The 56,590-nt window shown below is 35.7% G+C and overlaps 3 protein-coding genes and 1 pseudogene across 3 annotated transcripts; 1 reads left to right on the plus strand and 3 right to left on the minus strand.

Moving 5' to 3' along the window:
* Positions 1 to 1,217: 1,217 nt before the first annotated feature.
* Positions 1,218 to 3,305, minus strand: LOC139882097 (gibberellin 3-beta-dioxygenase 3-like). The gene is made up of 2 exons (XM_071866473.1): positions 2,776 to 3,305; positions 1,218 to 1,845 (listed from the first exon to the last, which is right to left on the minus strand). Exons 1-2 carry the CDS (start codon positions 3,303 to 3,305, stop codon positions 1,218 to 1,220), a joined length of 1,158 nt encoding a protein of 385 aa, XP_071722574.1.
* A 29,572-nt stretch (positions 3,306 to 32,877) lies between these two features.
* Positions 32,878 to 34,665, minus strand: LOC139882098 (gibberellin 3-beta-dioxygenase 1-like). The gene is made up of 2 exons (XM_071866474.1): positions 34,316 to 34,665; positions 32,878 to 33,007 (listed from the first exon to the last, which is right to left on the minus strand). Exons 1-2 carry the CDS (start codon positions 34,663 to 34,665, stop codon positions 32,878 to 32,880), a joined length of 480 nt encoding a protein of 159 aa, XP_071722575.1.
* A 10,760-nt stretch (positions 34,666 to 45,425) lies between these two features.
* LOC139882102 (protein PGR-like) lies at positions 45,426 to 47,433 on the plus strand (annotated as a pseudogene).
* A 7,826-nt stretch (positions 47,434 to 55,259) lies between these two features.
* LOC139882100 (serine/threonine protein phosphatase 2A 57 kDa regulatory subunit B' kappa isoform-like) lies at positions 55,260 to 56,583 on the minus strand (the record flags this gene model as incomplete). Its single annotated transcript, XM_071866475.1, has 2 exons — positions 55,260 to 55,568; positions 55,957 to 56,583. Coding segments are annotated over 2 exons (936 nt in total), but the record flags the coding sequence as incomplete, so codon positions are not given.
* Positions 56,584 to 56,590: the final 7 nt, after the last annotated feature.

A 56,590-nucleotide genomic window follows, 5' to 3' on the forward strand; every position in this document is an offset into this window, starting at 1 on the left:
TAATTAAACTTTTGAATATGTGATATACATATGAAAAATATGTTGAGGATGTTTTCAATCTCTTATTTTATCACGTTCCGCTAAAAAATATGTCTTGAAACTTTTTTTTTTTTCTTTCAATCAAATACTTTTACAAATTTTTATTTATCATCGATCAAAAACGTCCAAGTGATGTTTCAGACATACCCATCATGAACCCGTCTTCGAGATGTTTTGGGGACGGAAACGGCTATAAAGCCGGTATCTCCACGTAATAAAGGATTGGTGAATTCTGGATGAATATTTTTAAAAAAATACTATAAATCAAACATGTATCTTCTAACCATAAAACTTAAAAGAAAAAATAAAATTACCACTCATTATTTATTATTTGACTGTTGGTCGTAGAAATCCTTCTACCGAAAACTTTTACCGTATAGATTAATTTTACTCGTCAGTTCAGTACAATAAAGAGCTCATTAAAATCCCAACCTTTTTTTTTAATAGCAAAACAAAAGATGGACTCTAATACATCCAATCTCAAAGTTTTTTTTAAAGCCAGCTCGTAATCGTAAAATAGTGTAATTTCTTGTAATTACACGGTAATTATACGATTTGGCGCGTTTGGACAACCGTGTAATTATCCGAAATTATGTAATTGCGTGTAATTCGAGGATTGTAATTACACAGTTTCAATTCCAACCTCCTTCATACGAATTGGTGTAATTACACAATTTAAATTTTTTTTCTTATTATATTGTTTGTATTTTATGATCTAATATTATAAATATCAACCAACTAAACATAATATTTATAATTACAACGTACGTAATTACATAACATTTACGTACAGTATAAAAAAATTATTCCGTACGTAATTATACGGGCACGTAATTACACTATAATAATTATACAGTCTTTAAACTCTTTAAAAGGATTCGATATTATTCCGTACGTAATTATACAGACCATTAATTTCAATAGGATTCGATATTTCAAACTCTTTAAAAGGAGATATGAGCTACGGCCCAGTAGCTCTCGGACCGGAGAAAAAAATTTATTTCAGGACCACATATTTAGAATTAGATTTTAGCACATTTTGATTTATTAGCTATTTTCCAAAAGGATTTAAAATTTTATTTCAGGACCACATATATAATACTCTTACTATATGTCATAAAACTTTAAATTTAAATTGGTGAAGATTCACAACCAAACTAACAATGCTCAGGACAAATTTAAATTGATCTTATAGTGTCAAGTGCCTTGCTCAGATACTTACGCTTGGCCTTGAGCAGCTCCTCCCAAGTCACAGGCTTGAACATAGCAGGATGAGTCTCATCAACCAACTTGGCCGGTGAAGATATCAAAACCTCGTTTGGTGGGCCATAGAAATACACACGAGAAGTCCTACTCCTCTCCTTGTCCACAACGGCACGGTGTTTCACGCTCTTGAAACGGCCATTTGTGAGGATGTGCATTAAGTCACCGAGAATGACAACGATTCCACCTCTCATCGGTTCACACGAGACCCAACACGTGTCGTCCTCTGATACAGCCTGAAGCCCTCCGTAACTATTGACGGCGCTAGGGTATAACAGAGTGATGAGGGAGGAGTCCGTGTGTGGGACTAACCCTACTGCTCGGGTCGGGTCAGGACAAGGTGGATAGTAGTTCAGATTTAGTAGTACACGGGGTACTAGGGTGGGGTCCGAGGATCCATGTTCCGGCGCCGGCGCCGGCGCCTTGAACCATTTGAACTGATCTTGTTGATCCAGATCACTCAATCCCAATGAGCTCAACATGATCCCGAAAAGCTTTTCAGCTAATAACTTCATTTCCTTTTGGTACTCCACAAACACATCGCTGCATCACCCATATCAAATCCGATAATTAATTAGCTATATATATGATAAAGGTTGATTTTATTAATTAATTATGCAACTGAAAATGAGGATAACAGGGAATAAAAAATTATAATAAGTATCACGTCAGTTTAATTGTTTTAATTTAAATACTGCATGCAGAGTCACTGTGTGATTAACTATGATCTAAGTTTGAACTACTTAAACAAAATTGATGGTTTTATAAAGCGATGTTATACATCGATCCTTAGTACACTTCATACATGCATATATAGAGAGAGATATTATGTGCAAAAATTCTTCTCTAAAAATGAGTGACCTGTCAAGCATATCACGATAAAAGTCCATAAATTGTGGGTGGGTTTTTTCTTTTTTCCTTCAAGTGCACATTTGTTTCTTCAACAACTTGTGCAGATCATAATGTAAATTTAGTTCTTCCTCCGGTAAAATATCGCGTACACAAATTTACTTTGACCATTTTAATTTTATAAAATTTACACATATATATTTGAACTACGTGTTCTTATATTATCCAAAAATTAATTTCAATAATTATTATATTTATTAATTAAAATTAAAATTTTAAAATAATAAATAATGATAGACATTTATTATATTATATTCTTATCATTAATAATTTTTTTAAAATTCTCAACTTCACTCCATATTCAAATTCAAAGTTGATCGGAAGAGTGGTATACAACAAATTAAAACCAAATTAATGATAAAGTATTCTGCAATCTATAATTAATTTCTTTAGAAAAAGTTTTTTTTTTCCTTTATGAAACGAATTTAAGAATTTATCTATCGTGAAAAGAAAAATAAAGGTTATACATTTTCAGATATAAGAAAATTAATTTATAATCTGAAAACAAAAATGATATAAAAAAAGTTTTCTGTTTAGTTTAATGAACAAATTAAGTAGTCATACCAGAAAGTAAAACGTTCCTGTTCTTGATCAGGCCAAAGCTTAATTGCATGCTCCATTAAGGGAGAGCCAGAGATGGTAAAGCCCTCGGACCACAAAAGCTTATTGAAAACAGAAGACACCGGAAGTACTCCGTAGCCGGTGGAACATTGAGGTGTTCGGGCAGCCCGAGCTTTCCGGTCAGCGGGCAGCGAAAACAGTTTCATGGTTTGGTTCTCAACTTGGTCAAGTAAATCCAAAGGAACCCCATGATTAATGACACGAAAAACACCCCAATTCTCGCATGCACTCCTTATAATCGGCTGAATATCAGCGGGGGATGAATCTGAGCCCCGTGCGAGGTCGACGACTGGTACGAGTGGTTCATCGGAGAGCAGGAGGTCGTCGTCTTGCTTGGTGGATTGATCACCGCTCCATGCATGAGAGTCGGGGACATTTTGGACATTTCTGAAGTCGAGAGGGATGATATCTCTAAGTAGTTGAGGACTTGAGGATACTGTGAAGGAATCCTTGGGCATTATTTTGGACTCCATTGTTGAAGTAATGAAACTCAAAATTATATATATATATATATATATATATATTCTCGATTGAGATCACATGTTTGACGACGTTCTTATATTCGTATTTTAGTGGGAAAGTAACCGACATTTAAATATAGATAGAGAAACTGAGCTCATGTGTTGAGCCCCATTCTTTGGATTGAACGAAAAAGTTATCTTATAAGATTATTAATTTTTTGAATATTATAAAATCAATAATTAATTTGCTTATGCGAATAATTATTAATGTTTGTGAGGGAATTAATTGTTAATTTTTTTTTGTTCATTTGAATTACCTTAGGTTAAATTGGTCAAGGTTATATTAAAATGAAAAACTAATAATATATGATGTAAATGTAAATGATTGTTGAGAATTAAATTGTAATTATAATTCATGGGAATAGATATTTAGGAAATGGCGAAATTATAAGGGGTAGTGAAATTGAACAACTAGTTAATCCAATACAGTTTTTAATTAAAGTTCAATATTTAGGAAGTCTATTTCATTTATCTTATGACTAGCTAAGCGACCAATCTCATAAACTAAGTAATATTTTATTTAATTTATTTTACCATAAAAATACCTTCATATATAATTAATAAGCCTATTCAGTCCAAAACAAAAAAATAATCAGCTCAGATAACCTATATTAAATATTAACAGCAAATTATAATTATACCTTTGAACCATAAAAGGTAGACAATAATGAATTTTTTTATTTTTCATATGCTTGTCTCGGAAATTATATTTCCGAAACTGTTAATATAATCATCCGATTAAGATTAAATTAATACAGTCAAAATTTAATTAATGTTATTTTGGGTTCGTCATTTACGGGATGAAAGCGTATTCCGTATACGTCATTTACGGGATAAACGCGCAAGAAACGCGTGTCTTACATGCAGTCCAAACCGACACGTGTCAAATCCCTGTTACATGCATTATGATCCCGTGTGTCGGACATCCGGAATAAATGTCATCCCGTAAATGGGATTTCCGCATCAATGTCATCCTATGAATTGGATTTCCGGAATTAAAAGATTTTTGACTAACGGATCTCTTTCACACAAAATTCAAATCTTCTTCTTCCTCACGAGATATCTTTCTCTCTGTCCTATTCTCACAGATTTAAACCGGACGTGTATTCTTCCGATTAAGGTATTTTTCCCTTTTTTCTTTAAATTTGATTCTTATTTGCCGGATTCAACAAAATCCGTCGTGCATGTTGCCGGATTCGAACTTACCGAAGTGATGTATACCTGTAGGTCCCATTTGTAGGTTTGGGGAGTTTTCTGGTTACTTTTTTGGTTCGGTTGGGTAACTTGGTTCGGTTCATTCGGCTCGGTGTGTTTGGTTTGGTTCTGGTTTTTGATACGGTTTGTCGGTTCATTCGGTTCGGGTTGTTCGGGTCGATTCAGCAGTTCGGTTCGGGGTTTGCCTTTTGGTTCTTCGGTTCGATTCGATTTTTTCGGTTCGGGTGACCGGAATGTAAATGGGGTTTGAGATGAAACGTGTAGCAAGTTTGAGGTCTTAATTGTATCTATTTTATAGTGTGTGGATTTAATTTATTAATTTGTAAAATATGAGGACTAGATAGTAAAAACATTATAAATTGTATGGGCAACATGTTTTTTTAAAGAAGTATGTGAGACTTGTTTGGAAATAAGTGAAAACTTTACGGATGATATGGGGACTTATTTTAAAGAACTCATTTTTATTTTTTTTGTACACGCGGAGAGATCTTGCTGGATTCCGCAGGGTCCTAGTGAGGTCGATCTATTGTGGTTTCAGCCACTGCACAGATCCCGTTACATTTATTCGTCCCACGAGAAATATGATAGGCCACTGCTTGTGAGGAGAGCGGACACTTTCTTCTGGGACTGTATGTGGGATGATGTCTATCGCATACCTCAGGTCATGGCGTATATACGAATGATGGGGTTTGAATTAGTTTCGATATAGAGTATATGGAGTATGATCATCATCTGCTAACGGCACTGGCCGAACGATGGAGGCCCGAGACTCACAAATTCCATCAATCCATAGGCGAGGCCACCATCACGTTGCAAGACATTGAGGTGTTGCTCAGACTGCGTGTTGACGGTTTACTAGTTATGGCTAGGGAGTCGTATCCCGCTAACCTTGACGAGTATCTCCAGAGGCTGTTGGGCTATTGCTCGAGGATGGATGGGAAAACCGCTATTCGGCTCGCTAGCCTTAAGGACCACTTGGAGGAGCATCGCAATCGTGTAGATATTTCAGAGGAGACGGCGCTATAGAGGGTGTGATGTCACCTCGCCTTCTTGCTTGCTAGTTGCTTCTTCCGGGATAAGAGCCAGAACAAGATCGATCTCTTCGTACTACGACTCCTAGAAGACCCAGAGGCTTACGGTTGTTTGAGCTGGGGCAACGCCGTGCTTGCCTATACCTACCGCGCATTGTGCAATTTTGCCCGTTCCGGAGAGTATTATACAAACATGTGCGGGCTACTCATGCAGTCATGGGCATGGACGAGGATTCTTAAGGTCAAGTCCAGATTTCGTTGAGGACATGTGGCGCCGGTCGGTTTGCCATTTGCTGCACAATAAGTTCATATACATTTAAAGTTAAAACTAAATTCATGATTTTTTTTTTGCGACCATACGTTTATTGCATACGAATTACTTAACTTTTATTTGACGCAGGTGGACGAGACCTTTGTCCAGAACTAATATTACAAGTCACGTCCTCGTGGCTTACAGAGATCAGTTGTCCATGATGACTTCGTCATAGGTATTTTATCATCTAAGTTCTCGTTAAGTTTTAAATTTTTTAGAATATTTTTTTTCAGAATATAAATTTATTTTTAACAATTACTTTCGTTATTTCGTTTCAGTTCCTATGGACACCCTACGCCGAGCATATGCTCAGTCTACCAGATAGATACCGTCAGGGCGAGCACATTTGGATGTCGAGGACATACCTCCACTATTTCTATATTGTGGAGGGAAACTACCCCGATAGAGTCATGCGGCAATTTAGACGCCTGCAAGTTGTACCAGAGGCTCCTTTAAATGAGATCGAGAGTAACAGGTTGCACGGGATAAAGAGGTTGTCGCACGTTAAGAACTGGGAGCAAGTCCATACTATTTACGGTCATGATTGACAGATTCGGGCTAACCGTGTCGTGGAGGGTACCCAGACAGCTCACTCGGAGACTCTGCCGCCTTATCGGTCTTGGTACCATAGTAAGACCGTCTGGTTTGTCTAGGAGCCTGTTTATTAGTCATTCGTTGAGCAATCTATAGTATACAATATTAAATCTCTATTTATGGTCGTTCGTATTGAATTGCAGAACGACGAGTAGAGCCACCTGATGCATTGGCCAAGCAACCTTCAAGAGGATTATAGGGGTAATCAGTATCATCACCAGCATGTACAGAATTATGGGGAGTTCTCGAACAGAATCAGGGACTTGTTAGAGTCGAGCGGTTTACCGATCCAGGAGGAGACCGTAGTCCCGACGCAGGGGGTCGTGTATGTCGATCATAGTCAGGATTACGTACCTCTCCAACAGAGATCACTGTTACGGAGGCTCGGGAGTCAGGTGTTGAGGAGCGGTAGACGAGCCAGACAGCCATCGCCCGAGGTACCGTAGTAAGACTGTCCGGTTTGTCTAGGAGCCCGTTCATGGGCCAGAGACAAGAGGTTACCATGGCCACACGAATTTGGTGCATGCCCTGGTGCGTACGATTCATTTATTATTAGTCATTCGTTAAGCGAGCTGTAGTGTACAATATTAATTCACTATTTATGTTCGTTGATATTGTATTGCAGAGAGACGAGTTGAGCCACCTGATGCATTGGGCGATCAACCTTCAGGAGGATTACATGGGTAACCAGCATGTACAGAATTATGGGGAGTTTTCGAACATGATCAGGGACTTGTTGGAGTCGACCGGTTTACTGATCCAGGAGGAGACCGTAGTCCTGACGCAGGGCGTCGTGCATGTCGATCCTAGTCAGGATTACGTACCTTCGCAGTGGAGATCACTATTACGGAGGCTCAGGAATCAGGTGTTGAGGAGCGGTAGAGGAGCCAGACAGCCATCTCCCGAGGTGACCTCATCCTACAGCACATGCAAGATCCTCTCAGCCTGCTGAACCCTCTTGTCCTGCTGGACCTTCTCGTCCGGCTAGATCTTGTCGTCATTGAGTATCGGATTTTTCGGCTGGAACCTCTCGTCCGACTGGATCCTCTCGTCTTGCTGGTTCCTCCCGTCATTCTACCTCATCCCGACATTCTGTATCCTCCCACCATTCAGGTGGTAATACGACAGTGCCAAAGTCATAGTCCAGTAGGAGCAATGACTTGTTGTCGTCACAATTGAATTTCGTGGAATTTCTGAACAACCAGGCATTTACTACCGATGATTTTGCTGATGCCACCTCACCATGTCAGCAGTTCCCAGGGTCCTCCATGCTTGTAGATGTGGTCGCTCCTTCACATCCTATCGAGTATGATGAGGCATATCCAGTCGTCTACGAGGCCTACTACTACTCTCTCCCCCGGCATTGAATCTTGATGTCCGACCCGAATTATAAATCGGATTGTAGCTGATGAACAAGTCACGACTCCAGGAATGATGTTGATACATCAATGATAATGTAGCATCATCATTAATCACGATACATTATTTTTCATTGTTATCAACTGCGTATACATTAGGGATGGGCACCGGTCGGTCGGTTTTTGACCAATTTTTAGACCGAACCGATCAAATTCGGTTTTGAAAAATGAAAACCGGACCGGAAACCGGAAGTGAAAATCTCAAATCGAAACCCGACCGAAAAAACCGGTCGGTTTCCAGTTCGGTCGGCCGGTTTTCATCAGAAATTAAAAAAAAAAAACTTTTATATCACTTTAACAAAGTTTGAGGACTCAATTGTAAAATATTAAGAACCTCAAAACCCTTTAGTTAAAGATTTATGATTTGTATTGTTAAAAGAAATGATATGGCTATATATAACTCAAAAGAAGTAGTAAATTGTTTAACCTGGGCGATGTGGGTTTGAAGATCAATTCTATAATCTGCAAAATTTCAAGGTTTTGGATTGTTTATTTTCTTTACTTTGCACTGCCATCTGCCAGATTTAAAAGAAGTTTCCTATATCTTGCAGACGAGTTTAAGTTAGCTTAATGTCATTAAATCATACCTTAATGATAAAAATATTTAGGAAATGTCTGTCTTTACTTGAAAAATACAAAGTATTGTTGAAAATAATAACACTTGAAATTCTTCTTCTACGTAGTAGCTTACACTATACAAGCTTCACTTTCAAGTTTATTAGTCTACAAGATCAGTTACGAGCACAAAAGTATATTGGAACTTGTTTTAGCATGATGACTACCTTCTTCGTAGATGGTTTCCGTCACCAGCCTTTATGCTAACTGGGTGTAGTAGCTTACACTATACTGCGGTAGTATGCTAAAAGAATAAATTAAAACATACATGCTGAGTTGAGGAATCGAACTCAGGGACAACAGACAGCATGTTCAAAAGACCTAACCACTGGGCCAAAGCCCATTGTTTAATCATATGGGACAAATATTATATATGTATCGGTTCGGTTGGTTTTTTCCGGTTAACCGACCGGAAAATGACCAGTCGAAAACCGGCCGAAAAACGCAAAATATTTCTGATCGAACCGGAAACCGGAAACCGACCGAAGTGAAAAAAACCGACCGTAACATTCGGTCTTACCGGTTTCGGTTCGGTCGGCCGGCTTATGCCCACCCCTAGTATACATAGATAAAATTCAATTGTACCCGTTCTCTTTGAATCCCGACATAATCGCACATTACTTGAGAAAAATCATCATAACTCAACATACCATTGATGAAATACATTGCATAGGGAACGCTACCCACCACGACCTTGCCATCCACAAATTGTCCAGAAGTCCTCTAGGATAAATTCAAATTGGAAGACATATTGAATATAAGTAAAAAAAATTGGAATTCAAAAAGTATTGCGAAGAAATTCGAAGTAAAGATTAAAAATTCTAAAATTAATCTGAAGAAAGACGAAGAAAGAAGAAAGAATGTGAAAATGAAAACGGCTGTAGAGGGGTAATATAGGCAAAATCTCCCCGTAAATGGAATTTTCGGGAGTCCTATATTCCCGTAAGTGGGATTACTGGAATGTCTATTCCCGTATTTACCATTATCAGGACAAGCATTATACCCGGAATTGTCATTAACGGGACAAGCTTTATACCGGAATTTTCATTACCGGGGTAATCTTTAAACTGGAAATTTCATTAACAGGACAAGCTTTATACCGGAATTGTCATTATCGAGACTAGCTTTATTTCAGGTTTCTGAATTCCGGGACAACAGTTATACCCGGAAATCTCATTTCCGGGTGTAATTTAATTCATTTCCGATAAATGCAATAATTGGTGTAATTATTATGCAATAATAATTATTTTTTTTTAAATATCTCCCGGAAACTCGAGTTTCGGGATTAATTTTATTGAAAAACCCCCTTAATTAATCAAGATTACTTGTCCCGAAAACCTCATTTTCGGGACGGGTTTTCTGTGTTTACCTTCTAGGACTTACGTGTATAAAAGTCGCGTGCCCTAAATATTAAAGCCCTCTTTATATTACAATTCGCGCGAATTCTCGTCTTTGTGTAGAGGTATTTTTCGATCATTGCTGATGATGGTGGGAAATTGATTGATAATATTGTTCTTATGGTTGGTAATGGAGGTAATATTCTATTCTGGTATGACTTATGGACGGGTAATGCTTGTTTGTCTACTCGTTTCCCTGTTATGTAGTGCTATCCATTAAATCACAAGCTAATATTGATGAATTGGGAACCTAGCTTGATAATGTGTGGGTTTGGAATTTTTTATGGACTAGACAATTAAATGGTCATGAATTGCATGTGTTTGATGAGTTGATGAGCTTGCTTGATGAAGTGATTTTGAATGGTAAGGCTGAGGATAGATATGTGTAGAATAGAAATGATGAGGTATTTATGACAGATGGTCATTTGTTAATAGAAAATTATGACCAGTCAAATTTTGTGCCAGTCTTGCGATTGGTGTGGAAAGCGAAGGTTCCTCCAAAGGTGTATATTTTTTTATGGTAAGCAATCCAGAGTAGATTAGGTTATCTATCAGGGATAGATTCATTCGCTTACATATAATATCTTCCAAACAATCTTCCTACCTTTTTTGTGGTGTTCGTAATGAAACCTCAAACCATGTGCTTGTACATTGTTGATATTCTTGGACTGTCTAATATCGTATTTTATATTGGTGGGGAGTTCGCTTGTGCATCACGGATACTTTGCACGATTTAATGATTCAATGGAATCAACTTATTCAAGGCCAAACACAAAAAAAAAATTTATGCGTATCTTGTTTGTTGTCATTTCTTGGACATTGTAGAAAGAGTGAAATCTTGTAATTTTCGAGGATGCTACTTCTAGATGGGATGGTTTGATGTTTTTCATTATGTATCGGAGTGTAAACTGGTACAAAGCCACAAAGTGGAGCTTTTGCTACACTACGACAGAATTACTCTGGTTCAACAAGTGCAAAAGAAGACATTATGTATTTTTTATTGAAAACTTGGAAAAAATATGTTGGAGAATTATGTTTCATGAATTCTTATTATTTAATTTTCAATTAATTTTTAAAAAATAATTAACTTATCATCAATTATATGACAAGTTGGCCCCTTAAATGATAAATTTCTAATATTTATTAGAATATGGAAGTCGCTATTAGAATGTAATTTTATATTAAGGACATAAATTGCTGCAATTTCACAAAAAATTCATTGGAAAAATGATTTCCAGCGATTTCCATCGATTTACCAGCGAAAATAGATGGCTGCTTAAAGGCTTGCTGTTAAAATATTACCGAAGTAATTTTTGGCAATATTAGCTAGCAGCGACTTTTGCAGCGAAAATTTCGCCATCATATTCTGACGATGGTCTTCCACCGTTACCTACAAATTGCCAGCGACACAAATGTTGGTGTTAATACCAGCGGGTATACCATCAAAATAATCGCCGAAATATCCATCTATAATTTACCTTCAAATTTCCAGAGACACGAGGTGGTATTATTACCGGCGGATATTCCATCAAAATAATCGCCAGATATCCAACTACAATTTTGACGCAATTTCAACAGTACTAATAATGTAGCCACAATACAATAATGCAGATTATTGCCAAAGACACATAATACTCATAGATAAATTGGTTACAATATAATTTAAATATTCATCCATGTCAAAAGAGCCATCAAAAGAGTGTTGAATAGATAGAAGTCTTACAAAAGTGAGGGCATTTAATCTTCATAACAATTAGTTATATAAAAAAAAAAAAAAACTTAAACACTACCATTAGAAAGACAAACTAATGACGTGGTGGAAAACGACCTTCAATGAACTCCCAAAACTTGTCAAGTTTGTTGTATAACCATAAGGTATGAAAGGAGGATTACTTCCTGATTGTGGAGGTGATGTAGATAAACAACGAGGGATAGAAGGTTGTTTCGAGGGAGGATTGTTTCCTGGTTGCGGAGATGATGTAGAGAAACCACGAGGCATAAAATGTTTATAGGTTCGTAGACCATTCTTCTCCATGACTCCTTGAACTTTATTTTTCAAGACTTTCTTGAGCTTTCTTTTTCGTGATAATTCCATTAGTATTCTTTTTCTTTCTTATTAACAATACCTGCAGCCATACAAGATTATCAATTAAACTCTAATAAAACTTTATTTATAAAACTCTGGAGGAAGTTCAATTCTGAACTCTATAATGGAAGCACCTTTGAAAAATAGTCATTAACAGGTCTCTAATGATAATAAATAGATATGTTAAAATGATTATGAAAACAGGTCGCCAATGAATGAACATGCCAAAACCAACTAAGCATAGAGTATTAGAATGAAAATATCGAAGAGAATGACAAGATGGAATGACAGAAACTAAGAAAGTGTCGCCCTTTAAAATTAGCAGTGTATCTAACTAAAATCAACATTGAATCACATGCTAAAACATCTAAAGCATGGAGCAAATAGATCTTTAATCTTTTCATTTATGGTGCGAGAAAGATTTCTGCACATAGGAAACAAGTATGCATGCTTCAACACCAATATTTAAAACATATTGAACTTCACTCAGCGAATAGTAAATTTACTATCTGTCTACCAAGCATATCTCTGAAATTTTCATGACATAAAAAATAGTTATATTAAAACACTCCATTGATGACTTAGTTATGGTCACTTTCATCTCAATTAGACAAAATAGTTACCTTATTCTCGCCTTCCATTGCACAAAAAGAGCGAGAGACAGAAACTACGAATTTCTACCCCAATGCTCTATCAGGCGACACAAATAATAAATAATAATACCTTGTCATCTGCATCATCAGTAAGGTGAACTAACTTTTCAAGTAGAACTTCAATGGATCTTCCATCAATTCGTTCTATATATATATAAGACATAGACCCATTATGCATAGAAGAGTTTCATTCATATGAACAAATGAACAACAGAAGACAAACCCGCTTCTTTAGCATTTCAACTACTAGCAAAAGGGTGACTTCCTTGATAGAAGAGTTTGAATCATCTAATGTTTCAAGAACAACTCTAAGAATCTGGTTGAAGTACTGCAAACTCACAACATAGATACAACACATTAAAACAAGGATTTACTTTAACTGAGTTTATAAAGTTTCCTCAAAATATTATATATGAATGTCCTACCTTGCTCCAAATGGAATGGTCGTTTGCAGTGGATGCATTTATCAATCGATTTGATAGAGAAGATGCCAAACCTGTCTTCATCTTCTTCATTATTGAGTGAGCGTCATCGTCGGCTCGAGTGAGAGCTGTCGCGGTTAGATCAATTTGAGATGGAGCAACGTGAGGTCAGGTGAGAGGGAATAGCACCGGGTAGGCGAGAGAGAAGCGTTCGGTCAGGTTAGCCGGAGCAGCGTCCGTTCAGGCAAGACTGAGACGTGAGCAAGTAGGAGAGTAGTCTAGGGTTAGAGTGAGATTGGCACACATCGTGAGTATTTTATGGGAAATTAAAGACACTTAGTAATAAAATACAATTTGAAGTAGCGGCAGAAAAGTAAAACACGTCTAAATTTTAATTTTACCTAAATATTTTGGGGGAAAATTTTTACTACCGACTGAATTGACCAAATTGAAGTTAAGTGTCTAAACTCTAAATTTCAATTTTGGCTGGTAAATCGCTGGTATAGTTGTTGCTATTCAATTTACTGATGAGTCGTTGCTATTGTCGCCGGTCTGTTCTAATAGTGTCGGAAATAGTAGCCACAAAAATGTGGCCGAAAGCACTCATATATTTGGCAGCGAAATGTTTTGATGCTAATGTGGTTAGAAATTATTTGTGGTGAAATATTTCTCTGGTGTTCTTTATTCGCTAAAAATAATTTAGCAGCAACCTTAGCGCTGGTAATTACAGCAAATTAGCAGCAATTTATGTTCTGCCGCAAATATTTCACTGGTGAAATGATACATTCTAACAGTGAGTGTCTATTATTTATGCAAGCATTTCTCTTGTTTTCTCAGTAAGCAAAAAGTTTACTCATTGTGCAAAAACAAATCAATCTCAATGATTTTGAAGAATTCTATGAAAGCTCATTTTTTTTTTGCTCCCACAAGCACTTTCATGGAATCTCGATCTTTTTAATACTCGTCATAGTAAATCAAAGATTTTTGAATTTCATTTTGAAACTAAAAGATTAATCCATCATTTGTAGTGAATATCGGAACCGGAGCACAACAGAAATATGAAATAGAGGAGAGTATGTTATACTAATCACATCAATTTTGCAGCTGATGATTCGCTGACACATTAAACATACATTTATAGTATATCATCATGCATTCGAAAAGTTAAGTGCAATGTCCACTGGGCCTGCTGATATCCTAGATGAAGAAAAATATGAGGTCTTATTATTTTTTTTTTTTTGTAAGTAGTAATTTATTAACCAAGACAAACCGTCAGAAACAAAGTATTTACAAGTAATCACTATGACAAAACTAAAGTGCTATCTATACATTGCCCAAATGGTCTATCAATCTATCAAAAACTCTATCTGAGACACAAGATGAATAGCAAAAAACCACTAGTAGAAAATCTAGATAAGCCCACGACCAGATAAGCATGCCCTAATGTCAAAAAACCGTGAAGGAAAGAATAGGTCATGATTTTTGACTTTACGCCACGGTTTTGTACCGTGAAATTCGTTGTCGTGGGGGAAAGTATACGCCACGGTTTTTGTCCCTTTCCCGTCACGGTTATAAGAAATCGTGGTGTATACAAATCGATCCAGGTTTTCCCTATTGGTCCTTTACGTCACGGTTTTTTAGTCGCGACCATAGGTTTCCAAGGTTTCAGCTGTAGTTTTCTAACCGTGGCTATATATAGTCACGGTTTTTGTAACCGTGAATACACTGCTGCGATTTGTTTAATCGTGACTATGTTGCCACGGTTATAAAATAGTGGAATTAAAGATTTTTTTTCCCACCCACGCTCCAAAACCGTGGTGTATTCATATACTACAACAAGATTCTAATTCTTAATTCCGAAGCCACCTGCATGTATTTTGACATTTACTACTACTAATGAATGAACTATTTAATTGAAAACATAATTGAATACAATTTAATATTTACTTATAATACGTCGTGTAATGCCTGCAAGTTTGTTCTGCAACTGCTTTTGTGAACTAATTAATATTTTTTTAAACAAGTAGGCTACAAAAAGTTGTGGTCCATCATGTACGACAATCAAAATATCCACGTTCTTCCCTACAGACTAATGATCATCGGCTTCATCACTACGGGTCTACTACTCTTTACGAGCTACCTGAAAGTCAGATACATCTCAAGACATATCAAAATTCAACACGCAATAGTTAACATTGAAGGCCACAACTGTTAACCATTTTAAAAATTTCACAGATAACAGTTAAGGCCAAAAAAGTTAACCATGATCAAATGTCCTCAAAGTCTTCAAGTGTAACATTGGTTTTTATTGAAAAATATAGTGTAAATACAACAATAAATCATTATTGGAGTATTATGGCCTTGTTCAAGGCCAAAACAGTTAACCATTAACTTTTAACAACAAATTAACCTCAATGTAAAAAATTAAACTTTACTTCCACATCATGCATTGTCAACGGAGTCGAACGCACTAACCTCATGGCCGTTATCATTGGTCCCTATGGAAGAGCGCACTAACTTCATGACCATTATCATTGGTCCCTATGAAAGAACAATGCTTCAAGCCTAGGGATCTCACCTATATCAATCCCTCCCTGTGACGCCCGCATTTCGACCCATCACGAATCTAATGTGGGGCCCGTTGGTACCTTCTATCGTTTGCGGAAGTCGGGCCCTAGCTATGCCTCGTAACCTGAACCTGCTTAACCTGGAGAAAATAATAGGTTTTGTAGAAATCCGTAAGCTAATTGCTTAGTGAGAATCATTATAAAATCATTACGTTTTCCTTAATAATAGAGATGAAACATTTTATAATACTTATAGAATAAAACGTATTATGATTTTTCTCAATCTTATAGATAATCAACATGTAACTTATATTATGGTATTTCTGATAAACAACAGAAAATATTTATGAACCCTATCAGTGAAAAACAGATAGGAGACTTCTAACAGTAGCTGCAGGCTACCGTAGTAATCTACATATCACGGTACGTAAACAAGTACCAAACATAACGTACTATCTGCGCAGACTAAACACGGGCCATTCCTTCGAGGCCTAGTACTTAACCGCTGATCATTCCTTCGAGATCAGGAAAAACAGTGTATTTTGGGTTCTTATAATGGTCATTCCTTCGAGACCAGTTTATATGTATTTAGGTTTCTTATACTTATATAATTTCATTTGAGATTATATCTCAATATATATATTTGTATCTTATACATAAATAACTTCACTCTTTAATATATTTCAACATATGCAAACTTGATGTATGATATTTGAACTTATATAGTTTTTCTATAACTATAATTATAATCATGAGTAAATCAATTTATTTCTTTGAAGGTCTCCAGGCCATCTACGGCTATTTAGTTTTTAAAATAACTATGCCATACAAGAAATCGTATAAATAATAAATCATGCATAGGTAATAAGTATGGCATAGTGGTTTCAAAGAAATCATCAATCATATACGTATAACATACTATAATGACATTATAATAAAACTCACAGTCGTTGGAGTCGTGAATTCGTATTCGTCATCCGTAGAGTAGCCCTTGCGATTCTGTTTGAAATCGATACTAACATTAATAACTATCGAATTCTACATGATAAAGAAATTCGTAAACTTAAAAGGTTCGATGTTAGTTCGCTGCTAGATAATACGTCTCGTCTCGATCTACGTGAATTACCGATTTAATGACATCGATATAAAAGACTAATAATGATTTTAGTACTTATCGCTTGTTAAATTACTCGCACGCGATTTATTTAATTAAGTAGTCACTATCGAGAAATATAAATTTTGACGAATAAATATTTTAAAATTATCAACTTATATTTCATTGGTAAATAAAATTTTCCAGAATTTAATTATAAAGATTTAATTTATTTTCACTCAAAAACATTTATTATTTCATTACTATTTATTTTCATTCAATTAAATTCTTATACAATAGAAAAATATTTTAAAATTTTACAGAATATTCCAAATAGTCTAAAATGACATTTTGACATAATTTTATAAACTAAGTTGTCACTTAAAATAATTTTAGAACATTTTATTACATTTGAATTATTTTCTATATCCTTAATTAACCCAGAAATCCATTTAAAATAAATCTGTTTTCTAAAAATTTCGAATTTTAAATATTATGTTCCAAATAATATTTATAACTTACTGTAAAAATTTCATAATTTTTGGATGAGTAAAAATGATTTTATTATCTTCGGAAAAATAAATATATTACTTTAATATATAAAATCAGGTTCGGATTAGTCAAATGACCAGAAAGGGCCTTTGACTTTATTTTGACGCGTTAGTATAATTGTAAATAGTTTAAAAACGGAGGGATATAGCTGACATTTAACTAGGTTCGTATGTGGAAAAGACCTTCCCGCCCCTGGACTTTTTAGTTGACCGAATAATCTGTTTGGTAATTTCGTAGATAATTTAAACAATGGAGGTTAATATAGTAATCTAAATAGGAAAAAAAATTTATACATAAAGCTTCTCCTTCTTCCTCTCGTCACTCGCCGATCTCTCTCTCTCTCTCATCGTCGTCGACTGCTCGACGTGAGCCTCGCCATTTCCGGCGACGGCAGGCTTCATGCCATATACCAATCTCTTCGTCTCGAGGCAAGGATCACATATATACGGTTAGTTTTCGCCAATTTCATTCCGTTAGTCTTTAATTTCAATTATACGTTTCGGAAGAAATTTCTCAAAACTTCGAATTAGCCTTTCATCTCATACTATGTTAGACTAGGGTTACTGGAGATCGTTTTTATGCTGAAATTAAGTCGAATTACATGTAGGAAGGCTTCGAATTTGTACCTCGTTATTCCGGCCACCACATTACACGGCGGTGTTGGTTCGGTTGAGTTCGCACGAGGTCAGGGATGCTTCTGGTCTCTCAACTCGATCAAAACTCGGTCAAGAATTTTCCGGCCCGATCCCAACTCGGTCTCGACTCAGTGGTTTCCGGCCATCAAACCGATAATCCCCTTTGACAAAAATTACTCCTCTCCGTCTCTAGTTCAACATGTTTTGATTTGAGATCATTCTGGAAAATTGAGTTTTTGGCAGAGGATTGATTATACGATTTTCGTGTAATATACAGTTTGATTTTTCCGTAGCTTATTACGGAGAATGTTTTGAAAAATGTTTCTGTGTATGTGGACTGTATTTTGAACTGAAAACTTGCTGTATTGAATTGGTTTGATTGAATGAAAATTTGTTTTGCTGAGAAATACTTTAGAAACGAGAGTATGGAGTATACTGAATAGTGGGATAATTGCAGAGAGTGAGGAAGTTGTGTACGTGAGAGAGAAATGGGCAGGAGAGATTTGTGAACTGATGAAATATATGAAGATGAAGGGATTTTATGCAGAAGAAAAATAATTGTTGCGTGAGTGAGGGTGTAGAGTAGCATAGGGGAAGAAAATAGGTGTGTCGGCAGCCGAAAGTTAATTAATTAACTTTCCGTTCTGTCACGAATATAAGTATTTTTATTTGTTATTTCGAGTCCAATACTCGATATTCGATGTAGGAATAAATAGTCAAATTTGTCGACTGGAAAATGAAATTAATTGTTTAGGCAGCTTAGGTCTCGAAAATGTTATACGACATTTTAGAATGTCAAATATGAATTTATTAAAATTTGCGGCTAAAGTAGAATACGAAATAAGATACTTATCAAATACGTATTGAATCAAATAAGCACGACTGAATTAGCAACGTCAACTACCTGATAAATCGTATGCACGCAATCCAATGCTCGAAAAATTTCGGATTCGCTACTACATGTCTATGTTAATGGCGCGATTTTCAAAGTCGTAAAATTAGGTCGTTACACTCCCCTCTCTAGAACTTTCCTCAAAAAACTCTTGACAATAGCTTGTTCCTTTTCCCTTTGCTTCTCCCTCTCTACCATGTCCCTCAACTCTCGTGCTCTCAATTCTTCCCTCTCTTCAAGTTTCCTCTACTTCTCCTCGAACTCTTCCTGTTGAGAACGAATTGTCGCCAATTGTGTTGCATGCTTGGCCTCCTGCTCTTGCCTATAGAGGGCTTCCCTCAACATTATAGGGGTCAAAATCCTCCCTCCATAGTGGACCGGACTTTTCTTTCCCAAAAACACATTGAAAGGTTTATATATCATTCTTTCCTTCTTCTTCCTGAATTTTTGCGAGTTTTTCCTATAAAATAGAATTAATGACATTTCAATGCATCATGCACGAGAAAAATTTCAACTGTCATTTTGCATTCGACTTACAGCTAAATCCAAAGTTTTAGCATCTATATCCTTCCCATTCTTTACCCTCGACATAAGGAACATTTCGGCTTGGGTTGGATCTCTTCCATGCTCCTGGCGCTATACCGACAGGATAATTACATTAGTACTAACTAACAGACGTCTAGTCAAAAAATAAGGGCTTATCATAAATTCTTCAGCCAATACAAAAAACCTCTCATTTCTCGTCTGATGAACAGGTTTCATTTTGGTCTTATTCTCAGCGTTCTTTCGGCATATGCTCTAAAAGTGCACGCACAAAAAAATAAACATACAACTTTTAGTTAATGACAAAAGGGTAATTGTTATCAACAACGAACATTTAGAAATGCAGACTCACTTGAACTTCCTCGTCACTCCAGTAAACCATGAGCTTTTCGAAATGGTGGTCAGGGATCATATTATGAAGGTTGTCCAGCCGCTCTGTATCTGTCGTATATAGATCATAGACCGTTTTCTGGACATTACTCTTGTGTTTCCGCCAAGCATCACCAACTGTGTGCATGGTCGCTTTGTATGCAGATGGAGGTACGACATACTTGCACTACAACAATAACAAACCACGAAATAAATGTAAGCTACACATTCAATTTAATAAAGATGCATGAAAGGGAATTAAAACTCATACATACGTACATTGATATATTCCCATAACTCATTCTTTCTGGATACAACAGGCTAACTCGTATATATCAATGGGCACTTTGCGGAATTTTTTGCAAGCGTTCCAAGGAAATCTGAGAACTCACCAACTACTTTCCGATTTGGACCACATGCTTCTCCATGTTTGTCAAAAATGACTTCCACTCTATCTTCATAATTTCTTGAATGAACTTTCTCGCATGTAGAGAGACCACGAGTTTTCCTCGATGAAGCTGCAATTAATCCAAACTCATATTCATATTCATTAACAGAATAAAGTGATAGGTTGTTAAATATTCAGAACATACATGGCCCATTACTACCACTTGTCGTTCGTTGGTCATTAAGTGGAAAAGTATTCATATCATCCGCAACACGTGTCTCATCATGATCGACAGCTAGGTTCTCCGCTCCTTCATCCTCATCAACCACATTCTCTGCTCCTTCATCCTCACCATCTAGATTCTCTACTTCTCCATCCTGAGCAACTTGATTGTCTGCTCCTTCATCTTGAGTAGCCTGATTCTCTGCTCCTCCAAATTCTTATAGATAAGCCATCGGACCACTTTTCTCAATTTATTCATCAAGGCACATAGATTTTCTCTTTGGTGTTAGTTTCATTTTCTTCTTTCTGGATAGACAACCTTCTTCTTCAATGTTCACTTTAGGTTGATGATCATTTTGTAATTTTAGTTATGGTAAAAAGTCAACATGTTAATTACTGTTAATGAAAGAGACAAGTCACAATCTAATAGTGTACATAATTACCATTACTATTTGCTTTTTTTCTTTTGCTTCGTTGGAACAGTCTTGGTTGCTTCTTGACTCTTCCCATTTTTTAAATGAATAAGAAAGCCTCTCAAACTTTCGCTCGTTGTTCCAGGCTATTTTGATTGTTCTCCAATTGTAGAGTCCTAAAAAACAGGATCCTCTATTCTTTCGATTGACCTACTTGTCTGCTTCTCTCCCTCCTGTGCCACCAGACTAAATTCTCTTATTCTTATCCTCTCTTCTTCCAACTGACCCACTTCTCTGCTTCTCTCTCTCTCCTGTGCCACCAGACATACTTCTCTTCTTCTCATTATATCTTCTTCCTGGTGATACACTTCTCTGCTGCTTTCTCTCTCCTATGCTACCAGATGGACTTCCCTTCTTCACATTCTCTTTTCTTCCAACTGAATTAGTTATCTGCTTCTCCATTTCTCTTGTGCCACCAGTCTTATTTTCTTGCATGTTTTCGTCTCTTATTGGGGTATGTACCACCTTCTGACCACGGGAAGCACCATAGCTGGAACAAACTTGTTTAATCTTTTAGGATAGTGTTGGCTCCTTCAGAACTTTGGGGTTCTTATTAGCCAATTATTTTTTGTTTTGGGAGTTGTTTTGGCTACCTGCTTGACCCACCGGCCCGAGCACTTTTGTTTCCTTACACTGCAATAGTCTAGTTTGATGCTCTCCTCATGATTAAATCTTTGCAACCAGAAAATGTATCTTCCTCCTCATCAATTTTCTTCTTCTTACTCACTTGACCATCTTCGAGTTGATTTTGCTATTTTGTTTGCCTCTTCTTGAATTCATAATGTTCCCTCTTATTATTTTTAAACCGTTCCTGCTTTACCTTAACTGCTGCTTGGACTTTTGGCACTATCATTGGTTGTAAATTATTCAACTTCATTCATTCTTGTGAATTTTTTTCTTGAATAATTTTCCCCTATGACTCAACCTCAATTGATTTGTAGTCACCTGATGCAACTTAATTATTGAAGAAAAGATAATTAGATGCATGTTTAGCCATAAGCACAATCTCGTTCAGACATTTTGCCAAACACATTCAACCTATAGTACCCACAAACTCTAGATTTTATTTAATATTAATAAACAACCTATTTCTTGTTATGAAACCAATATAATCTACACAAATCGAAAATTAGTGTTAAGCCATATATTTAATGACATTATTCTGCATACCTGTTCTTACAACCTAGTACATATGTATAGAGTCGGTTAGTGTCGTTACTTTAGTAGATTGAACTTCGAATTGAAGAGCCAAAATATAGAGAGAGAATTTGAGCTGAAAACGAATTGAAGTGCAAATGAATTGTAAAAACTCGTGTACCATTTTTACTTAGCGAAATTTTTTAAAAATCCCGCCACCAATTGCAAAATAATAATAACATGCCATGATTTTTAAACCGTGGTTCAATATTATATTCAAGCCCCAAACCATTTTTCTAACTTTTAAGCCGCCTGTATATTAATCTTTTGAATAGACAATTCAAATTCAATTAAGATATTAAACACAATATACAATTATCGAATAGAGAATAACATTCATATTAAAATAGCCTGATAAAGACTTCATATGATGAATATATTCATCGTCACAAATCCGAGTTGAAACAGAAAGGTTATAATTATAAATACAACCATTTCAGAGTTACAAACATCGTCAAAGAAGAAAGTGATGATATAGGATGCAGACTTCTCAATTAGGCCAATTACGCGAAAGAAGATATTTTGATGAGTGGTAATGGAGACTAAGGTCGAGTGGGGTTTATGTGTATATTTGAGGACACCACATAGATTACAAATCTCAAAACATGGTGTGCAGAGCTCCATCCAACTTCTTGCAAGCAACAAAATGCAAGACCGTCCCAGGATACAAGATCTACTCGATGGACATCTTCTAGTATGTCTAGCAAGAAAAGCTTCGAGTGCTTCAAGCTTGCATTTGGTAGACTAATGTTTGGCTAAACTCTTTCAAATTTGAATGGATTAAAGAAATCTATTGATATCTACATGATTAATTCATCCAGGCATCGATGGAGTTTTTTAATCCATTCGGGTCTGAAAGAGCTTTTCTTGTTGGAAATATTAAAGATGGCGGACCAGACATATCTTGAATAAAGTGAAAGCCTACAAATGTTGCTCTCAAGAAGTTAGACAGAGCTGATGTACTAAATATTCCGAGCACTGGCAAATATACATCAAAACGCCTGATAATCTTTCAAATCAACTCAACCTTAGTCTCAATTACCTCCCATCGCCATACCTTCTCTTAGCATAATTGGCCTATTCGGTTTGTTTCCCATATCATCGTCCCTTTCTTCTCTTGGCCTCCTCTTATATCTCCCATCTCCAGACCATTCTCCCTAATGAATTCAGTCCACTGATCTCCCGCTAACACCAGACGACCATCATCATCCTCTTATATTATCTGCTCTGATGAATTTAACGAGGAAAACCATGTATGGCTCTGGTGTCATTCCAATCAATAAGAGTCTAAATCTCTCCCTAACTGCTACTTCCTGATCTCTACAAAATGGGAGCCACTCGTAGCATAAAATGGTGGAATCTCGGTCCTCCATGCTGACCTTCAGCTGCAAATTGTATACCCTCGACCTGGCAACAAGTCTAGCTGGACAGATCTGATCAGCAGAAGTCCAGACTTACGGAGCTCTGTAGTGCGGAGCTTTTGAAAAGACGAATTAAATCAAAACGATCAATAAAAAATATATGCTTATGTATGAACAGATTTAAGTTCAAAGAATGATTATTATTACCATTGGTGCTCCTCCTAAAACATGGTGGTTTGTCACTGACTCCAACAAGTAGTTGTTATTCCTAGCCTCTACTACCACATGAGACGGATTACCGCAGACATCTACCGTAATGGAATTAAGGTCGAAAACACTTGGCGAAATACGGAGGTCCCATTCGCCAAGAAAATGTTCCATGGATTTACAATGCCTACTTATAATATGCTTACACGAGCACTCAAGTCGTCTCTATTGACAGCTAAAGAATCGAATTGAATTCTTGTACCCGCCGCCAATCCACGTGCATGGCAGAAATTGGAGAAATCGGTGACAGATAATCTGGTACTCAAGCCTTCAGTACTTTGAATACGGCCTAAACAGATATGAAAGTGTACTTGTCTTGGAACTGTGAGGTGAATTCCCATTTCATGTTCGCTTTCTAGGATTTCATTCAACCAAGCCCTTGGCAATAACTGAAAATACAAGAAGATAACTAAAACATAAATATAAAATGTTCGACAACATACATATATAAACCGAAAATTGCCATGAAATAGTAATCTTACAACTGCTTCTTTGGTATGAAGACCATCGTTGGCTTGGCTCCATTTGATAGTCATCTCAAAATATTGCACCATTTTGTGGCCTGAAAACAGAAAAAACGAAGGACAAGTAAATCAGAGAGTGTCAATTAATTAAACGGCCAACATGAAGACAGATTTTTACATTCCTTACATTGATAGCAACTACAACTACCAACAATCACAGTCGATTAAAATCGATGAACAACGGACCATAAACGAAAATTAAGACCAAATCAATGCATAACATAGTGATTGAGAGTAAATGACAAAACTCTTAGAAAAATTCCGAAAATGTAAATTACTACACTAACCGAAAGAGATATTTTTCCATTCCTTAAATAGCAACTACAATATTATCAATTGCATGTACATGCAACCATAAATTTATTCCTCAAAAGTATGCAAAATACTAAATTAATATCAAATCATTCATCCACGACACTCAAAACATACCATAACCTCAAATTAAAAGAGAAGTTTGCTTGTTTTCGGAAAACAGGATTTGGCTCAGGATTGTCCTTTTTTAAATTATACCTTTGAAACGATTTTGATCGCCGCTCGAAGGAAAAAATTGAGAGAGAAAGAGAATGAGAGAATTTGAGAGAATTAGGATTTGAGAAGTAAGAGTTGTGTTGTGGTCGAGATCGAGAGAGAAGATAAAAGGATAGATTATCACGTTTTTCAAAACGATAAGGAGAATCTGGAAAGTTAATTAATCATGTTTATCGAATAAGCCACGATTTTCAAAGCGTGGAATAAATATAATGTCTCTACGTTTTTAAAACCGTGGTGTATAGTCTTTTTACACCACGCTTTTTTTACAATGCCAAAAAATACTTACGCCATGGTTTTGAACTCGTGGACGAAAAATATTACCACGCTTGCTAAACTGTGGCCATAGATAGGCTTACGCCACGCTTTTTTGGATGTGGATAACTTTAGCCTGGCGCAATCCCAATTTTCTACTAATGAACAGATTCTCTTATGCCTCCACCAATCTTCAAAAATCAACTTGCTGATTGTTAAAAACGCAAAAATTTCTCTCAATCCATATGTAATAGATGGTAGCACAAAAAACATGATGCCTCAATACCGCTAGCTACGATTTGCCTTTCATCCTCCGCAACACCAACCAAGTTTCCATCGCCAGGCTTTTGGCTGCCTAGTCACACAACCAATATTCATAACACCAACCCATACCAGTTTTGAGAATACACAATCAAAGAACAAATGGTCACTTGTTTCCACTTCAACATTACAACAAGGATAGATATTATCCGTACACATTTCACATCTATATAATCTTACTTTAACTGCTATACAATTTAGAATAACAAGCCAAGTAACCAAAACTATGACGGGGGATGGGGACTTTACTCCATATTGAAATTTAATAGCCCTAACTCTTTTTGACTAAGTTACTCAAGAAGCAACTTAACCAGTTACAACTCAAACCTAATCTGACAATCACTTATATATATCTCGATTTTATCAAAGTGATTCAATCAGATATACAAATGATCTACTTAAGAATAAACTTAACACAAATATAAATTCTATTATTAAGCTAGATACTAACGGCAGCCGATAAACAAAGAGTACTATTAAAATAGTTAAACTACTAGAGAAGTAATTCAAATATTATAACTGTAAGAACTAGAGTACCTCAATGCCTAACACAATTTATAAGTCTCTCTAAGACTAGTATCAAGGTTTGGAGACTTACAAACAAATCAAAGAAATAAATACTAAGTTGACGTGCAGGTTGATTTGACGAATAGATATAACACCTCAACGAGTAGCGACTCGACCAGTTGTTACGAATTGGTGGATGTATTAACAATCCTGAAACAAATAGAGACTTGCCCAGACTTGTAAAACACGATTAGATGGATAGAATATTTTTCTCTTAGAATAGAACAAACTGTTGGAGCATATAAACGTTGTTGGATTTTGGCACAATATAGATTAAACAAAAACAAGAATAGTAGAGATTGAACGTAAGAGATTCAGTATGAAACAAATAACAATTTTGATTAAATTTATTCAATTAAAGATATATCGCGGTTCGGCGTTAAATAACCAACACCTACGTCTGTGGACCATAGGGCCGGGTAGAAGTTGCTTACAATAAGGAGAGTAATATAACCCGAATTACTCATATGCATGTACAATCCACAGGTCAAGACTATTGTTTGTAATTCAATTATCTCCTATGTAAATTCTAGACGTAGGACCGACCTATTCTACAACTCTACCAATAATGAGCCACGACCGGCTAGTACTCTCGATCTCTACACACCACTCTATGAATCTGGATAATCTATGGCAACAAACTAAAGGGTAGAGTGGAATGGACGTCACTCTATCTTCCTCCTTGTGCTCCGTTTTGTGCAAATTTCTGTGGCTGGAAATCCGTTGTTTATTTAGACTTCCTCATGCCTTGTTCGTTATTCCTATCGTGATAAAGAAGATGATATAATATGATTTTTTCTTTGATTTCCAGTCTTCAACTTTCCTTTCGAATAAAATACTTGATGTGCAAGGAACAGATCACGATTATGTTTCCTTATTTAGCTTTCATGAATTTTTTATCATAGTCTGATCACTGCTTGCTCTTTTTAGTTCATTGATTCTTCCACGTCATCGATCTCCTTGATCTTATTAGTTCTATTCCATCGATTCTGTCATGCCATCGTTCTTGTAGATTTTATATAAGCAGGCAAATACAAATACAAAAACATAGCAATCTACGATTCTATTTTGACTCATCTATGTCCTCGATCCACTATCTTTCCTTCATGTAATCTATACTAACCATTGCATAAAAGAAAACTTTACTCTTAAGGCTTCATAAGCAAAAGAGATTGAATATTTACCTATATGACTAGCTTTCCAAATTAATCGATCATGCGCTCCAGCAAACTGGGCTAATGGCGCTAATTCCCATGCATCTGAAATTCCATGGCTAATCGGAGTAGGTAATCGCCATTTTCCTCTCACATACAATTGATTAACTTTGCAATCTCTAGCACATCAGCATCAAAAAATATAATATTGAATATTTACAATTGATCACTGCTTGCTCTTTTTAGTTCATTGATTCTTCCACGTCATCGATCTCCTTGATCTTATTAGTTTTATTCCATCGATTCTGCCATGCCATCGTTCTTGTAGATTTTATATAAGCAGGCAAATACAAATACAGAAACATAGCAATCTACGATTCGATTTTGACTCATCTATGTCCTCGATCCACTATCTTTCCTTCATTTAATCTATACTGACCACTGCATAAAAGGAAACTTTACTCTTAAGGCTTCATAAGCAAAAGAGATTGAATATTTACCTATATGATTAGCTTTCCAAATTAATCGATCAGGCGCTCCAGCAAACTGGGCTGACTGTGCTAATTCCCATGCATCTAAAATTCCATGGCTAATCGGAGTAGGTAATCGCCATTTTCCTCTCACATACAATTGATTAACTTTATAATCTCTAGCACATCAGCAACAAAAAATATAATATTTGGAAACAAGTCAGATAGAGCACCAACAGATAACCAAGGATCAAAGCAGAACGAGGCAGAACAGTCTCATCCAAGCTCATACATAAAAACTTCTTAATGTCATAACGGAAGTCCAACAGGTTCCCCCATGCTGCACTCGAATCAAGAGGTATCCTGAGTCCCCAAAAGCTTAGTCTCCACATCTTTGTTTCAGTAATCCATTTGGCCTAAAGCGATTCCTTTTCAGCTAGAATGGTCCACATATGCTTCCCCAGAGCCGCTTTGTTCCACACGACTAAGTCTAGTATTCCCAAACCACCTTCCAGCTTCGGCCTACATACCATTTTCTAAGCAACCAAACCCTTTCTAGACTCCCCCGATCATGTCCAGAGAAAGGACCTACACTTGGCATCAACGATTTTCACTACAACTTTTGGTATAATGAAAGCAAGACACCAATACACATGGAGATTACGTAAAACATAATTCACTAACACTAGTCATCCAGCATAAGTAAGGTTCTTAACAACCCAGCTATTTAAACGAGCGTCACTTGCCTCAATGAGTGGCGAACAATGAACTTTTTTCAATTTAGTAGATATGAGCGAAATACCTAAGTACCTAACTGGCAGTTCACCAAGCTGGAAATCACATCTCTGCATAATTAGTTCCTTCTTCTCAGTATGACCACTACTAAAGAAGATTTGACTTTTTTCATCCCTCACCTGTAGACTCGAGGAACCATAGAAATTGTTCAATTGAGACTTCATCCACATCACCGACAGTTCCTCTCCCATGGAAAAGAGAAAAAGATCATCCGCGAAGCATAAGTGGTTCAGTCTCAAAGATTCACAACCTCTATGGAAACAGAAGTAATCATATGTAGTTGACAAGATATGTGACGATACCTCAATAACCAGTACAAACAACAAAGGTGAAATTGGATCACCTTGTCTTAGGCCTTTCTTTCTCAGAAAAAAAAAAAAAAAAAACAAAACCCTCCAATCCACCATTAATAGATAAAGAATAATGCACAGTTTTGACACTCGCCATTATCCAATTTACAAATCTATGTGGAAAATGAAACCCATACAACAACTCTTCTAAGAAATCCCATTTGATAGTGTCATAAGCCTTTCTAATGTCAATTTTAAGAGCACAGGTAAATGAGGGAGTTCTCTATGATAATTATGTACTAGTTCGTGAGTCATAAGGATATTATCTACAATAGCTCTCCCAGCCACGTATGCAGATTGGAGTGGGTTAATTAAAGATGGTAGAACATGTACTAGCCGAGTAATAAAAATTTTGAAAATAATCTTGTACACGACTATGCAACATGCAATTGGACGATAGTCTTTCAAACCTTAGGGGGCTGAAGTCTTTGGAAGAATCGTTAAGGTGGTTGAACAAAACTGCTTTGACAGTTTTCTTGTACGAAAAATCCCCTGGACTGCTTTAATCACATCCAGCCCTACCAGCTCTCAGTGATGCTTGAAAAAACTAGCACTGAAGCCATCAATGCCTGGTGCTTTATTATCACCAATACTCCATAGAGCTTATTTTATTTCCTCACTCAAAACCTCTCGGATGAGCCAATTCCCATCACTATTCGACAAGACTGCACCACCATTCAACACGGAAGCATTAAACGGCATCCAACAATGTGTGTCTTACCTTAGAAGCGACTGATAATACTAAACCATAAACCTACTAATTCCTAGTTGATTAGTTATGACACCCCCTGAAGCATCTTGTAAACTTTGAATCGCATTTCTGACAGTTCGAATCTTCAACGAGCAATGAAAAAAACTAGTGTTGGCATCCCCCATCTGCATCCACTCACACCGGGACTTTTGTTTATAAAATTGCTGCTCTTGTCTAAGCAACAACCAAAACTGGCTAAGCAACACCTTCTCTTCCTCTAGCAAACCCCCATTACCAGATTCCCCTTGAATTCGAGAGTGAATTCAAGCCACCTGCTCCCTACACAAAGCCACCCTATCCGAAATTTCAGAGAATTCACGTCTATTTAACTACAAAAGTACATGTTTAACATCCTTCAATTTAAGCCACAGTCACCTCAAAGAGCTCCCCTCTACCTGTTCAGCCCAAGCAATATTTACTAAAGCTTCATTAGTTGGGTGCGTCTTCCTCATGTTATAATACCGAAACAACTTGTTCCTCACCCTTTCAAACGAATTCAGTTCCACAATTAGAGGCGAGTGGTCCGAATTCCCAATGATGTTAAAAGTTTTAGAACATCCCTGAAAAGGCATCCATTCCCTCGAGGTTAACTAAACAACGGTCAATTCTACTCCATATTCGATCACCAATCCCCTGAAAATTAGTCCAGTATAAAAGCTTCCTTGAGAAGGCATCTCAATAAGATTAGCCGATTGAATACACTGCCCAAATTCTTCAGTAGCCATAAAGTCCATGCCTTGACCTCCTAGCCTTTCCACTTCATGAAATACTACATTAAAGTCCCCTTAGACTATCCAAGGCTCTTCAAGGTTAGCTCCCAACCGAGTCAATGCTTCTCATAACAGCCTTCGACTCTCTGTGTCATTACATGCATACACAGATGTCCAAAGCACACTCACCCCCTCCATAACAATCCTACAATGAACCCACTGAGTTCCCACCTCCAACACCTATAACTGAACTCTACTCTGATCATACACAATCTAGATCCTTCCCAAAGCAGCCACCGGTAGTATTATTATGAACTAAACACCATTCACGACACTTAATACTATTCCATACTCTCTCAATATTAACATCTTGAACTCGAGTTTCTAAGATACCTCAGGCCTATAAATGATTTGAAGCAATTAGATGCCTGACTTCTAATTGGTTCTCGGGGACACTAAGTCCCCGAATGTTCTATGTACCAATTCTCATCATTTACCCCTTGGGCCACCGCCCTTCCGAGGTCGTCCTGCTTTCTTTTTACTACCATCTGTAATTATAGCTGCTACCTATTACCAGCCGATTCCAGCATTTTGGCATATGACACCGAAAACACTTGAGGTGGAGTAGCATTAGTAGTACCCTTCCCCTTTAAGCTTTGGACTACCTGCCAGCTTCCCTGAACTGAACCGGCCACATTACTATCTAGCTCTAACCCTACAACTGTAATTCCATATGCAGGATCAATATCTAGACCACTAGAAGAATTACCCACCAATAGAGTTCTCCCATTCCCTATCTGACTCGATGTCTTCTCAATACTCGCTAAGTTATCTAAAGGAGGATTTACTGACTGTGTAATCACAGTCCCAACATCCTTTTCCTGCCCAACAATTGTAAATCTAACACTTGGTTCACCATTAACACACTGGCCAATTTCTTTAGTACCTGTTTGTATCCCTTGTTGCAATCTCTCTAGACAAGTTCTTGACACATGACCCTGCTTCTCACACCTAGTACATTGTTTTGGCAACCACTCATACTCCACTAGCAGCACAAAATGCTTTTCATCTTCATCAATCAACATCACTGTTTTCTAAAAATCTAAGGTAATGTCCAGTTCTACTAACAATCGAGAATAAATCAGCCTAGTTTGGTTCAGAGTGCATTGGTCCACCATCAAAGGTTTTCCAAAAATACTTCCAACCCGACTAAGCATTTTTGGTGACCAAAAAACCAACAGCAGATTAGGCAGCTTGACCCAAATTGGGATTTGAGTTACCATAGTTAGTTTAAACTCCGTCGCCGGCTTCCATTCCGTCAACAACAACGGTATGCGATTAAAGGTTGAAGATTAAAATTATTGAAGCATATAAGGCTCTTAATAGACTAGCCCCAGAAATGGCTATATAGTTCATTTGAGGGGGATTATCATGCATGGTGTACTCTTTTTTTTTCGATCAAGGTTGTTGTCCTATTAGATTTTTCTTGACAAGGTTTTAATGAGGCAAATACTTTAATATACTCTTTCTCCTCCACCAGTTTTTTCTCTTAAATTGTTTTACTGGTGAGGTTGACGCAATATTATGAATCGTCAATTGAAGAACATGAAGTGATGTTATCATACGCGTTGTACTCTTTTTCCTTCGTTCGAGATTTTTTTCCCATTGGGTTTTTCTTGAAAAGATTTTAACGAGACAACGTTTTAATGTATATGATATAATTGTGAACTCTTTCATTCCATCAGCTTTTTTCCCTACGCGGTTTTACCGATGAGTTCTATCAATCAAGAAGCAATGATCTAATGATGCTTCATGAGGGAATTCATACACTTAGCACTCTTTTTTTTTTATTAAGGTTTTTATCCCACTGGATTTTCCTTAACATTTTTTAATGAGGCAATGATTTTTATGTGTATGAAGTAATTGTTTATTCTTCCCTTTCCACCAGCTTTTATCCCTTAGGATTTTAATGGTGATGTTCAATATAAAATATCTCTTTCGATGAGGGAGAGTAGTATACACTCTGTACTCTCCACCAAATTTTCTTTAAAAGAGTTTTACTGGTGAGGTTTTAACGCTGCAATTTCTCATGTGTATGACAATCACTAAATACTCTTTGTTCCCTTTAATCAAGGTTTTGGCCATTAGGTTTTTCTTGATAGAGTTTTTTCTTAATCACATATTGATGATTGTACATCCAAGAGGAAGTGTTATAAAATATTGTGTAGATGTAAATTATATAACCTCTTGCTTTATTTAATCCTCATAACATATGTGAGTTAGAACTTCATTTACTATGTCTATTAATGAAGTGAAACATATACATGTGGAAAACCTATATATAAATGTGAATTTGTATCAATTCGGAAACACAATATATGAATACAAATCAATCTCTCTTTTCTCTTAATCTCTATTTGCAATTTTATTTTCCATTTAGTCATTTCATTACACATTATTTATTAGCCTAATTTAAACTATATTTAGACCTTAGATCATTTGTATTCCGAAACACATAATATATGAAACTATTTTTATGGTCTAGTTTCCTATACGTTATAGCGTGCTTTTCTTAAGGTTCTAGGCGACCACCTTTCTTGCCTGAGGGTCGAGCCGGCCCTTAATGTTCAAATAATTTGGTTCTACAGCAGTCTTAATTTTCGAAATTGTGACTCCAATTAATTAAGTTTGACCACGGATCATAATCTAATTGTCTGGATTTTAAGACATTTTAAATCTTAACTAAACTAAGACTATAATACCATTTCAATCACTAATATAAAAATCAAATCAAGATTAATATAACAACCTTAATTTCATCCATGGGAGCTCCTCTCCCAGATCGACCCCCGTGGAGCTAAACATGACTTCAATGAGCTTTTCACTTAAACTCTTCATTTCCTTTTGGTACTTCACAAATACATCACTGCAGCATATCATAACCGCAAGCATTTATTAGATCAATTACATTTGTTATATTAATTTGTTAATAAATTAATAAACACCTTAAAGTTCAGAAAAATGAAAATGGGACTATAATACTATATGCTATAATCTTCTTCTTAATTCTTCTTCTTCTTTTTTCATTTAACGTTTTACTTTTACTTGTTTTCATGAACTAAAATGCAAAAAGTGCGGATGATTTGTTCTTTTCTCCAAGGAGGAGATGATAGATTTGGTTCAAAAAACCAATTTGAAAGTAAGGTCCAAGGCAGAGTCGCATGAACGAAAGAATCGGGTATAATAACCTTCCTCTAATTAACTTATTATAAAGGAATTCAGTCTGAATGATCGAATAAGGTATGTATAATTAATAAACTGTTAAACCATCTCTAACAGCGAAACTTTAGAAATCGTGCTTCAAATGAACTTTTTTTTTTTTTTTAAGTTTCAAATGATGAGATTTAATTCTTGAAGTCAAACCAAAAATTAGAAAACATAGATGCATGCACTTAATAATTACCTGATGTTTCATCTTTGGGTCTCTTTTTAATTGTTAAAGTAACAAATAAAATAGATTCAATTTACTAAATCTCCCTCATCCATGTCCTCAGAAATAACTAAAGATTCCCTGAAATTTAATATTAGGTTACCTACGTTTTTGTTTTTCATTTTTCAAGTTGTAGAAATTAATTAAAAGTGCTTTTGATTTTTAACGGAAAAAATAAAATCATAAACGAGAGGGGGCATACCATTAGATTACTTAGATCAAAATTCAGGGATGTTCACTTTTGCAATTTTAATGTATTTTTTTTATATTTACCTAAGATACCCTCATAAACAAAAATTTCTCTCGTTAGGGCTTTGAACCAGCCCCTCCCACTTCTTTCAAAAAAAAAAAAACAGAGAGAGACGGACATCTTACCCTAATTTGGGATCGTCGAATGTTAACAAGTTTGTTCCTTTTTTCTAACACCGAGTGTAAATAAGTTGAGATCTTAATTTTAGTTTAAAAGTTTAACGAAATTTAGAGTGGTTATAAGTTATTAATTTCTTTCTCTTGTTTGGTGCATGATGCACTGATCAACTCATGAAGTAGAGAATTAATTTATTTTTGTCGAAAACAAAAGGCATTTTTGTCCTTCAAACATGATTTGTTATTTTTTAAGTCTTTAAACATCGATCTGTAACAGAAAAGGTATGATCCCGATTTATGATATTAATGAAACCCTTTCTCAACAAAGGAAAAAAAATGACCCGCATGCAGTTAAATGTGCTTAATCAATATTTATACCAGAAGGAAGTGCGATCCTCTTCATGATCAGGCCAAAGCCTGATAGCATGCTCCATGGGAGATCCCGACATGATGAAGCCCTCTAACCACATTACCTTTTGAAAGTATGTGGACATTAATGCAAGTCCATAACCGAGGATACCGCCATATGATCGGGCAGCCAGCACTTTCCGGTCACCGGGCAGTGAAAACAGCTTCATGGTCTGATTCTCAGCTTGATCATGCAATTCCAAGGAAATTCCATGGTTGATCACTCGAAAAACCCCCCAATTCTCACATGCACTACTTACAAGCTCGGCCGCTTGTGAATCGGATAGATCAATGATCGGAACAGCCAGCGGTTCGTTCATGATGGGGAGATCGTCATGATCAGTTTCTGGATCGTTCCAAGCATGAGACTCAGGGATGTTGTCGAGATTTTGGTCAGCTCATCAGTACCGTCTGAAGTCGAGCTGCTGGAAGCCATGCCTTCTGAAATTAGAACTCTCTTTAGATCTACTAGATAGTGATGTTTGAAGTTGAGATTTGTGAGATGAGCTATGTTAAGGAGAGAGTGATATATAGTGAAGAAATGTAACGCATAGCTTTTACATCATTTGTAATGTAGCGAGGAGAGTGAGGGTGTGGCAAGGCTCTAACATGCAAAGATGCAAAATGGAGGAAGCGTTTTGTCTTGTTCATTCCGCCCGTTATTTTTTATTTTTATCAACTTAAATGTGCAAATGAGAGGGAGTACATTGCAATTTTCGCTTTCATATTTCTCATTGAAAAATTCTTACACCTCCATATAAGTGAAAGGAAATAAATCTTATGTTTTGTGGGTTTATAAATTTAATTTCTCTTCAAATATTGCAACTAGATATGGTATAACGATTCGTTAAACGAACTTTCGACCAACACGTAACGAATTTTATCTAGGTTTTCGACATAAATATATTGCAATTTATTAATAATATTAAAATAATTTTGCCAGAATTGATGAGTTTATGATCAACTCTCTATCCGTTATATTTTCGTATAAATCAAGAAAACCGTTAGATCGACATGTAATAGCGAAAGTCGTTAGGAAATAATGCGCACGTGTAATAACGAAACTTAACGACTTGCGACAAAAATTTACTTTTCAAATGATTGGACATGATCGGAAAACAATTTTTAGAGACGCACGTGAAACTTTGTTTATTCGTAAAACCAAAAAAAAAATCTTCTCGACTTTCCACGTGCTCGGCGCCATGATAAGCTAAATTGAGTAAACAATAATTACAGATTGTGATTCCTAGGTTAGATATTAAAATTCACAGATCATAGGTAAAATAACAGTGCAGCTTGTTGTAACTCAAAGTGATATTTTATTCTCTCATCAACATCCACGGACAATTGTTGGTGAGGAGAGATTAACCTAATTTGACTGAAAAGGAAAAAAAAGTCCCATATTGAATCTATAGGGAAAATTTGCACCCTAAGTCTTATCTTTTATTCTTTCACTGAAATTTCAAATTGGTGATGTCAATCGACCACATTTGGCTTCGTGATCATGAAATTGTTGGATTGACTTGTTTTCTGGAGCTTGCATTTCAAGAGATGGTGAAAAATTTAGCTTGTTTGTCTGAGAAGTCAATGAAAAGAAGCAAAGAGAAGAAAAGCTTGAAGAAGAAATGAAAGGTGCCAATGGAAAGAGCAATCAAAACTGGAATCAAAACCTTAGAAGCTTCTAAAGTGAAAGGAAAGAAGATTGGACGGATTGAAGACAATGCAAAGAAGATTGTAGAAGAATGTGTCAAATTGACTGTCAAGGACGAATTGGCACACTGTCAAAAGATGGAGGACCTTCTTGTTTCTGCATTAGAGGTTGGGATGGTGCTGCATATTTTGAAACTCAGTATCTCCGAAATACAATTCACTTCCTACTGGCCGGAGAACGAAATGGTGGACCGCCGGAGATAGTCAACGTTGATCAAGGACATGTCAGCTTCAACGAAATATCATCCAATTGCACCACAATTCCTCTAAATGAAGAGCCTCAAATCGTCTAGAGTTTCAGGTTATTGTTTCATTGCTCAGCTTTTCTCTTTCCTCTGAATAATTAGGATTTGTCTATCTTTCGTTATAGTTGATGGAAACCAATAATTTAAAAGCTCATTTCGAGAAGTTTTGATGATCTGATTTCAATGGTGAAGTCAATTTCATCAATTAATTAGTAATGAACAAATGTCTGCGCGAGTTGTCAAGAGTTGAAATATAGCTCCTATGATTTGGGGATTTTTGCTGTGAGTGGTTTTATATGGGGCTTTTGATTCAGAAAGCTTCTATTATGTCTTGTGAAGGTGTTTGTGTGAAGATTTGATGAAAATAGCACTTATAAGTGAATATAGTACTCAAAGCAACTAATTAGCCTAGTTTTTCTGCACATTTGATTCCAGTTTAGTTTAAGTTAATGAAATGAATAAGTTTTTGTTCAAAAGATCAGTAGTAGTATAGTGTTTATTTCTGCAATGGTACAATGTCATTTCTGAAGCTTGATCAAAAAGTCAACATACAAGTCAAACTTTCTAGCACTTCGTGATTCTTCTGCAAAATCCAAGTTGAAGCCACAACAGTAAAACGTTTTCATTTCACAATTTTTCCGCTTTATCTGAGGATTAAAAGGCAATATGGAGAAGTGACGAGCAAGAAAAATCGAAGCTGTTTTGTGATCATTTTGTCATCTAGAGGAGATTAGTTTTGTAAACCTACTAGTGGTTTTTTTACTTTTTGCTTTTTCTTCATTTCAATAATATTTAATTCAAGATTATGACGTTTAGGGTAGAAGAAGCTCACTCTATAAGGTCTGTTTCTTCCTTATTCGGTTTCTTATGAGCTTTGGAATAGAAATTACAGTTAACAATAAAGTTCATTATTTTATTTTTTTCTAGTTTCAGATAGCCTTATTTTGGTTGCATTGGTAATTTAGAGTGAAGTCCTAGTACTAAAATCGAATCAAAACTAATTTTTAGGATCCAAACACACTAGATACTGACGATTAGCCTCAGATTTGAATCAAATTTTAGCATAAATATAACTATCATAAATTCGGTTACAAGTTCCTTGTTCTGTTTTCTTTAGTTCTGCATTGGTGTTCATTTCTGGTCATTAGATCTTATATTTCGTCTTCATTAAGAGTACAGGGTCGACCATCAGGAACATCTCCGATTTTCTATAACCAAAATATGCCTACTCTATTTTTTCCATATTTTCCCCTTTGGTTCTTAGTTTTTGTTTCCATTATTTGTTGCACCTCGTGCAGTCTTTCTTGGTAAATAGAATAGAGAAAATTGAGTTTTTATCCCATATTTCATAATGACGGAAATTCACTGTTTCAAAATTGTTATAGCATTATACTCTTGTGGGGTTAAATTGTCCCCTGAAGTTGTTGCCCTTGTGCAGCTGCAATTCTTTATCCAATGAGCTTGGTTTGCATCCAATTTCATTGCAACATATATACTGATCATCAGCTTATGATATGCATATGACTGAACTAGCATCTTTTGCCTCTCTATACAGTTCAGGAAAATATAGCAGGACCAAAACTTAAAGAGAAATAACTTCTATCTGTACGATTTTCACCTCAAACATGAAAAGTCTTAAAAAAAACATATATTAAAAACAGAGAGAATATATCACTGTATATATTTTCCTCTCTTACACCATAAACCATGATATACATTAGTTACATACTCTTTCCGTCTTAAAATAGATGCAAATTTTTACATATAAATTGCATTGAAAAATTTGTATCTATTTTGGGACGGAGGTAGTATATTATAGCTCTGCCATTAACCGACCCTTTTACCTAGTTTTCCGTTTAGAACACATATGGAATACCATCGACCCCTAAATGTTAAATATGATCCACATAGTAATCACCTTTAGAAAAACATAAATATAAATAATTGTCACGTTAAAGTTTAAAATGAAATCAATCAGGGTCGCTCATGGCGAGTTTGGCGTATCTGGTTTCTAATATTCCAATGACTTATTTCTTTCCACATTTCATTCCTATGTAACTCGTTTAGTCCTTTTAAAAATTGTTTAATAATAAAATAGCCAGTTTAAAAATATCTCATCCGTCTCAATATATATTTTTTAAATTATTCGTATAAAAAATAAAATGAAAGGAAAAATTTAACATATATTAATTTAAATTAAATATAATTATTATATATTTAATATATGAGGTAATTGAAAAAATTTTAAAAACTTGTACGGTAATAATAGAAAGAGGGAGTAAAGTTTAAATTGAGCATTTAAAGAACTTTTTTTTCAAATTTATCTTTTCAGTTAATGAGCCTAGCGAGTAAGTGTTTGGCTCTAAACGTAATTAATTAAAACTAAATAATAAATAATTTAGTCGTCTAGAGATAAAAAAAAATAGCCTCATAATGGTATGCAATTTTGGTGGAAATTTTGTTTAATACTGATCACCGTTTCTTATTGCTTCCTATGCTACCATAAAGAATGTTTCTGTTTGGGGTAGATAATTAATTTTATTATATTAGAACCTCGATAAATTAATATTCGATAAATTAATAGTTTTGTTAAAATAATAATTTTTTTCGGTCTAGAATTCGGATCAATGTGGTAAATTTATAATTCATTAAATTTATAAGATAATACAAAAAATTAAATTCATATAGATTTCATTTGACATAAATTAATAATTCATGATCTGTATCAAAATATTTTATACATAATTCATGATAAAACTAATCAAATTTCTGAAAATATGAATCTAATGTTACTTGTTACTTTTTAATATTAATATCATTTTAAATCCCATCTCTAGCCTTTCTTACCGTATTAAGAAAATCATGTGTAAAGTTCTCATTTGTTCTTGCTTTTTTTGAGGATTCACCATCTAGCAATCGAAATTTACAATGCCTAAAACAATTTGCAAGATTCATTGTATCTAAAACATTAATCTTCTATGGATTTGGGTTCCAAATTTCAAAACCATCCAAAGGTTTTCGATAAAATCATTGACGATAATGCATCTTAAAAACTAGTGTGAGATATGTATGGATTTAATCAATGAAAATTCATGAATTTAATTAATATACATGATTAGTACTTAATATATATAAATTATTGTTGATATATATGAAGGTCAGTATTCATCGAACGCCGGAAGACTGAGCCTTTTGAATTCCTACGAGATAGAATCAAAAACAAGGTGTCTAATTGGAAGGGTAAGCTCTTATCAAAGGCCGACAAGGAGAATCTGATAAAAGTTGTCCTCCAATTGACTCCTTCCTATGCTATGAGCTTGTTCAAGCTTCCTAAAGATTTTTGCAAGAGCCTCAAGATGTATTGTGCAAAGTTCTTCTGGGATGCGGAGGATGGTAGGCGTAAGATTCATTGGACTTCTTGGGATTGTTTGTGTGCAAGTAAGAAGGACGACGGGCTAGAGTCTTCAATCACTTGAAGCTTAAAACTTAGCTCTTTTGGCTAAGCAAAGTTGGAGGGTTATGACGCAGCCTAATTCCTTAATGACTCGAGTTCTACGGAACAAATACTTCAAAACTGGTCATTTCCTCACTATCCACTAAGGCAAGAATTATTTAGATATCTAGCATGGGCTGTGTGAGGCCAGATCGGTGCTACATGAAGGAGGGAGATGACGTGTTGGAAATGGGCATATATCATAATTTTCTCCTATAAGTGGGTTAAGAACCTGCCTGGCTTTCGAGTGCCTCTAGAAGGAGCGGTTGTCAATCTAGAGGTATGTGTTAATACACTTATTGATTGGAGTTATGAAAGATGAGATATTCCTATGTTGCGTAAACTGTTCTTACCTAATGTTGCGCTTGTAATTATGGCGACGCCATTATCAAATATTACTAAACCGGACCAGTTGGTTTGGATGCACAGTCAGAATGGCTCCTACCAAGTCAAATATGGATATTAAGTTGCACGAAACATGGTTAAAGCAACACCAGATTCTGATTTGCCAAGGTCGGGATCAACTTTCCTTTACTGGACTAAGGTTTGGAATCTCAAACTCCCTGCTTTCCTCAAGCATTTTGTTTGGAAATTGTGCAAGGGTCTGGTAGAGACTAGAGATAATTTGAATAGGCGGAGAATGGATTTGCCTCATCACTGTAAAATCTGTATAGATACACTTGAAACTATTTTACACCTTGTCAAGGACTGTTGCTGGTCTAAAAAGCTGTGGAACCTAGTTAATTTATCTGATGTTTATGCTTCTAGCACTTTGAATTTGTCGACTTGGTTAAACTCTATTTTTGATGAGTTACAAGTGGATTCCCTTCGTAAATTTCTAGTTACATGTTGGTGGATATGGAGGAATCGTAACAAAGCAATTTTTGAATTTGTGTGTGATCGTGCAGTTGGGTGTGCAGAAGGTATCCGTCGATGGATTGTTGAGAATAATGATTTGGATCAGGTTACTATCATTGAAAGGTTGCTTGTTCCCATATAACATCATGCTTCTTGGAAGAAACCGAACCAAGGGTGCATCAAAATTAACTTTGATTCAGCTTTCTCTTTTGGTTCGACGACTAACAACTTTGGTTTTGCGGCTAGGGACTGTGGTGGGAACCTCATTCATACAGAACTCGGGAGTCTGGGTGATATTGAAGACGCTTTTCACACTGAATGTATTGCAGCCTGGCGGGCAGTGGTATGGGCATGTCAAATGGCATTTCGGTCCACTGTCCTTGAAGGAGACTGCCGATTACTGATTGAAGAATTGAAGATGCCTAGGAGCAGCTCATCAGGCTCGAGTTTGCTGATTGACCAGATTAAGAGCAAGTCACTATATTTTTCCTCATGTATTTTTTCTTTTATTAAGAGAGAAGGGAATAAATTAGCTCATAGTTTAGCTAAGTTGAATGTTAGACTTTTCTCTATTTCTACTTGTTTTTCGATACACGAGCTACCTGTTGATGTTGCGAATCTTGTCCGTTTGGATGTTTTGAATGAATGAATGCAGGTTTTGTGCCTCTTATCAAAAGAAATAAATAAATAAAATTATGCGATTAATTAATACTCCATCCGTCTGTTAATACATGTTTTTTTAACTTTTAAAGATACGTTCAAGAAGAGATGTATATATTTACTAATATTGACTAAATATATCTCCTTATAAATATATGAAGAAAAACTAAAAAATATATATTAATAGACGGAAAAAATACCTCGCTAAATTAATAAAATTTGATGTTGGACTTAAATGGTAAACGATAATTAGCTATAAAAAAATTTAAAGAATGTATCAACCGATGACAAAATTGACTTTGAAGGACGAACGCATGATGATATAAAGTCTAACATGCCCAAGTAGTGGTAAACTGTGAAAGTTGAGCACGACGTCTCTTTACAGTTGAACCTACATTTAATAATCTCACATATAAAGTCCTATGGGAGTAGTCCAGTGGTGGTGGTCTCTTCCTCAAATAGTGAGGTCAAGATTTCGAGTCACACTGTCTGCGCATTAACATTGTAACTATTCAAAAAAAATAATCTCACATATAAGATATCTCACAATTTTCATCCTGAATTTCATCCTGAATACCCATGTGGTATAAAATAATAATTCTTAAAGTTTATAAGATGATAAAAACAATGAATTCATATGGAAGATATATAAATTAATAATTTATTTAAATAAAAATAATTCATATGTAATATATAGCTACACTAGAAAGATTAAAAAAATATATTATTTATAATATTTTAAAATACAGAATTCATTACATCTAAAATATTAATTTTCCGTAAAGTATAGATAAATAAACCATATATATTTTAATAAACTAATTATTAAAAATTAATAAATTAGATTGATTTCTATAATTAAATAATATCTCCTTAATCTAACCAAGATATTGCATAATAATAATTAAGGTATTTACATTTTCGTGAGGAGAAAGTAGAGTAAACTACAGAAAAGTCTCCTCAAGGCTATACCGGCACTCTTGCTACCTTGAAAATAGCCACGATCCATTGCAACCTCCAAAAATTCCATGGAATTTCTAACACAACGTTGACCTCAAGTCAACTCCCCCAGAGTTGACATTGACTTGCCTTTTCTTCCGTTTACCTCTCACTTAACCAGCGTATTAGTTCACTTCACCTAGCCAGCTCTCCTTAGTACGAAATCTAAAATGGAGAGCAACAAAATACTAATGAAAGAGAAGCGTATTAGTTCACTTCACCTAGCCAGCTCTCCTCAATTTCCACTAGGAGTTGAAATTTCTTCTTCCTAAGCATACTCACTTCTTTCCCATTATTCTGCTCGTTGCTACTTTTCCAAGTTACGTTTTCACAGGATTTAATCGAAACAATCAAAATTGATCTTCTCCTGGCCGATAAACTATCTTTTTGTTCTCCTTTTAATTCTCCACTTTTCACAATCCAAAAATTAGTTTCAGATTTGTAGCAAAAGTTTTTCATATGCGGCTGTCTGTTTCTAGGTATCGTTCATCTCATGGGTCTTGTCAACACAATCACAACCGTGCATTCATCATCGACAATTTACGGAGCGGAAGATGATCAAATCAATCTCAATGTCAATGAAATGTTAAGAAAACCATTTATAAAGGTAAGTTTTAAAAGACCTTTTATTGTATCCTTTCTCGAGAAGATGAAGGTTCGAATTCCGTCGAAAAAGTAAAAAAAATAAAATTTGGCTCAAGTGAGAACTTTTATTTTGTGTATACATTTCAAACTGAACTGCATATATAATTGGTATTGATTTGAAACTGATCGAATCAATGACGTGTTTTCCTTTTATTTTAGCCACTTTAGAAATGAAAACGATGTTGGGTTCTAGTCACTAGGTCAATGTGTGTATATATATATAAATATATTGATTGGTCAAAATAAATCACATATACTTTAAAGACTTTATAAGCCAATTAAAAAGCTACATAATATTAACCCTTAGGTTAAAAGTCTCCAAAAACGAAAAGGAAGACTCCAAAAGAGAAAAACGATTCTTAAAGTGAATCTGCTTCCTATGAAGTGAGTTTGCTTCCTACTCAAATCAAGCTTCCTACATCTTATATTGTAAATAGGTCCCTTAAGGCAGACTCTCCCAGCACTATTCTCCTCATAACTCAATACACTCCAAACCCTAGGCTATTTACAGGCCACCCTCTCTCCAAAACTAGGGCTTGAAAGCTTAGTTTCTTTATCAATGGGATCCGATTGATCTCCATACCCATGATCCTTGATCATGGGCGAGCCTTGCATACCACGCTCAGCTCGTGGATGTTAGAATAGCGGCCATATCTCCTATGTTCCATCCGACAACATAGGAGATCCTTTATTATGAAGTTTTCAAAAGGACATGACTCTCAGATAGGCAGATGGCATCCTCAATTAAAAGTATCTAGGTTCGATAAAAAGGAACTAGAGAAGAAGGAACGATTTGGTTGCATATCTCTTTCGACAGAGGCAATGCCAAAACCACGACGATGGTGAATTTCTAGGTTGTTAAGGGCCACTTTGGGTCCAATGCCATTTTCGAAAGAAAACGACTCCACTGGTTTAAAGGAATCCCTTCTACTTACCATCTAGCACTAAAAGTTTTTGGTGAAATCCAAAATTGGTGCGGTCTGAGGAGACTAAAGGTCCTTCATGAATGCCTCTTAGAATATGTGGAAAGTCGCCTTTGAAAACTTCATTTATCGATAGATCTAGACACCCGTGAAGAAGGTAGGATCCCGAAGCCTGAGCTCGTGGAAGAACTTCTATCGCTCCTTCGCAGCAAGGACGACACGAAGAAGGTCATCTACATAGGATCCGAATTTGAAGGAGATATAAGATAGAAAAACTCATTTGATTCCTCCTGAAGAACAAAGACATCTTCGCATGGTCATCCTTCGATATGCCTCGGATTGATCCGGAGGTTATGGTCTACCGGTTAAACATGGGTTCATGCAAAAAGCATGTCAAGCAAAAGAAAATGAGCTATGCACTAAATGGGTAAAAGGCATCAACGAAAATTAGCTTCATTTCAAGTATTCGGAGTGGCTAGCTAATCCAGTGATGATCAACAAAGCCAATGAAAAGTGGCGGATATGCATTGGTTTTCGGGACTTTATCAACGAGACTTTCCCCAAGGACCATTACCCTCGTCCCTGATTGACATCCTCATAGATGTTTCAACACAATATAAGCTCCTTACCTTCATGTACGCTTTCAATCAATACAACTATATCATCATGCTCTTAGAGGATATCATAAAAATATCTTTCATCACCGACCAAGCTTCTTTGTCAACATCTCTGACAATATCGAAAAATTCAAATCTAAGATCTTCAAAAGTTATGGGTGTATGGCCAAGAGATTGTATTTTCTCTAGAAGTTATCAATTCTTGTAGCCTCATAATTTATACAAACATTATTCAATAATCCTTAAATTTTATGCTAAAACCATCTCTATCGAAGAAATCAAATGAATTTTGGGATCTGAATTGGAATTCAAGTTGTAATGGAGAAAAAAATTTGGATATTGCCATGCCATATGAAAACCTAGTTTTTTTTTCTTTCTAGCTCTTTCTCTTTTTAGAATTTTTCTTTTCAAAATCTAATTATATTTTAATATTAAAAAATAATATCATAATCTCTATTTGTCAATCAATTACTCTTAATTATTTTAAAAATAAATAATTTGAGATGCGAAAAGTTGAGTTATAAATTGAATTGAAATTTTTTTAAACCCAAACGTTTTTTTTTTTTTTATCTAAATATTTCTTATATGACACTTGATATCCAAAATTGGCATTAAGAGTGAGATGGTCTAATGTCAACGTACCCGTTATTGGAAAAAAAATGACCACGTACGCTTCCATGTATAAGCTCTGTTCCTCTGTCCATTTTGCAACTCACCATTTTTATTTTTTATTTTTTTTTCTTTTGAAGTTAGTTTGCTGGCTGTGTGTTAACTTTAGGCAAAACGAATTCTTAATTATCCTTTGTTTCAACCAAAAGTTAAAACTGAAAAATAATACGACTTCTGACTTCTTCTCACATTTTTACAAATATTTGTCAAAATCTCTTGCATAAGGATCAGTCTCTCTCAGGCATTATTGAAATCCAGAAAATGGAAAATACTCTAGTGCAACCACTTATCGGCGTCTTAGTTTCTTCTGTCATCCCTATTCGAGCTTACAGACGGAATTCCCTTGACTTCTCCGGAGCACTCGCCGGATTTCTTGTGATGACCATTCACTTTGCCGCCGGTTAACGGTATGTTTTTGGGCATTCGGTTCCGATATCCCATTACAGTTACTATGCATCATTATCTGGTCTTAATTGATTTTTCAAATTTGGATGATAAGTAGAGTTGGAGCTATTTTGCTATATTCTTTCTCTCTTCGCCTAAGCTCACTAAGCTTGGTGAAGATCGGAAGCAACGTGTCGATGCTGAATTCAAGGCTGGTGGTCAACGGAATTGGTAAGTGAGATACCCTTTTGTTATATATAAGTGCTTTGGTCAAACTCAATCTGTGTAATGAAATCAAGTTTTCATTTTTTAGTTTCTTGGTGAGCAGGATTCAAGTTTTATTTAACAGTGGCATATCTGCTATTTTGGTGTTGATGTTATGGAAGGTAACGGGTTGGGAAGATAAGTGTTTGGACTCGAAGAACGAGACGCCTCTCGTAACAGCTCTTATGGGGGTTGTTATTGGGCACTACTGTTGTTGCAATGGAGATACTTGGTCTTCTAAGATTGGAGTACTCAGTGATGATCAGCCTCGATTGATTACAACTTTTAAGGTAAGTGTTCATTTTGATCAATATGCTTCATTTTCAACCAATTGCCACTAGATTAGATTGGCTGTTGCTTGTTTGGTAGTTATATGAACTGCGTTCTTTGCGGACGTTAATATTTAGCCAAATTGCATATCCAGTGAGTATTGTTGAGCTGTTAAATTGGTTTGAGGTCAAATCCAAGATTTTTCCAGATGAATGTTCGTTTAACTTAGCTTGGATTGTGTACACAGTTATGTTTTATGCTGGATTTTGTTTAGCCATGTCGATCGAGTGTTTATGGGTCCATTATTCGCTATCTTGCTCAATTCCTAGATTTTTCCGGTGTTAAATGTAGTTGCAACCTTGGATCAGGGTGTTTATTTGATTGGTTTCAGTAGTGTTCACTGTTTGAGGTGGTCTTCTGTCATGGTTTAGCGATTTAGGAAACCCAAATTCTTGTGACAACTGACAGGTAAACCTACATCTTTTTTCTTCTTCTTTCGGGCGGTAAAACTCATAGCTGTGACATGAGTCGAGGGAGTGGATATTTCTTCTCCATTCCAATAAATTTTAAAGTTTCAAACTGATTATACTTGAAGCTAGTTTGTGGCTTCCTAAACTGATAAAAAGGGTCCTCTTTGAATAACTACTTTCATTTGCACATCCATATGCATTAACCGAACAAAGTTTTGCCTCCCTGTTTTGGAAGACTTGTGAAGTAGATGTTCTATGGAAATTGATTTGAACATGTCGTTTGCGCCAGTAGGGAATGAATCTGTGTAGCTGAATCATTTTTCTTAATATTTTTGAAAAATTTATACGCAGACTGGATGCATTAACATGCTTTCTTAAGATTTTATGGATCCTTGCTTTCTTCTACATGACTACCAGCCAGTCCAAAAGAGGCACGAATGGTGGCATCACCAAACTCGGGTTGTTAGAGCTGCTGCTGCCGGAGCTCTAATTGGAGTTACTTTTGTTATCGTCGGATTTTTCACCACAAATTGTACGTATGATGTAGCACTAAAGCAGCTGTTGGTAGTACCCATCTCTACAATAGCAGGAGTAATTGGGAGTCTAATTGACTCTCTTCTGGGAGCCACACTACAATTCAGTGGATTCTGCTCCGTACGTAAGAAATTAAGTTTCGAAAATCCTTTTGGGGAATGTTATTCTACTACTTTCCAGAATGTGTGATTTACAGGTTACTTGATGTCGTGTAGGTTGTTAGTAAACCAGGACCAACTGTAAAGAAAATTTCAGGTCTTCTGATTCTCGACAACAATGCTGTGAACCTGGTTTCGATACTGTTGACATCAATTCTAACTTCTGTTGCTTCAACTTATATTTTCTGAAACCTTTTTGGTTCACGATACTGAGTTATGCATATGTGTACATTACGGGTCATTCAAGTACATCCATCTTCCTCAATGCTAACTTATTGTTGTAGGAGTTTGATTATATAGAAAATGGAAAGCTCCATTTTTATTTTTATCTTGGAATAATATTGGACTTGTCAGTGACAGGCGAGGATCAATCTATCAAGGAAGAATAGTGTTCTATTCTCGTGATGTTCTGTTTTGAAAGATCTCTAATAAATTATTTTTTCAAACTCTGAACAATTTATCTTGTTTATTACTGCTGCATCAACATATTATTGACGGCAAAACTAGCTGTTCTATGAATGAATAGGTTTAAAGTTCAAAAAGTCGTATTAATGATAAAATCTTTGATTTATTAGAGTTTTCTACGAATATAATCTTATCGATAATAGGAACAATAATTTGATTGGTTTAAATTGTAGATTTTATAGTCGAATCGAAATTTGACACGTGATTTTCTATTGACGAATTAAAATTTGATACAAAAATTTTATTTTTATTTATTATTTAAAAAATTATTCTGAATTAAATTAAATTCTTATTCATAATCAAACTTTCACCGCATTCTATTTTTCTATTTTCATTCTTTTTAATTAAAAGGATCCGATATATTTAGCCATAATCAAAATCCCATTATGTTCTTTTTCTACTTCCCATCTTAACAATTTAGTTATTTGCATTTTTTTTTCGAATTGAAAGGATCACATACATTTTATTGCAAATTTGACATGCAATGATCTAATTTTTAATTATATTTATTAAAATATCGAAATAAATTTAAATTTTTAGTTGAATTATAACTTCAAGTGATATTATAGATCCCAAAATATAATATCCATATATTAATTTTTATTTATAACAACTTATTTAAATATGTAATATTATTATAATTTTTTATATATAATTAGATAATTATTATGCATAATAATATCGTCCAATCTATGTGCCCAATGAATAAATCGTTATCATCAATTATAATGATAATTTTTTTAATAAAATAATATTTTTTTATTATATTATAATTATATGAATTGTATAATTCAAACTCTCACGGGACCATGGCCCACGCCCTAGTATGTATAGTGACAATATGAATAGATGTTTCATTATATTAAAATTTGGTGATTGGTTGAGTTGATATGCTGCATTAGTCGTTGATTCGAGACTAAGACTAATGCAAAATAAATTCCAAATTTATTTTTCATTAGTCTAATCCCGAGGAACTACTAGTCCTGGACAGATCTTTAAACCATGTGCGTCAATCTTCAGGGATTTGGATCCCACAGGTCACCTCTTATCTTATGGGCTTATACATTTGGTCGTCAATACTCGACTTAATTATATATATCGACATTAATATATGGGTAAGTACGCTTTCATGGATGGCCGATTTGTTTTTGGATATATTAATGGTGAAAAAGTTGACACTTTTATATGTACATTTTGATCATTGTATAGAATTATTGAGCATTACACATTCTCATTGAAATTTTTTTATTTCAAAAAATAGCGGATAGATTTTCAAACACATGAATTAAATTAATTAAAATCACTCTAAACATGATACATTATTCACACGCTGGTTTGATTAAATTAAAGCATGAAGAGACTAAACTTTCACATACAGAGACTCGAGTGAATCCCAAATCATTGTTTATTAAATTTAAAATAACAAACAAGCAAGCAAGCATTGGAAAGTACTTTCACTTATTGAATTTTCGCATCTAAATTAAGCACACGGCAGCCGACCCGCGGTGACCTTCTATGGCGATGCTGCCCTATCTAGGCATTTACATGACCTCAGCAATTGCAGCAGAGAATGTCTAAGACGCACTCGCATGTCTCGTAGCAGCAACAACAACAACACGCTGCAAACAAACTGCAAAATAACAATAACCCTTGCACATTAATCATAAATTAGTTGCCAAATAGGACGCGACCAATTAGTTAGATAGTTTCTTCTATGAGGAGGTCATGGATACGATTCTAGAGGAGCCAATCTTGAGTAGATTGTAATAAGAATTAATAAAAAAAGAAAATAATTATCAAAACATGACACATTATTGATTCTCCATTTTGAGATATGAAAAATTGCATACTTGTTTCAATGATAATTATTCAGTATCTGTATAATCAATTTCAAACTATATATAAAAAATATTTATTGAATATCCTAATTTTAAGTATAGTTTAAGGTAGAAATAACCGTGTATCTTTTTAGATCTGCCTACATATATATACTATATATTAATGGCGGATCTAAAAAGGAAAAGGTTCACAAATGATAATTAGGTAGAAGCGGAGACATAAAATGTTGTACGAACCATCCATAGAGACAACCCTTGTCGCTGCTACGCTGCTGGACGACGTCCATGTATCCCATTTGTTGATCTGAGGGAGCTTCCATATCCATCTATCTCTCTCTTTCGGCCGATCGACTGGTTGAATAGAAAAGCTAGTGAATGAATTAGCTGTAGTGTACTACAAAGTTTATTATTATAAAGGTAGGACAAAGAGCGGACTGAAATGCCACTTACATAAATATCATTGGGGCCGATTTAGGATATTTAATAATAACAACGAAGAATGACAGAGACCAGAAAGTTGGCATTGGCCTCTTATTTTCATCTATCCAGCTAACACCTTATCAAGAATTCTTCATTGAATATTTCTTTTTCTTAATGTTGCCAAAATGTTTTGTACATGTCGACGTGTAAGCCCCCACACTAAAGTTTTATCACAAATGATTGTATGATAGACATCACTATAATACATTCAGCTTTACTCTTACTAACTTCATTAACGTGATTTAGTTGAGCTTGGACAATGCTTACCTAAACTTTTTAGGTATTGAAACATTGATTGATTGTGAGTTTATGTTCAAAGTATTCGGGTTATACGAAGTGTGAAGGTCGTGATTTTTGGAATTGATGGTGTTTCATCGAAAGACATAAAGAAGTGTGGAGAACGTGCAAGTGGATCAAAACTTGATCAGAATCGGTGCAAGAAAATATGTGGCTGCGATTTAACATCTACGGTCTGCACGTGACCAACAAAACTCCCCCTCGACCGGATGATCGGGGGCGTGTCGCCGGAATATTAATATTGCTCTTGTGATGTTGATGGATGTGTGTATTAGAGAGACTACAGTGAGTAATTAATATTACAGTATGCAACAAATACTTATTATTGTTTATATAGTAGGTTCTTTCTACTTAGAAAGGAATATGCCTTTTATTTAACTATAGAGAATAGATTTTGTACATTTGGGTCTTTAAATCCTAGCTAACAGACTTGATTCGTGCCTAACTATATTTTAGGAATGTTTCGGAGAGGTGCGGTGTGGCTTCCAGATCCATACCACTTTTACTCGTGTAGGTCTGGATTTTCCCTATCAGTTGCCTCATTGCTTGAATTATAATAGTACTTTTATAAAAGCAAGTGATCTTTTGAGAGAAATCGAATCATTTGTCTTTCATGTAACGATTTTAATTTTCCCATTCCACACATTGATGCGGTTTATAGCGTGAGTTTTCTTTTTACCGCGGACATGAGGGTAATTGGCATGATTGTGGACTTGTTTCTGCCTCAAAAATGGAGAAAGTCGACACAGTTATAGAGGCCGCCAACATTAAAGTTGGGATCTATGCTCATAAACCGATCTAAACAAGCATACCTGACCGGTCGAGAATGATGTGTTCTTCATTGAATCAGAAATTTTAATTCGACTTTTGTAGCTTTTGATCTTTGCCCACGAACTAATTTTGAATAGGTTTGAAATCCAGTCTGCAGGCTTGATCTAGTTTGATTGAGAAATTGAACCGGAACAACTTTCTTGGACTGTGATTCGGTTTGGTAGTGACTCAGAAGCCCATTAGTCACTCGGCTCATATGCATCATGTGTGTCAAAGTGTTATGTATCGGTACACTTTTATCCCAAGTAACTGAATGAATGGGTGTGACTATAACGACTATATAAAGAAAAATTATTGAAACTTTTACTCTTATCCAAAAGTAGTGAAAGTTTTCCGAACTCTTGCTATTTTGTGATATTTTTTTCGACAAGTCTTCAAGAAACCCTTCTTCTTCTTAACTTCTCTCGAGCAAGTCCCAATCAAGCCAACTTTCTTTCGTTTATTCTCAATTATCCATGGCACCCGTACAAGATTTCATCAACATCCACTAAGAAGGGAGCCAGGAGGTTTTCAAAAAGAGCAATACGCTTCCTGGAGTATAATCATATGGGATGGGCATATCTGGGCAAACTGTGGCATCAACAATGGCTTGGTGATTGCATATACTTCCGCTTCATCCTCTCCTTTGCACTTTAATATCAAAGTGAGATGGAGAAGGAAGCATGTTTCGAGTCATCTTTAGAAGATGATGATGATGATGATGATCTAGTTGGCAAATGGCGACCTGGTCCAAAGGTCTTGGCGGTTGTTGTGGAGTGGGAGTGATAGCTCGGGCAATAACATGGAGTGGGCTCAATTCAATAAGATTAATCAACTCACGTTGAAGAAGGAGTTGATTAGGAGTTGGGACCATTTGTATAGGATGCCCTAACGTCACATTATATGATTGGCCAAGCCATGAATGAAGGCTTATGATCGGACACTCGAACTCTACAATCATCGTTTGTGGCCAATAGCGGACCTTGAAGATGTTACTGTCAAGACGCTAATAGGTTGGCCCAGTATTGTTAAGGGTGAAGGTCCTAACAACATATGAATATAAGCCTTGGCCATTAATGAATGATACCTTTGGAATGTCCTCGAGCAGTATGAGGATCTAGTAGTACCTATTGAAGGTGTCTATGAAGCTAAGAAGCTCATGTCCGGCTGTGGCATCAATGAGGTTGTCAATGTGAGGAAGAGGATAATGACCTTTCGAAGAGGTCGTGAAAATCTATGCAAATTTATCACTTTCCGATACATACCTTAACCATGAATGGGTTGGACAATCATTTCGGATAATTGATCTATTTGATTAAGTCATCTTTCATTAGCTTTTCAACCGCTCAGGCAATGGCAGCTTGCCTTTTGGGTGCATAGCTTCTCTTTTTCTAGTTGAACGACTTAGTTTGGGGTCAATGCACTATCATTTACGGGTCTAGTTCGGACATATCTTCGATGGACCAGGCAAAAAATCATTATTAATCCGAATAAAATGGATGGTTTTTTCTTGATCTCTCCTTATAGCTATGATCCTATATAGGTGACCGTTTCGAGATCACCTTCGCAAATTTGGAGCGAAACAAGATCCTCTACTAGCTCAGCTTTGGGGTTCTCAGGCTCATCTCAAGCATCAAACAGAGTGTTAGAAATGTATCTTTAGAACCAATATGATTGGCTCGAGATTTATTAGGATCTGGATATTTCTGTAATCATATACTATCTCTGTTTCACAATATTTTATATTTTTTTATTTTAATGGCATGTGTTGCTCAATTTAGCTTGAAAAACTTTTTATTTATAAAAATATCTTAAGGTCTATTTAATAGGTCTTGAGCTTGGACTGGACTAAATTAAATAGTCTCTTGTTTGATAACAATTAAGGAGGATGGATTAGAATAAAATTTTAATTCAATGAACTAGTTTTCTTTAGAGTTTAATCCCCTCAATATAGGTGGAAGTGGATTGGATTTACACATTCCAAAAATAAAAATGACCAACGTACCTTTTCAATTAAAAATTATTAACGAAAAAACCCATTTATCGCACGAGATCCCTTTTCTCCTTCTCTTCCTCAAAATCACTTTCTCCGCCACCAGCCTCGTCATCACCTCGAGCCTCACCAGATCCGATCATCGCCACAATGGATCCGACCAATCAACATGTCAAATCTCCCACTCCACTCAATCTGTTACGGCTCTCCGACCATCATCACATCGACGCCATCTCATCCATCCACCACAGCGCCACCGACCACCACCTCAATTCGGTAGCATTCACGAGATCCACGACCAGCCAAATCTTCTTCGCGACGGATCGTGGTGCTCCGATCTCAACAAATTCCATCTACCCTCTTTTGATTGTTTGAAGCAGTCAAATTTTCGACTCGAAACTGTTCGAAGCCGTATCGAAATCGTCCGTCCTTGATCTCATCGGTCTAATTTGTCTCCTTTCGAAACCACCACCGGAAATGGTGGAGCTGACGGCGGCAGAATTGGTGGTGGTGTTCTCGTGTTGGTAGTGTTGTCGTGTTGATGAACAAAAAAAAGTCAAACCCAAATTTAATTAAAATAGACAAAAAATAAACCCAAATTAATTGATCTTAAAAAAAAAAAAAAATCCAAATTAATCTAAGTATAAAAATAAATCTCAGCGAAGCCTAATAAAATGGTTATTTTTGTAATTTGTATTTTCTCTTGTGTCCAGTCCATTTTACATCAAACATAACATTGGATAAAAATTTAATTAATTCAATCCTATTTAGTCCAATACTCTTCGATCTAGTCCAGTCTCGTACAATTTGACCATCAAACGGATTTTTAATGCATTTGATTAAGGAAGTTTATAAGAACATAAAATCTTGATTTTTTTCCCTTAAAATGTTTTGAGCAAAGTCTTTCTTCGAACTGTGTAAACTAATGATATCGATATTCACTACCGAAGTTGGAATACAGACGAATTATTGCAATTATATATTGCTTGGTCATCCTAAAAAAACTGTGATGAGACATTTTATCATTTTCATTATGGTTAGGAAACAAAGCATTGACAATGTATGGACATAAATAAATTATTTAATCAAAACAGAGGGGAAAGGGACTCAAATAATTAAACTTTGGACTAAATATCATTTTCAGGAGGACCACCAAACACCACAATCTTCACATGTAGAACATGGCTTCCTTTTGTGTATGATTTAATGCTCTTATTAATATTTTTCTCATGAAATTAATGGTTTGAACCATATTTCAAATAAGCTTAGACATACTGTGTTTTAATGTATCAGAGACTCAATTTTTTCAATTTGTTACTAAGAGAACATACATTATAATGTATCATGTCGTATGAGAAATAAAAATTGATCTAGGAATGTATAACTACTATTGTAGTGATTTATTTACAAGCTTGTTGTTTAACTTTTAAGCTGTGTTCTTGAATAAGTATATCCAATTTCTAAACAATAAAATGAGCTGTATGAAGGAATATGAAAATGAATGCACACAAAAAGGGAGCAGTCGCACTATAAAAGATGCGTTCGTTGTGTGTTTGATGCATGCTACGTCTTGTTCCAGACTCTTCAAAAATCGTGTTTTTTTATTATAAATGAAGAAAAAAACACATCTTTTAAAATTATTTTGAGCAAGACGGAACACTCTCCTAACATATAACGAACACACCCTAAACTTATTGATTTGTCGTGATTGATACTTTATTCTCCCGCTTCTCCCATTTTTCCCCGAGCAATTGCATACCAAACGAATGCCTTATTTTCTGTCAGGTCCAAAAACTCGTGTTCCTTACAATTCCGTCATCCGAACTCATTCTTAGCCCTATCCTCATACTTACCACTCGAATTTCAGCCAGCCAATCTTCAAGTTAAATACTCCATAAGGACCATAACTCATCAAAATTAACCTAAAATATATTATATTTATTATATATATAGTACATAAAGACAACAAAATATGCAACTGATGGTTAAATGCTAAATAAATACAAATCCACTCGATTAATTACAAAAAAAAAAATCATAATAAAAAAGGGATAATGTATATCAAAACAAATTTGCAGGGCTTCCCACGGCTCTGTTACTATGGAATACATTAATTCAGGTTTCTAAATTTTTCACCGCACCACAGGGCAACGTGCAGCAACCTCGAGGTGTTCCCATATTAGTTTCCGCTTCTCCGCGGCTTCACTCGACATGGACTGGTCATCTTCGGATTTCCGTTGGCAGGAAATGACTAACTCTTCATCCATCTCAGATATCACTTTCCTTACGTTTTGTGTAAGGTTAAGTACTGCTTGGTTCCAGTGATTCTTAGTGTTTCGCTCGAGAGCAGGATATATAAAAGGAATAATAACATCCCTGTTCTGTGATACGAGATTTAGGATGTGCTCGTTGTTCCATAACATGAGAGCTCGTTCAGCCACCTGAAAAACGAAAAATCAACTAAGATATTTACAGTTTCAATCAAGAAAAACTATCATGTCAATGAAGGTAATATTAATATAAAATTTTAAAGAACGTTTGATGATGTCGAGGGGTAAGGTGAAGGTTGACCGAAACTTGAAGGAGATTTTTTTGCACATCAGGGAGGTGGGAGCAAAACCTATAGTATTGTAAACTTCAACTGCTTCATCAAGTTAATCAAGAAATTCTCTATAGACTCGATTAATAGGTTGGTATCACTGATCCTCCAGGACACAACTCGTGTTTGAATACTAACCCATGGGACAATTTTCAGGCAATTTTAAGATTAATAAACTTTAAAATGGCAAGCAACATAAGAAGTTGAGAGCATATTCAATATATACCTACCTGGTAATGTGAGCTATTAAGGCAGAATCCTATCCGCCGAAAGAGAGGAATCATGATAATTTGAAACTCAGGCACACTTGTCATTTCCAAAAGCTCTTCTACTTCACTAATAAACATTAACTCCTTCTGACTATTCGTGACTGGCCAATATTTCAATAGCCCCTTAATCACAGAACTAGCCAGCTTAGGATCCTTGTCCACATACTGTACCACACAATACGTTAACTGCTGATGGTATACTCCGACAGACTTCGGTTTATGTAACGGAATCAAAGCCCTCCACAGAAATACCTTGTGCTCCTCCTTTAACGGCAAAGCAAACCCACTTATTATACTCCCAAATATCTCCAACAGCTCGGCTATTCCGTTATGCCGTTCCGTTTCTAAAACGAAACGATATATGATATTGCTGACAGCTTTTCTGATAAAAGGACGATGCATCATGAACTTCCCATATATTCTATGAAGTATCGTTTTCAGACAGTCTCGTTCTCGTGGGTCCTCGGAATCGAAGAGGTCAAGTAATCTCACCATGAAAGAGTGGTCGACATATTTCTTTGCAGCCTTGGCATCAAGTGAATTGTATCCGACAAACTTCAGGAATATATCGTACACGATTTGTAAATGTGACCAA

This window comes from Rutidosis leptorrhynchoides, unplaced genomic scaffold, assembly GCF_046630445.1.
Source record: "Rutidosis leptorrhynchoides isolate AG116_Rl617_1_P2 unplaced genomic scaffold, CSIRO_AGI_Rlap_v1 contig227, whole genome shotgun sequence".
NCBI lineage: Eukaryota > Viridiplantae > Streptophyta > Magnoliopsida > Asterales > Asteraceae > Rutidosis > Rutidosis leptorrhynchoides.

Bases quoted from the DNA above. Each gene is read 5' to 3' on its own strand.
- LOC139882097 (XM_071866473.1), bottom strand. From the start codon at position 3,305: ATGGAGTCCAAAATAATGCCCAAGGATTCCTTCACAGTATCCTCAAGT. The intron at 1,846-2,775 runs GTATGACTACTT...TGGGTGATGCAG, and splicing joins CAGGAACGTTTTACTTTCTG to CGATGTGTTTGTGGAGTACC.
- LOC139882098 (XM_071866474.1), bottom strand. From the start codon at position 34,665: ATGAACGAACCGCTGGCTGTTCCGATCATTGATCTATCCGATTCACAA. The intron at 33,008-34,315 runs GTATAAATATTG...GATATGCTGCAG, and splicing joins GAGGATCGCACTTCCTTCTG to TGATGTATTTGTGAAGTACC.